The sequence below is a fragment of the Ptychodera flava genome, chromosome 11 (assembly GCF_041260155.1).
Source record: "Ptychodera flava strain L36383 chromosome 11, AS_Pfla_20210202, whole genome shotgun sequence".
NCBI classification, from domain to species: domain Eukaryota; kingdom Metazoa; phylum Hemichordata; class Enteropneusta; family Ptychoderidae; genus Ptychodera; species Ptychodera flava.
The window spans coordinates 9,478,003-9,550,091 of NC_091938.1; the positions used below are offsets into that span (position 1 = coordinate 9,478,003).

The 72,089-nt window shown below is 38.7% G+C and overlaps 5 protein-coding genes and 1 long non-coding RNA gene across 7 annotated transcripts in view; 2 read left to right on the forward strand and 4 right to left on the reverse strand.

The window, feature by feature from the left end:
- The window catches only part of LOC139143472 (CMP-N-acetylneuraminate-poly-alpha-2,8-sialyltransferase-like), a 4,382-nt gene extending 1,364 nt beyond the window's left edge, over window positions 1-3,018 (reverse strand). The window contains exons 1-3 of the mRNA XM_070713818.1: window positions 2,851-3,018; window positions 2,192-2,296; window positions 670-1,254 (exon numbers count right to left, since the gene is read on the reverse strand). Of these exons, the coding sequence (XP_070569919.1) occupies window positions 670-1,254; window positions 2,192-2,296; window positions 2,851-2,993 (833 nt within the window). The 5' untranslated portion in view covers window positions 2,994-3,018. The remainder of the gene's footprint in view (window positions 1-669; window positions 1,255-2,191; window positions 2,297-2,850) is intronic.
- Window positions 3,019-11,127: 8,109 nt separating this feature from the next.
- LOC139143473 (rab3 GTPase-activating protein catalytic subunit-like) lies at window positions 11,128-32,226 on the reverse strand. The gene is given in 22 exon segments (XM_070713819.1): window positions 11,128-12,331; window positions 13,141-13,359; window positions 14,825-14,925; window positions 15,597-15,792; window positions 16,631-16,804; window positions 19,102-19,239; window positions 20,456-20,496; window positions 20,499-20,928; window positions 21,855-21,909; window positions 22,164-22,336; window positions 22,720-22,833; window positions 23,661-23,824; window positions 24,493-24,582; window positions 25,423-25,496; window positions 25,949-26,099; window positions 26,693-26,792; window positions 27,770-27,935; window positions 29,196-29,315; window positions 29,997-30,075; window positions 30,495-30,709; window positions 31,994-32,046; window positions 32,147-32,226. Coding segments are annotated over 22 exon segments (3,102 nt in total). The 5' UTR covers window positions 32,165-32,226; the 3' UTR covers window positions 11,128-12,100.
- Window positions 32,216-35,312, forward strand: LOC139143477 (pre-miRNA 5'-monophosphate methyltransferase-like). The gene is made up of 2 exons (XM_070713823.1): window positions 32,216-32,428; window positions 32,902-35,312. The coding sequence occupies exons 1-2, from the start codon at window positions 32,237-32,239 to the stop codon at window positions 33,493-33,495; spliced, it is 786 nt and encodes a 261-aa protein (XP_070569924.1). The 5' UTR covers window positions 32,216-32,236; the 3' UTR covers window positions 33,496-35,312.
- Window positions 35,269-37,751, reverse strand: LOC139143478 (uncharacterized). The gene is made up of 2 exons (XR_011554596.1): window positions 37,548-37,751; window positions 35,269-36,828 (listed from the first exon to the last, which is right to left on the reverse strand). It is a non-coding gene; the product is annotated as an uncharacterized lncRNA (long non-coding RNA).
- A 182-nt stretch (window positions 37,752-37,933) lies between these two features.
- Window positions 37,934-47,317, forward strand: LOC139143475 (angio-associated migratory cell protein-like). Of its 2 annotated transcripts, none has more exons than XM_070713820.1 (12): window positions 37,934-38,042; window positions 39,778-39,917; window positions 40,434-40,568; window positions 41,659-41,778; window positions 42,003-42,142; window positions 42,476-42,620; window positions 43,377-43,460; window positions 43,920-44,035; window positions 44,697-44,776; window positions 44,941-45,031; window positions 46,576-46,730; window positions 47,131-47,317. In XM_070713820.1, exons 2-12 carry the CDS (start codon window positions 39,821-39,823, stop codon window positions 47,204-47,206), a joined length of 1,239 nt encoding a protein of 412 aa, XP_070569921.1. In that variant the 5' UTR covers window positions 37,934-38,042; window positions 39,778-39,820; the 3' UTR covers window positions 47,207-47,317. The 2 variants fall into 2 exon arrangements, with proteins under 2 accessions (XP_070569921.1, XP_070569922.1); XM_070713821.1 differs by having other exon boundaries at window positions 37,940-38,038.
- Window positions 47,318-48,201: 884 nt separating this feature from the next.
- On the reverse strand, window positions 48,202-57,742 carry LOC139143476 (expansin-YoaJ-like). The gene is made up of 3 exons (XM_070713822.1): window positions 57,284-57,742; window positions 52,227-52,423; window positions 48,202-50,421 (listed from the first exon to the last, which is right to left on the reverse strand). Exons 1-3 carry the CDS (start codon window positions 57,506-57,508, stop codon window positions 49,917-49,919), a joined length of 927 nt encoding a protein of 308 aa, XP_070569923.1. The 5' UTR covers window positions 57,509-57,742; the 3' UTR covers window positions 48,202-49,916.
- Between the last annotated feature and the right edge of the window lie 14,347 nt (window positions 57,743-72,089).

Consider the following 72,089-nt stretch of genomic DNA (forward strand, 5'->3'; position numbering starts at 1 on the left):
ATGTAGTATGTGCCTCGAAAGTGAACGCCTTAAACTTTTGCTCAAACTTTTATCAAGGAATATTTTAGCCACTCTCTTTCAAAAATCAGGAATAAAAATCGGGGGTCACGGTACAAAATTTTGGCACTGAAGAAACAAATTACCCAAGATATACCGATATTTGAAATTCAAAATGGCCGCCATCCCTGTTTTAACTCTATGGGGAAAAATAAAATTTTCGATTCTCGAAAAACTAAGACGGTTAAACGTTTTCTTATACCAAGAGCTTTAAAATGAACCCCAACAAGTGATAGATCAGAAAAGAATTGTGAAAGTTTTAGAGTGAATATCTGTCCCCGAGGCGCATTCTACCTTTCGGAACTGAGCAGGATGTGTGGCAAAGCAGGGTCACTTTTTATTTCTATAAGTTGCTGTGTATGTACGTATCGATCAGAAAACTGAAAGGCAACGATTGAATTCCAATGGTTTGCATAAGGCATACCAGACCTTCCACCTGTACGTACTTTCTAGCATAGGAATGAAAGTTGTACTCTAGCCTTAAACAGTGAACACAAAAATCCAGTTCTGTATTTGTCAATTCGTGGAATCGCACTCGTATTGAACCACGCTGCTGAAAGTGACGTCAACGGTACTGCCCAAGGGTCAGTCGTGACAGAATTGACTTATTACCTGTTTATCAGTTGCGGCCAAACGGGAACCGGTGCGTACGCCACTCTGTAGGAGTAATCCGCACCATCAATTGTTTTGCTCAGGATATTCTTGAATTTAGACTTGGCTTCGGACATGAGATACGCACGCGCTGACATGTTGTAGGGAATCCATAACACGCCGTCGCCCATGGATCTAAGAGCGGTCAGGTACCGGCGATTCTTTCGCACCATTTTATTTCTCTTGTCCAGGTATGTGCTCAGGAAACTCATGGAGAGGTTGTTCACGGCGGTCAAGTTCGTTCTTTTGCCGACGTCTTCTTCGTATCCCCTGACAACGGGCAGGTTTACACGCATCACGAAGTCGTGAGAGTCGATCTCGCGCCCACACTTGCTCTGGCTGAGGATGCCGCTACTTCCAACGAGGGCGCATGTCTTCTGCGACTTCATGGTGTAAAAATTATCTTCGTAATAATCCTTGTATATGCCCTTGGGTGCTTCTCCGGCTGTCCAGAAATTCTGTCTGAACGTCATCTTCTCGGGGTTGATGTGGCTTTTGTACACGGCAAGAGAATTTCTTAGATTAAATGTTCTTGAAATATTACCTCTGTTAACACAATAAATAAATAAACATAAATAATAAACAAACATAGCATACACGGATACACACATACATACATACATACATACATACATACATACATACATACATACATACATACATACATACATACATACATACATGCATACATGCACACATACATACATACATACATACATACATACATACATACATACATACATACATACATACATACATACATACATACATACATACATACATACATACACACACATACATACATACATACATACATACATACATACATACATACATACATACATACATACATACATACATACATACATACATACATACATACATTGTTATGTCGAGGTTAACTTTCGGCATAGGGTTAACATTTTCAATTTCAAATATCCGTAATTTGTTTCTCTAGTACCAGATTTGCGCTGAACGGTAACTCCTGATTTTTATTTCTGCTTTGTGAAAAGAATTATTGAGGAAAGTTGGAGCAAAACTTTAAGTCAGGTGTTTTCCTAAATCGTAAAGACGACAAATCCATAGGCAAGGTATGTAGGGTCACTAACCGCTGGCTTGGAAAAGTCAATAGTGTATTTGATCGGTGCACTGTCATGAGTCAAATAAGGTTTTAGCTGCTATTTTTACACTACGGTCGGAGGTCTGAATAAAAATATTGAAATGGGTATCATCCTAACACGATAAATAAACTTTGGATTGGTCAGTTAATCAAAAAATTTGATATAAATTTCTGAAATCACGGTCGAAATGCATAAAAACATTTCATTTTGAATGCTGATGTATGAGAGGCTTGGAAGGGTGTGAAGGTTCATTTTGTTTTTTACAAATATTTGCTTTTTGCCCGTTTGAGATGTATGGAGTAAAATATTCGTATTTCTACATTTGAGAAACATCACTCTGACTTCAATTTAAGCTACGTAACCTTAGTTCTGTCAGACTGTTGACAAACTTGAGATTGTCCGGGCAGTCCTTACACGGGTCCAATCTGCGATCTCTGCTCCATGGAACTTGAGCTAATTCTTTCATTCTGAAAGTTGAAGCGGGAAGGGAGTTTAAGTTTCATAAGACAGTATTTTAACATTAATTTAGACAAATTGGAAAAAATAGAGGATTGGAGATTATTTAATAGGCCAGTGTCTGTAACTTTTGATGATTTTTTTCACTATGTGCGTCGCTTTCAAGTTAGTTATCTTGCTCTACTCCCTCAAGCACGTTGAAACACCAATTTAACTGGCAAATATGGCGTTTATGTAAAATGCGCTGTGTGATTGTATATATTTTCATTCTAGTTTGGACCAGAATTCACTTGTTAGCAGTAACTATATGCAATCTACACATGTGCAGGCCGAGTTGACAACCTGAATATGGTGTATCTCAATTATGCTATTGGAAGTAGAGCAATAATTAAACTGCAGACGACAGTAAAAACTAACATCGGGAAGAATGATGATTCGTCGCAATTCCGCTAATCTTGTACCTGTACGAGATGATTGAGTTGTCGTGTCATGAGTATATGTGTGTGTGTGTTGCCATGCTTGTGTACTCTCGCGAGAGCACGAGAGCACGTAGGACACGACTTACTTGAGGTAAACGTTGGATGAAAACTGTCCCGAAACCGGCGTCACGAAGACTGTTCCCGACGGATCGAATATTGTCATCATCGTGAACACGGAGAGAATACATACAAGTAGGGCAACCACGAATGCCAGTTTCTTCTTCTCCATTAAAATGTCACCCACGGCTTCCTGAAAAAAGTTAAAACCATTACAGAATTCGATTCGTCAGGTTGTACATCGAAGCATTCTAGGCGGTATAGTACGACTATGGACTGACGTAATAAGTGATACTTATAAGTGTTGGACTAACAAACTCTTATTCACGGAGCTATGCAGTGTCGATATCGATAGAAACCGAATTTTCCCCTCCCTTTGAAATTTTCGTTTTGTGTATGTCCCGTTGAAAGTGAGAGAATGTGTGCGACTATATTAGTGATTTCCAGCGAAGGTTTAACATTGAAAACACGCTCCGAAGCAATTGTCACCAGACACCGCGAGGAGCAGGCGGTTATGCTCAACTAACGCAGTAACAACGTTACAGAAATAATTTACCGTGCATGGCCTAGGAATGAAATTTGAGTACATAGATATCGATTTTAAACCTGGCTTCCATATATGAATACAATATCAAAAAATTTAGGAGATAGTAAGACCTGGAAAAGAAAGCGCTCTGATTAATTTGGTTTGAAAAGACTGCGCATGTCCTGGAGATAGCGCAGGTGTTTGCCAAGATCCTTTTGGTAATCGCCCAGCAGCAAGTTTCTTACCTCATAAGAGAATTCTAAGACAGCGTGAATGTCACTGAACGGCCCATCAGCTCCGAGTCAAAAATAACAGGTTCAAGGAGTTGGTAAACTGTGTTGCGCTTGCGCACGCCTTGACTGCACTATCCGATGGCGATATCAAATATTTACGCACAAGCTTGAACTAGATAAAGGCGTTGTTGTGTAATCTTAATTTGTTTGATTTTGATTTAGCGGAAAAAGTCGATGGCAAACACAATACAATAGAAAATTAGTCAGGTTTTAAATTGTGCAAAGTGAGCATATAGTAATGGAACAAACGTCCCTAAAAGAACACTCAAAATCATTACACGTAGAAAATGCAAGATAACGTACACCATAAGCTTATAGTGCAAAGCCAGGACGGGTAAGTCAATCGCGCATTCATCCCCAAATTGGCCGAACAATCTTTCATAAAATCATGAAATTTTCGCTCACGATATTTGAACGGAACAAAAGCTTATGTGAAGCAATCTATTTAAAATCATGGCAGAGAACGATAACAACTAACGAGAAAAAAAATAAACAAAAACATGGAGTGGACAAATTTAAATATTTTCGAGGAGTGTAATTAGGATTTGAAGGAGTGATATTGCCGAGACCATGCGATACATTCTTTCTCGCGGCTTACGGCGGCATGGTGATGGTATTTGCTGTCGCTCTCGTAATATGCACGCTACACTTTACGAAATCGGGGACGATTTGTATTATTCTTCAAGAGCGCACGGTGCAGCTGTATGCACCTATAGAGGGCGCATCGCGAAGTCGCTGTTGGCTCAGTAGGCTTGAAGTCTTGCATGAATTATGTTGAGCACCAGATTGAAAGGTTTTCCGCCATTCAAAGACTTCTTAACCTCATTAAGGTAATATGCACCTCGAAAGTGAAAGACTTAGACTTTTGCTCAAACTTTCTTCAGCTAAACTTTCAACCATTCTCTTACCGAAGCAAGAATAAAAATCAGGGGTCACCGTGCAAACTTTGGTACTAGAGAGACAAATAACTTGCGATTTCTCGATATTTGATATTCAAAATGGCCGCCATCCCTGTGTTAATTCTATGGAAAAAATAACATTTTCGATTTTCGAAAAACTAAGACGGTGAAAACTTTTCTTTCACCAAGAGCTTCAAAATGAGCTCCCACAAGTGGTAGGTCAGAAGAAAATTAATAAAATTTGAAGGCCCGAATATCTGTCCCCGAGGTGCGTTCTACCTTGAGACCTCTAATATAATGCATTTCACATCAATCATCGCTAGGGTTTGTTCAATGATACTGGTTGTTTGCCTTCATTACATTAGGCTCGCATGCCAGACCTCGAACCTGCATGCGACGCGAGCGGCGAAGCCGCGAGCAGCGAGTAACCGCAGGTTACGAGGTTACTCGTTGCTCGCGGCTTCGCCGCTCGCGCCGCACGCAGGTTTCGAGGTCTGGCATGCGAGACTTCATTACATAGGAGCTCAGGAAAATACATGATTTCCGTCACGGTGATGGGTGATGCGTTGTGCGTTGCAGGGTGATAAAATAAATGTGAAGAGTGTGTTTCTCATTCTGACTTCGAGTCGCAAATAAATGTTCTCTGCCGCCGCTACCGTCGTCATTCATGAGACAGTGTTTCTCACAAACTTGTACTTTCACACCTGTGAGAGGGAAATTTGCATAAACTATAAAGCGCCCTCAACGAAGGGGAAGTCAAACTATGGGAGTAGAATGCCACATGCACATATGATACATTATCATTCACACAGTAACAAATCTTATGATATAAGTACTATCTAACGTATCTTAAAGGTATACAGTCACCTGTAAGCTAAATATGCCCATATATGGTCAAAGGGGCATTCCTTGGTATTCAAAATGCCCATGTGAGGGCGCTGTTTTTAAAAAGCCGCCACCCGCTTAAAATCTGTGATTGGTTAGATTTTCTCTTTCCATGGTAACTGTGGCAAAATTTGAAGAGGTGACAGTATACCTTTAAAGATGCAGGACAGACAAAAACAGAATATACCTCTGTTTGTGAAATTGAACAGTCGTCACGAATTGGTTAACTTTGAAATTCAGTCCGCAAATAATGTAGTCAAACGTACGTGCAGCAAAATGCATACAAAACCGTAGCCGTCAATATGAGGTTATTACGAAATTACCGCAAAGGATGCACGAGGACATTGTCGCCGCGTATCGCCCGACGCGAAGCGGAGGGCGATGCGCGGCGCCAATGTCCGAGTGCATGCTTTGCGGTATTTTCGTGATAACCTTATTATTATACATCTTACATTCGTGACTTGGACATCAAATTGTCAGGATAGTGACCATTTTCGTGCAATGTCGACAACTTTTCTTCCGATTTTATCGCGCCAGTGAGGAACACTATCTCGGACGCGCTTCTGCAAGTTTTGGAATGTGTGCACTACACACGTACTAGTCTGGCAGAGACCCTGCGATTCGCGTTCTTCCCTGTCAAACAGTTGGAACACGCGCGCATCCTTCAAAGACGCGACGCGAATCCCAGGGTCTGGACGTTCTTGCAAGCGACCGGTCGGATTTCTGCCTGATCCGGGTACTTTACAGAACTCTACGCATCCGTCAATCAAAAACAAATGACAAGTACCATAGCCAAATAAAATGACAAATAAAAACATACCGCGTATAGGTCTACTAGCTACTAGTATAATATTCACTAAGCCCAGTTTAGATAGGTTTTTCTTTTGACGTCACTATCCTCATGAATATTCATATCCTTGCAAGAACCGACAGTCGCTGTGTCTGGCAGCGCGTCCTCTCACAGCTGCACAGCGTAGCTTTCGAATGCAGGCCCATCGCGGCGCGCACAAAACAAGGCACAGCGACTGTGAAGAGTCTACACACGTACGTATAGAGCGCGCGCGAGATATGTTCTGGCACTCGTCCAATGGGTCCCTTGAAACCGTTCAACAGTGAACACGCAGATACAGCCGCAGGGGATGGGGCGCCTGGAAACCGTTCGTGTTACGGAACGGACGTTCCGTACGGCTTTTTTAGCGCACGCTAAATCCTATTGTTCTCGATGGTAGATATATAATAATAGTTGTAATGTCTTTCAATATACATTTCTGGTTAATATTTGCTTGCAGTAGAATGCACCTTGGGGAAAAATATTCGGACTTTAAAATGTTTCGGATCAACCGCTCATGGGGACTCGTTTTAAAGCTCTTGGAGCAAGAAAAATTTTCACCGTCTCAGCTTTTCGAAAATCGAAAATTTTGTTTCACCCTGCAGAGTTAACACAGGGATGGCGGCCATTTTGAATTTCAAACATCGGAAAATATGTTATGTAATGAGTTTCTCTGGCATCAAACTTCGCACGCAGATCACTTATTTGTATCTTTGATTTGGTAAGAGAATGGTTGAGAGTTTCATTGAGGAAAATTTGAGCAAAAGTTTACACCTGTCACGTATGAGGCGAACACTGGCTTCAGGACACAGCTGAAACTGGCTGTAAGAAAAACTAAATACTGTAAATTGTTCAATGGTGAGTAAACGCGATGGGGTTCCTTCTTTACAATATATAAGCTTCTAGGTAAAATAGGACACCGCGTTTATGAAATAAAAAGTACCTAGCACTGCACCCGGGGCACTGCAGGCACTGAATTGCGAGAAAATGCAAATTACGTAGCTTTTCCTAATAATGACGGAAGAAGGCGAGGATGTATGTAGGCCCTATAATCCTATTATTTGTAGCGACAGCAAGTTATATCTTGTTAACGTTGCAAATACTCTGGTATCAATCTGTGTTTTTTGCTTTGTCATTTCGCGCAGATTCTTCCGTGATAAAGTGTACCATATTGATAGTGGTCTGTCTGATATTACCAAAATACATTAATAAATGAACAAATAAATAAGTAAAAAATAACCACTTTTAAAAAAGTATTCTTTCTTCCAAGTTTTTCTCAGGAGGTCATTACAATGCAGAACTATTTGAAAGTTTGTTAACCAAAGTTAAAAACGTCTTGAGATCATCAGATTATGAACAGTAGGGAAAATGGTTGAATCCATTCGGGGGAGGGGGTTCATGAAGTATTCACTTGGCGCCCTCAGACGAAAATATAGCTGTACTATGTGTGTACTGCTATTTGATTATATTGTTTATTGTGCTCATTTCTTGGCCAGGTATATATGAATATTGTACGAACAGGAACTCGTGAGTTCACCAAAAGTACAGATCATCCGTGTGCCCACAGCTTACACGGGTCTTTTAACAGTTTGGATTTATACATCTACTGAAAGAGAGAGAGAGAGAGAGAGAGAGAGAGAGAGAGAGAGAGAGAGAGAGAGAGAGAGAGAGAGAGAGAGAGAGAGAGAGAGAGAGAGAGAGAGAGAGAGAGAGAGAGAGAGAGAGAGAGAGAGAGGGAGGGAGGGAGGGGGGCAAGGAGTCAAGAATACCGATAAAACCATGTACAAACTATGTCAAAAAGTACAAACTATGTCAAAAAAGGTGAAAAAATCCCCCGCATTCTACTTTTTCTAAAACACACATATACCCGTGTGCCTGTGACAAAATACCATTTTCCGTAGCTGCGGGTCCATAGCTGTGGTGTTTTCAGACGGGATTCCTGCCTTTTACGGGCTGGTTTTGACTTTTACGAAAGGCAGGAATCCCGTCTGAAAACACCACAGCTATGTACCCACAGTTACATTTTCCGGTACTATTCTTATAATGTATATCGTCTTTAGACATTTTACATGACATCTTAATTATGTCATGACCAATCATTTTGTGATTTCGATGAGTCTGGTGTGGGTTATCAATTTTCTAGGACTTTGGACCATTTTCAAGAAGTTTCCTGGTTTTACAATTGTACGACTTTCAAGGACTTACCAGGAGCGTAAGCTTACTGACCTTGATATGCTCGTACTCTCAAATTGTCCTAATATTACATTTTACAAAGGCACTCGGTATTTCAATTTTGATCACACAGCCGTCCGAGCATGGATTCTCAGGTCCCCACAAATAGCCAAACGATTTGAATTAACCCTGAAAACTTGGTCACTGGAGAGGATAACAACAAATTTCATGACATTATCAGCTTGATTGATAGAATTTTATTTACAAAATAAAACCACCAGTGTAACCAGAGCGTGACATGAGGCATGACAATGGTGTTAGCACACACCATTCACAAAACTAGGTCAATTTCTCTAGTCTGGGTGAAGAGAAATACCCATGCGATGCTGAATCTCATGTGCTGTCTGAAAGCCTGCGCGCATTATGAGAATTACATATGAGAATGTGCAAACTGAAGGATGCGTCCCAAGAGGGCGCTTCCTTACTCCTTCCCTCTCTATAGAAATTGGTACAAGAACATGTGCACATGGCAAGCAATTCATGAATAAAGTTCTCTTTAACAAATAGAAGAATTGATACAAGGCATGTCCCCAAGCCCCGGATGTTCCAAATCTAACCAATGTGTGAATCAGACACAGTTGCTTCCACATAAGTGTCTTATTTCTGACGCACATATCTAAATGCCAGAAGACCAGGGTGTTTGTTGAGCTGTTTTCATTGTAAATTACCTTTTTCACATAACATACACTCTTAAACCTACCATCAGAGTCCCTCCGAGGGTCTGTAGTAATGGCTAACACTACAGCTACACAGCAGAACTGGCATGAACCTCACTGAGCATCAGCTCGATGTTTGGCACATCAATAACTTGGCTGATACAACAACATTGACATTGCCTGTGTGTGAAGACAGTACAATATTCTTATGTCAAGCAAGCATACCAATTTCCATAAGATGCTGCCATAACACTACCTTGTGACAAAATTTGTATATTTTTGCATACATTACAAGAGTTTGTTCGTCAGATATTCATTGTATAAGACAGGTCTTTGTGTCAGAGACATCCTTAGTGGTTTTGGTCACTTCATTAAAAATGTTGAATTTTTCAGCGATGGCATTGAGTGAATTTTGTTATAAATGCCACGTAACCCTTTCAGTAGTGAACTGTATTACATCTAAATTGCTGTACAGTAAATAACGAAGTTTACATTTTGCAAAATTTCAGCAGTGCATAGAACAATACAGTCAGACCTGTCTTAGTGGTCAACCTTACAGAGGCATTTGACTGATTTTAATATTTGCACTACAATTCTTTCAGAAATTAAACACGTCTCATGATCTTCAAAAGATGTACGATATTGAATTTTATAATCACTATCCTCTTCTGAATTCACCACTCAGCACACTACCATCACTGAGAGTTATGCCATGCTTTCTCTCAATAGAAAGGCCACCGCCGTATAGTGGTCACTTTTTCTGGGTCCATTGGGTGACCACTATACATAGGTTTGATAGTATGCCATTTAACCCTCTTAGCAAAGTGAAGAACAGATATATTGTAACAATATCTATTGATCCTTTTATACATTTGTATACTGCATAGCACCTTTCTGTGTTTCGCAGAAGGAAAGCAGGCACTTTGTTTCCACTGAAGGCTAAAACATATACTGCATTTACATGTTCATAGGGTTTAATTCTGTCTTATTTAACTTACAGAACGACTAACAATGCATGGATCTATCAAATATTTAAAAGGTAGTGACTTTTAATTTGTCTTGCTTTCTACCATAACTAGATTTTATCAGAGTTGACAAATCTTACAAAATAAATTAAATACGAGGGGAAATCATCCCCGACATCCTCTGCAAAGAACCCCACAATTTGGTCAGTATCTCGTACATTTTCAGACCATAACGTGATTGATGTTCATGTGGAACAGGTTTGTGCACAACTGACCATATTGAGCCCTGAATTCCACACGTAGTTAATGGCACTTTGTATTGCACACATCACATCTTGCATGTGGTTCATACCACTTTTATAAGGTTGGCAACAGGCAGTCAAAACTTGTCCATGCCACGTTGATATTGCTATGCCTTTTTTTGCGAATGCGTATATCTATACTTAAAGGGACATTGTCATTATCTTTTCAAATTATTTTGGTCATTTGTTTCATGCGTAGGAAGTTATTTTTCGCAGAAGTTATTTATTTGTTCTGTTTACTGAAACATGTTGAATTATCAATCATTAGAGCTCTACTCACGTCATGCGTATACATATTGCACGTAAATATGCTAATGACATAATTTCTAGTATGTACCTTAAATTATGTCATCAAAGCATTTATCAATACATCTGCAAATGGGAAATAGAGATTGGACATCTGACAATTTCAGCATGTTTCAGTGAGCACAACAAAGCGAATAGTTACTGATATGCAACAAACATACCCAAAATAATTTGAAAAGATTGTGATTTTGTCCCCTTGAAAGCTATTCACCCCTAGAGCTTCGGTGCAATTGCACAGCTTTCCATTGAATGATTGGTCGTCAATCCAGCAAAATGGGGAAAGAAAGCATTAGATTAAAACCATTTTCACGATTCATGATTAGCCTGTCCATGGAAAATTTCAACTCTGTTTTGCATGCATCAAATGTTACGCCTTTTGAAGACACAAAAAAATTAGATTTCTTGAAGCAATATTTTCTCTTTCAGAGTAGGACTTTATTTCATTGTATTTTAAATAGTTATTATTTAAATTGTAAAGAACGAAGGAAACAATGTTCTCCTTCACTTTTCTTCATGATCTTCAAAAAGAGACTACAATGATTTTTAATCTGATACCTCTCAGTGGTGATGGATAGAAATAAAGAAATTTGTTTTGGGATGTGGAAGTCTCCAGGGATCACGTGGTTCTCAAAGAACTTTCTTGTTTGGTACTTGAAGAGCTACTTTTGATATCTAAAACTTTGGTTTACCTGTTCACCCCTGGTTTCCTGTAAACTGGCCCAAGCTCATCATTGATAACAATGGGTGCGGGCCAAACCATGGTGGTGTAAGGGTTGAAGTTGGATGGTATTTGACATTCGGGGCTACAATTATATTTCTCTTTCTTCAAGGAGGTTGCAGTTCACAAACTACTACACTGATTTCAGTCAAGGCATTTCATTTCAGAATATTCTACCGGTATGGTGTCTCTCAAAAGTTCAATTTTACAGTGCGTTTCAAATAAGCTACACCCCCCACTGCTTGAGACAAACACATTGTAAGCACAATATAAACAATCAACTTGGATATCACTGTAATGAATGAGTTGGTGACTGCAGTCTGTGCAGTGATACCCACATTTATGATTTATATTGTACAAGTTGAAGTTTACTGTAATTAGTAGTTTATCCATTTAATGCCTATCACTTTTCTGAATGTGGATAATATTTTTTTGAAGTATAAAAGTTAAACTAAACACTGAAGGTTGTCTTGAACTTGAAGTTGCAGTATCTGTAGAGGTGTCTTGAGTACAAAACGGGCGTGCTACAAAAGTCAGCTTGGCGGAAAACAGGATCATCTACACATTATTAAACACACGTTGTCACCCTTTCATGAGGCATCAATACTGATGGGAGAAAGCCATTTGAAATCTTTGGAAAACACCAATGCCACTGATCTGACACGTCATCAGAAGAACGTCGTGTCCTCCGAGAAAGCACCAGCGAGCCTGAAGTCCTTGTTCATGAGAATACAGAACATTCTCTGGGGTAATTTCCTGGAGTATGGCACAGGCCGGGGTACAACAGTCCTCAGGAGGAACTCCCGACCCGCAGGTCTGGGAAAGTCGGGGACGCTAACGGATTGCGTCTGGTCATCCGGGTCTAGGATCTCTTCTTCACTGGGTAACATATTGGCAGACTGTGAAAAAAGAAAATATCAAAGGTTACATGTTTCCATCATGAAAGAGGTCTACTGATCTTGAGTGTGGACAAAGTTTCAAAGAGAACAGCAATCTCGTTTGAAACAAAAATATCTCAATACCACCATGTCTAGATTAATTGTGTTGTATATCCGTGCTGTCATGAGTATGCAAATCTACTGAAAAATGGTTCTGACCATAATATACAATTTTTTTTAAACTTGACAATCGGCCTTATTTCATCACAAACTCTTGGAATACTCTCACACATGTGGTATTTAAAAAGAAATTCTATTTTTTGATTGTGGTCACAATATTTCAATGTGAGTACCATCTTTTAAATACATTTGTGAATGGATTTCAGTGTAATAACGTTGGACAAGGAAACATGGCACATGGAATAAGCCGGCGAGCCATATGCATTCAACTTATAAATTGCATGAGGTGGTCCTGGCAAACTTAAAATTTCATGGCTCACATGTAAAGATAGTACACATATGAAAACGGTTTGATTAAAATGTTCCTTTTTTTTCATTCAACAGTCAACATTGCACCTTCTCATTGCATCTAACTGTGCTTTATTTCTTTCAAGGAACCAAAAATCTTATATTTTAGAACACATGTACATCAATAAAACATGGATACAGTTATGATACAGTTTTCATACGCAGATAAAGAAGAGAAACCTGCCCAAATAATAAAAAGAAAGATATCTGCACGCTTGCATACTGGAAAATCAGTGTTACATGTACTTTCAAAAACTCGCATAGCAGTAATATTACTGTAACTCAACAATTGAATGCATTACCCTTTGTGCAGCTGCAAACAGCCTATGCAGGATTGTTCCGGCTGGTCCTCTTCCAGCACCTATGACGGAAACTTCCGGTTGCTCCAGAAGACTGGAAACAAACTTCTCCAACTCTGTCTGATTTGCTTCATCTTCCAAAAGCTGCTGACTGAATTTTGCTCTCAGTGACTGCGCCCTCGCTATGACTACCTCTGCCAGGCTGATCTGTTTGACAACATCCTGGACAGATCAAGAAACTACATCAATGTTTTGTACATATATTTCTGCATGTTAACATTCACACAGTGACCAACAATGGGCTACAGGATTATTTCTTATGAAAATATCATACAGACCCTATTACCTGCCAAGTTCAACTTTCACAGTCAGGCTAAGTTGGTTTAACACTTTCACCGCGGGAGGGCGCATTCTGCGCCAACGGCCAGACTGCGGGAGGCGCGTAAACGCGCCAAGAACGTACGCGTTTATATGCGTTCGATATACGTTGGCTTTGTTTGATCTACATCATGTTTGTTGACTATTTCCTCAAGCCTAGCGAAGTGTACGAGGTAGAGGTCAAACCTAAATGAGCATGCGCGCCAAATTTGTAAACAAATGCCGCCATATTCGATCATTTCTCGGCCGTGATTTGTAAGGATCGTGTGATCGGTTGTTGTTTTTCTTTCAGAGGGTATTTAAAAATGGCGATGCGGGCACAGTTTAACACCCACTAAGCCCTTTGAGCATGTATTTTCAAGACACTTATATTGGAATTGTTACTGATCGTGAAACTGAACTCGACGGAGATAGCGGAAGTCACATTTCAAATTAAAACTCTAATACCGAACTTGAATATGTCCCCAAACCAGTTGAGCAAAGACAGGAAGGTAGGCCAGCTGAAAAGATACGGCAAGAGAAAAGTGCGACAAAGGGCCGGTGACTGACATCACAAACGTTGATGGGGTATCCTGTGGATGATGTACGACATCAATCTATTAATGACAATGACACATCGGACTGGCTACCAGTATATAAGCGTATATATAATATAGCTCTTTTTTGAATGTCAGATGATATCTGTTGTTCGAATTTGAACTTGTAATAAATATGCATATTAATCTCATTTATGTGGAATATGTTTTAAAGTACGTGTTCCCCTACTGAATTTGAGTTGATAAACCGCAAGTAGTAATTTTTAAAGTGTTACGCTGAGAAAAATACATTTATATATTGAAATAACAAAAAATGCAACATTTTTTTAAATTTTTTTTGTAAAATCCAATATGGCCGCCATGATCACGTGATCTTCAGGGTGTGTCACATGACCTTTTGTTCATTTTTATGATGCTCTGTCATATTGCGATGCCCACTGAAAAAATTGTCCCGAATACTCTAATAATTACAAAGATATACCACATGCATGTAAATCAATATTTATAAGGCCAAATTACCATAGAAAACTACGCACAGGAATGCACGTATAAAAAATAATTACGCAGTGAAAGTTGGGTTAAACTAGTGAAGCTTGACTCAAAGATTTGAAGGTCACTGAAGACAGAGATACTGTATAAACATGATTTTTACAGACTAAAGCTGCTATAACATACCAAGCCAAGTGGGTGAAAATACATATGGTTTTGGCTCAATACCTCTTCTTACTGACTTGGCAGATGGGAAGTGATACTGTTTAAAGAGAACTGCTCACCTCAAATTTCCTGATGTCATTACATCCACTTCTGGTAAGCTTTGATGCTCTCTGGATCACTTGTTTCAGTAGTGAAGTGAGAGATGGAAGCCCATCAATTTCTGAAATGAAACAACAAAAAGTTATAATGTTATACCATCTTGCTTTATACTTTCTTCGAAAGAGAAAACACGGAACACTTCATCTATGTTGCTTTCACATCTAAACTTGCTGACAAAGGTTATAGACAATTTTGGAAAGTCACTGCCTTTCATATTCAAAAAGAACATTATCATTACACTAACATTTAAGGTGGTAAGCGCCTCAAAAGTGAAAGACTTAAACTTTTGCTAAAAACTTTCCTCAAGGAATCTTTCAACCATTCTCTTTCAAAATCAAGAATGTAAATCGAGGGTCACTGTGCATATTTTGGTACTAGAGAAACAAATAACTCAAGCTTTATTGATATTTAAACTTCAAAATGGCCGACATCCCTGTATTAACTCTATGAAGCAAAATAAAAATTTTTGAATTTCGAAAAACTATGCTGGTGAAAAGTTTTCTTACACCAAGAGCTTTAAAATGAATCCCTACAAGTGGTATACCAGAAAAGAATTGTGACAGTTTGAGAGAACAAATATCTGTCCCTGAGGTGCATTCTACCTCAATGCTGTATATGCAACCCATCCTATTCCCATATTCCTAGACATAGTTTGGTCACAGCACTCTAGAAAACACTTGGTTTGTACACTGGATGAATGTGTGCCACAAAAGAAATGATGCTTTTCCATACCTATCTGTTGTATTCTAAGTATGGCAGCATGTAACAGGACTGGCATGAGATGTAGGGCAACTTCTGATGGCTTGAGAGATGCCAAGAAATGGAGAACCTTCTCAGCTTCCTTTGTGTCATCAAATAACCTCTTCTGTCTTCTGGCTGGTATGGCCCTGGCTTGGCTCCAAACCTCCTGCCACATGTTGCCCGGAAGCTGAAAGAATTTTAGGAAGATTTTTAACAGATTTTGAATTTCAAGACTACACACGACTACTGAAGATACGATTTTATAGAACACTAAAGCAAGAATTACAAATCTAGTGTTATGTGTTTGAAACTGAAAAAAGTATGACTAAACTGTTAGAATAGACTGTACTGGTATGGTTTATTCATTGTTGGCAATTACACGTACATACCGTATATTCAAGAATATTATATCATACCAGTATATTGATGGCGCAAATACAGCGATCTGATTGGTCAAGACGCGAAAAGAACCGTGGTATATTGGTGATATACCACGGCTGGCATACGCATGAGCTCTCAGCTTGAGCAAAAATCCGTTTTTTGATGTTCCACGCCAGAATTTCAATATACTGTTATGATATACATGTAATAGCAATAAATCACACCCAGCGACGCTATACCACTCGATTTTGAAAGGTTCACAACATATATGCACTCGCTATCGCTCATGCACATATGTTGTGAACTGGTCTAAATCTCTTGGTATACCATCACTGGGTGTGCTGTATTGCTTGAATATTAAACTAACAATTCTAGTGGACTGATTTTGTTTCAAACTGCTGTACTTGTCATTCCATCCATGTGATTGCTCTCATATCATGCAATAGCTCAGGCTATGTGTAGCTGCATGTAAATACAAAGTTAAGCTCTTTTAACTCTGAACAATAGGACAGTTCTGCTATGTTCTTCATTGGAAATTTGATAAATGAAGAATAAACGCTTATCGGAGACAGCACATGGGTGGAATGTACGGAAACAATGAAAGTTGACATGAAGGTCGTGTGGCATAGTTCTGTAGAACCTACCATCATTCTAGTACTAAGTTTGCCCCTGGTTGGCGTTGCACACGTATTCTGTTGTTCCTGGCTTTCATTTTCCGTGTCATCAGTCTCTTCTTCATTGCCATCCTCGTCTTCTATCCAGTCCCTGGGAGAGTACCACCGGACAAAGTCTTCTAACATGCATCCCGGATTCGCTGCCTACATGTTTCATCAAAACGAAACATCAGGAACCATGTGAGAGGTGCAGGAATCAGATAGTAACTATGTGCATCAAGAACTCATAAAAACGCATATCACGATATACAAGATCTACAACTGAGAAACATTCAAGCCATAACCTCTATCAAAAGTTCATCTATGGTTTGGTCTAGTCATAGTGAGTGACAATTTTTCTCCTACATGAGAGCCACAGTGTATTCTCAAATCAACAAAGTCCCTGAAAACAAGAATCAAACGAAACTTCTTGGGTGAGCAAATGATTATTTAGATCCGCTATCAAATGTGGGGGTAGCTTTACCCTTTCACCACCATGGTTTGTCCCAAATCCTGCTACCTATTCGCCAATTCGCCAAATGCGAAAGAAAGTTAAAAATGGCTACAAAAATTCCTGTTTGGCTAATGTAGTGGCTATTGAATTCTTAGACCTCCTCAACAGAAAACTACACCTAACAATAAAATGTTGTAAGATGTTGAAACAGTTTACCCTCCTTCTTACAAAGTTGCAATGTATTGAAACAGTTTAATCTCCTTTCTACAAAGTTACAAATTCCCTGGTCTCTACTACCTCCATGGTAAAACAAACACTGTTGCTGTTCGATACTACAATACATCATGAACGTAAGGTCCATGAATACACTGAGGCCTGCTTTGCCTCTGTGAGTCTTGGGTCGTCCTTGAGTCTAACAAAAGTTTTACCTACTTTGCTGTATCAAAATTTGGCCTGCAACTACTCAGTTTGATAGTAAAAACCATAATTTCAAAGGAAACTTTCACAAACGGAGCAATAATACAAAGAAAAGGAGAAAAACTGAGGTTTTCTGAAAGGTCAAGTCTGGGTCATCTCATCATGTGATGTCATGCATGAAGACCCCCTAATTACACAATTATGGTTCACAAGAAACCACCTAGGGTGGTCCAATAGGTGAAAGGTAATTTGCTGCCTTGGCATTCAGCTTGACTGACTCCCATTCGGCTACTTTCAAACTGCTATAATTATACAAGAAATTATGTGATTCTGAATGATTTTAATATTTTGTAGATTCCATCAGTTTAATAATCTAGAAGTGAACATAACCAGACATTTCTTGATGATATCAAAATATCAAATGAAAATATATCTGGGCTAAAATGTTATCATAATCATTAAAACAATGAATGCCCTCAAACAGTGATATCGTTGTGTCTTGTTTTACCAGAGTTTTGTTTGGCCCAGCCCTTTTGTCTCAAGAAAAGTACTTATACTCAAGATGCTATTTCAGCCTGCTTGATCACAACTATGATATAGAAGTAAAACCATGCCCTTAAATACCACAATAATCTTATCTACACTGCCATTGTGCTTACCATAAATGCTGTCTTCTGCATGGAAAATTGTTTTACTTGTGTGGCTCAAACATTTAGGTTATGGAAGACTGCATAAATTTGCCACAAGAGAAGCCTGTAACTTATGACAAGCTATCATACTGTGAATACTAACTGAATGTGGCAGAAATATTCAATCTGCACCTCTTGTAATATACACTTAACATTGCTACCAGATTTTTAGAATTCAATTGCTACCTAATTTTATTTCTGGTGTTTAAAGTTTACCACCAAAAATGAGAAAGGATTTCTATCCCTGAAATAAAAACACAGATTATAAATGCAAAAACTAAACACATATTTCGTTAATGTAAAAACCATCATGAACATCATACAAAACATCTTGATTTGTAAAATTAGGGACTCCTGAATGACGAGAAAGCTGTTGCCACACTTGAGATCATAAACTGGCTAAAAGTTACTCAAAATGGCTAAAAGATTTTTGATTTGGCTAATGAGTTGGCTAATCATTTTGGTGACTTAGCGGGAGCCCTGTTTGTCCCAAATCCATTGTTTTCTATGGCTAAGTTGGACCTGTATACAGGGAACTGGGGGTGAAAGGGTTAAGAAAATCACTAGCCCAGCGAGTTCCCACAAGGCCACATGTTTTTGTTACCAGCTGAATTATCATACTAGCGCATGCATGAGCTTTGGCCGACAGATATGCTTGCCCTTGAACTTGTATAGCTGTAAATGTATCTGGAAAACTAGTGCTATAGGACATAGTTGGTAACAGATACGCTGTGGCTGAACTCTCATTTTTCTTGTAAATTCGCTTCAGTTTCTTATATTTTCATGCAGTGTTCCTAAAAAAGTCATATGTACACTTTGTCAGAATCTTGGCAAAGCAAGAGGCAAGGGTCTGGGTCTTTTGTTCACGAATGCCGAGAAAATAATGTTTAGGTGATGACTACCTTGAAAGCTTGCATATCTGAGGTAAGACAGGCGCTTTGCATCTTGGCTCGGAGTTCAGCGCCTTCCTCGCTGGTACCTAACTCTGCTAACACTGCCGCATGCTCCTCGAGTTGATCTTCTGTCATTGGTGCTGGGTCCTTGGGAAATTGAAAAGTTGTTTACATGCAATGTAAGATAAATAAATGAATTTTTTTTACTGTTACTATTCACAATCAACATCAACACACTTATTTGTCAAATTTGTGCTGCTCTGTTAAAGGTATACTGTCACCTGTTCCAATTTTGCCACAGTTACCATGGAAAGAGAAAATCTAACCAATCAAAGATTTTAAGCGGGTGGCCGCTTTTTAAAAATAGCGTCCTCACATGGGCATTTTGAATACCAAGGAACGCGCTTTGACCATATATGGGCATATTTAGATTTTGAATACCAAGGAACGCCCTTGGATCATATATGGGCATATTTAGAGTACAGGTGACTGTATACCTTTAATTAATTCCATTATATTTCTAGCCAACGTCTATGCCATTGAAGTTTATTAGTACAAATTTTCTGTTTCCAAGAAAACATTGTTTCTTACTTTCAGTCTGCATGGAAAACTTTGAAGTTCATGTTTCACAGCTTATTTAATGATACAGAACTCATTCTTGTCATTCTACTCAGGCATTTAATTCATACTTCATTCAGAATTTGTCACAAGGTACTGTACATCGTTTGAACATGCAAAATATTTGAAACTGGTATGCTATACAGTTGACATGGTGAGTTTGCAGAGGGCAATGAACATTCCACCCTGAGGCAAAGGTGTTGAGTTTCAAGAAGTGAGTTTCACTCCTATCATCCACTTGTTCCTACACACCGGTATATAATCTGCTCTTCAATGCCAGAACTGAATTTGTAAACTTTTGACGACTTGTACATACAGTGACCAGACAAATGTGAGCAATCACGACTTCTGTGTTGGCAGTGTTGCCATCAAAACTGCATGACGTGTTAACTGCTATCACCATTGCCATTGCGACCTTAATCTACATCAGTACCTACTTTCACCGATGCCACAACCACAAATTGTTGTTTTGACCTTTGAGGGGCAGGCAAATCCAGTGAGGAACAAGACATATTTTGCATGGACCACTGAATGTGTCATTCTACAGGTCAAAATGATCGGTGAATGCAAACTCACTTGTATCATAAGAAATGTAAAGCTGACTCGCTAAGTGGAGTGCAGGATCTTGAACCTCACTTTGATACTAGTCTCTGGACAACAAAACATTGAATTAATTTTCAGACATCCATTATAACAGTCACAGTTATTGTTATTGTTTACATGTATTATCAATATCTTCACCTACCTGTGTAACAGGAATGTACAATGGTTCTTCACTATTCAACAAGTCAGATCTCCACACTGACGAAGCCTTCCTTCAGCCTGACAAACATTAGTGTCTTTGTCATTTTGCTCATCATTCAACGACTGTGAGCTCGTCTTCTCTTTCTCCGAGCTCTCTTTGCTGTCTTTTTCTTCAAAGTCTTGAGATTCAACTTCCATGGGAGCCTCGGCACCCAGTGCATTGTCTCCCTCATTGAATGCTTCATCAATGTCCTCGCATTCAAAGAATTCATCGTCGTCGTCCTCGTCGTCGTCCTTGTTGCTGCGGGCGCTGGAGGCGACGTCGCTGTTGAAGCTTGCCTGGGACGAGCTGGCCGGCATGTTTCCTTCCATGCCTACAGACTGCGTGTTTGAAAAGTATGTGGTGCTCGACGACTGCGACATGCTCTGCCTGTCTTCTCTTGCTATCTTCCTCTCTATGCAGCAATTAAGCATCTATCAAAACGACCGACAACAGACTGTTAATGATAATCTCTAAATAATGCCATTGACAAAACGAGACCATAGTAAACGTAAAATGCACGTTGGTGACACTTTTTCAGACACTCAAAGTTTTACAATACTTTCCTGGTATACTTCTTGTGTACGTTCATTTTGAAGCCTGTTGGGGAAATGAAACTTTCTAGAAAATTTGTTTTTGAGAGAATAATAAATTTAATGATTCCCCATAGAATTAATACTTGGTATAGAGTCTATTTTGAATTGAACTGATTGTTAACTTTAACCCTTTCACCACAATGGTTTGGCCCAAACTCATTGTTATCAATGGCGATTATGGATCTCTTTACATGGAACTGGGGTGAACGGCTTCAGATAATTTGTTTCTGTATCCGAAATTTTGAATGATGGCAAACTTGACATAAATTAATAAACTACTATATTGCAATACGGGTATCAGATGGTGATAACAGTCAACATAGTCTTTCATCATACCTACAGCATGTTACTTCTTTTACCAGTTCCATGATGCAGTGTGCTTGATATACAAAGTGTACGTTACTCATAGAACTTCTTTTACCAGTTCCATGATGCAGTGTGCTTGATATACAAAGTGTACGTTACTCATAGAACTTTTTAGCCATAGGGTATATGCAGGGTATGTTACACATAGAACAGTACGGCAGGTTACACTCGGACCTACCGGGTATATTTTCATCTTTGATGGATAGAAAATACTTTTTTTTTTGCATTGTAAATTTGTGTCATTCTTGTATATGCATACTTTGTAAAACACAAAGTCAGTATGTTTTCATGTTTTTGAGTGTGTATATGGTGTTTGATACAGCCACAGCAATGCATTATGGGATAACCAGGAAAAGGCCTATTTAATTCAAACCCCAGCCATCAAACGTTGGACTTACTTGCAGTTTTTGATGTAGAAGACAAGCACCCATGTTTGGAGCTCCTGGTTCCAACCTGTAATTAGGAAGAATATTCAAATTTTTCAAACAATGCCATGGGCTCACGATAGATGGATACTTCACACTTCATACAAGGGTTTACAATTGTCAAACAGCTACTCACTTAAAAAACTTCTCAGAAAATTCGAGTATTAACACTTCCTTTTGGAGTCATACATAGACACTACAGTATTGTGGTACTTTACTACACACGCCTTACAATACTCATAACTCAATCACAGCAAAAAATACACATAGTCTGACACTTACCCTGGTATAGTGTAGTTATTTTCCCACCTAAATCTCATTTCTAAGACAAACTCCTGCCAGAGATGGGCCACCGCCTTGGCCCCTCCGTAGGAGTGGTTGACAACACACATACACACTGCCAGTAAATGTGTAAGACTGCCCTCTGGTGCTGACTTGAACTGTCTCCTAAGTTCCTATGTTAACATAAAAAATGAAACAGTTCATGGTGTGGTAGAATATGACTGAAGGGGGCAAACTCTAATTTAGAGAACATAAGTTTCACGTCCACTGTATAATGGTATTACTGATTCGGAATTGTAAATAATTGCAGCAGTCTGTATAGCGTTGGCTTCAACATTTTCAACATGGCTTACCAGTATTTTGGCAACGGACAGGTACACTGACAGACATTTCAAGGGCAATACCTGTCTGTAAACGCAATTGGCTGGGAAGAATTTTGGACTTGAAGATCTTTTCTCGAGGCTTACATATAACATCAGAACATGAGAGCATACTATTTTGTATAACGCAACCTGACCACTGAAGTGCTTTTCACAGAAATACCAGTCATACATACTGAAGCATCTGTTGATGTTTGACTCTCTGCTCCACTGGAATCTCTCCTGTCTTCATTTGGTAAATTCATATCTATGTCACTGTTTGGGATAAGGCCAGCATCAGGAAATAGAAACTGAAAAGTGGAAAAGATAAGTAATGTGAAATACAATCCAGTAATATTGCCTGTAATCCATTGATTTACAATGATTAACAATCTATCATGTTTATCCTTCACACACAGTTTCAAGATTCTTTAAAGTCGTGTGATTACAATGACTTCATCAATTGGCATTACACTGACTGGGTAAATGCAAAGACAGAGCTTTAAATTAATTCTCGCTACCTTAAATAGCTTTTGCCTTGTGCTTGCTAAGGCCAGGGGTCAAACTGCATATTGAAATGCATTGTGGGTAAGAAGTTGACTTCTCACCACAGCAAGAATTTGAGATAGTGATCTGATAAAAAACTGTTAATAAAAGTGTAATAGTTTTAATTTCAAAAAGGTCTGTTTGTTCATGAAACTTGCAAAAGTCATGCATCTTTTCATCATTTTAGGCATTTCAGGTATGAAATTTTTGTATCACCTAAAACTTTACTTTGACTTCTGTAACCTCATGTGTTTTACCTGTAGAAATCTGCCATGTTGAAAATGTGGTTGACTGCCTGAGATTTTTATGGCCCACTTAGGTGGTAGAAATCTTATTTAAGGTACCAAGAATCACAGCTTTCTCTATAAATTATTGTAATTATTTAAAACGTGTACACAATGTGCCATGATGCGAAAAACTTATGATAGTTGTTCACAGTAAAACTCTATAAAAGTGCCAATTTTAGCTAAACATGAACACGGACAAAATACACTGAACATGACAGCTCACAGCCATCATTTGAGAAGTTTGTTTCAATTTCAATTTCTCTAGATTTCCAATCCCATTAAAGTTAAAATCTTAATGCCAATACCTGTAATATCTCATTGAGTAAATCTGCATGTATGGGTGCCTCTTCTTCATGTCTTCTGTGACGCATTCTAGTGGTTGCTCTGTTGACTACTGATGATAATGTTGGTAAATGCATGGGTACTGGCTCTGTTAGTCTCTGTAAGGCTTGGCTTATATCTGCCGCTTCTACCGGACCAAAAGAGGCAAGAAAGAAAGCACAACAAGAGAAATGAAAGAAAACTTAGGATCTGTCAAACTCACAAGAAGACATATTGGAGTGAAGTTTTCTTCACAGAAACACAAGGTTTGGGATAAACAAGCATTTTGCCAGTGTTTCCACCGAGTTTTTTAACACCCAAGAAATTCAGCGTCAACTTACTTGTCAGATCAGAACTATAATAACTAGCCAAATGCATGTTCACTATGGCTATAAAACATGACACTTCTGTCCTAAGTGACATATTACAGTGAATTAAAACTGGCCTCAGCGTCTGATGAAGACAATGGGCTGGTAAGGCATATGCAATAACTAAAGAGGAATATACAAATGAGCATAAGGCAGGTCATTTACAAATTGTCAGATACATGTTAAGAGTAACTGCTAGGACTTAAGAAGTATTGTGAAATTTGTCACTGCCAATTTGGCATTTTTCTGAGCGTATATCCTACGAATTCATTGTGATTACAGTTATAATTCTACACTGCAATGTAACGAGAAGACAGTAGAACTCCCTTGTACTGTAAATCATCTTATAGGCATACTGCACTAATGTGTATCTCTAAATTGACAATTCTGTTCTGTGATCTGCAGTCCTTATCAAATACAAGTATGGGTGTCAGTAATGTCAATTTACCTGCATCCTCGTGGAAAGCATGTCTTCCTAAAAGCTGTTCCGTCGATTCATTACTTTTACATAAAAAGATATTGTCTGATAAATATTCGCCTGTGGAAAGATAAACAGTATAATCTCATTATTTACTTACTTTTATGTCTTACTGTATCAATACAATGTGCAATAAACTGCTCTTTGTGTATTTGATCAAGAAGATCTATGCAAAACTCCAAATGTGTGGCACATATGGTAATAGCTAGTCAGGTAAGTCAACTATGAGTTATTCGAAAATCCAAAATTTTATTTTTACGGTTACCCCATAGAGTTAACACAGGGATAGCAGCCATTTTGAATTTCAAATATCGCAAAATGTTGTCTTGTTTCGCTAGTTCCAAACTTTGCACGGTGACCCCTGATTTGTATAGTTGATTGGTGTGTATCCCGTTAAGGTAGAACACATCTTGGGGACAGATATTCGGACTCTCAAATTTCTACAATTCTTTTCCAATCTACAACTTGTGGGGGCTCATTTTAGAGCTCTTGGAGAAAGAAAAACGTTCAACGTCTGAGTTATTCGAAAATCCAAAATTTTATTTTTACAGTTACCCCATAGAGTTAACACAGGGATAGCAGCCATTTTGAATTTCAAATATCGCAAAATGTTGTCTTGTTTCGCTAGTTCCAAACTTTGCACGGTGACCCCTGATTTGTATTGTTGATTTGGTAAGAGAATGGTTGAAAGTTTCAGTTGGGAAAGTTTGAGCAAAAGTTTAAATCTTTCACTTTCGAGGTGCATACTGCATGTACCTTAAGGTTCCCATTATAAACATACTGTAGTTTATGCGTCACATATATTCAGTAGCAGAGAATTAATGTTTTATAATTTGAATAATAGAAACTACATAGGATATAATTTAATCTTCATGATGCTAATGTAATGATAAGGTTTACCTAATAGACAGGGCGGATCATCCATCATTCGTATTCTTACAGACCACTGTGGAGCTTGTAGAGGATCTAGATCTCTGTAAAACAACGGAAATAAAATCAAGATTATTGATAGGTGAGAACATTGAAAGGGCAAGTAGCTGTAACTCCTGATGATGTTTTTTCACTATTTTTGTTTTGTGTATCAATTACCGCTTCTCATACTACTACCAACAGCATCTTGATACGCCCACTATTCTGCTTGTGGAAAAGCTTGATTTCATTACTTTTCAGTTGTACATCAGTCATGAGAATTTTCAGTACTATCATTTACATGCATTGCAAATTGCAGTTCAACATACTGACTAGCACTCTTTGTCAACTGCTGCTCGCACAACTGTGGCGCTATTTGACCTCTTGACCTTTCAAGTAGACCTGTGATGATGCACAGAAGTGGTGACTTGTGCATAATAGCCAAAGAGATAGTACATCACTGTGTTAGGTAAGTATGCAAAAAGTGCATATATTTTTTCAAACACCGCTAACTTACGTGTACACATCATTGTCTACTATCATATCTTCTGACAGGGAAGGCCATGTTGTTGCTAAATGTAACTCACACACTGGGTCTTCTACAGCACCGAATGGTAATTTACCATAACCTGAAAATCCTATTTCACTACTGTAGGGACCATCGAAATCTATGATTGAAAGGAACACATCTTTGTTAGTTCACATGTTCCTCACTACAGCAGGTACTGCTTCTGTGCAACTTCTGTGTACATTCTACCAAAGCATTCACTGATATCTGTCACACAGGGTTCAACCAGATTGTAAAGATAATTCTTGTAGCCTCAGTAAAAGTATGAGAAAAGTTATCAACATTGGTATTATCAATAATCCATATCAGCCTGCAGTTAAAGAAAACATATAAACTCACACAGAGAGGTATTTTACAAAGGTTTTACAAGCTATCATCCTTGTAAGCTATGTATTATTGTTTAAAAATATATGTGAATTCGAGCTGGCATTTGTCCACTTTAATATTTCTTGACACACTGCCCACAATAGTTGAAATGTTGAAATACTTTTGTTTTTATTGAAGAACAGGGCAAGCCATGGATTTTCTTGAATATACAATAAATTTTGCTGTTGTAACTAGGATTGAAGTGTTTTAAAGGTTGGTATGGATTAACTTTTAGATAGTAACTGTGAAGATTCACATCAAACGAGTAATGAATTTGTGCGATGTGATTTCTACTGGCAATTAAAACAAACAACCAAACAAACACACCTGGTGGTAGTTGAGGCCATGCATAGCTGGTCCAGTCTTGCAATACATATGTAAATCTGACAGACACTGTAACTGGTGGTACGGGTGATACGGGACTTGCCTGCAAATTCAAAAGTGTGACAACTCTCAATTAGACAGCATGACAACTTTGCATTATGTCGTTCTAATTCTAGATGCATTATAAAGAATTAGAACTGGGAAGAGAATTGAAGAAGAACCAGTGTAAAGTTCTGTGATGTGAAAAACTAGTCTGAAATTTAAGACAACACCTGAGCATGTGGGTGAATTATCCCAATGAAATTTTAGCACATCTGAACAACTTATCATTTAGACTGTCTATCATCTCAACATCATCAAATCTCTTGGTGTAGTATTTTAATACCAATGCAATGCAAATCATTACAAAAACACTGTTCCCTTTTTTTGGTTGATTCATCTGATAAAACCAGTTTTGACTTAGATATTTTCCATACTGTTCCCTTGATGGACATTTTCTGAAAACCATTTTTTGTTTGGATGTGATACCTGTTTACATTCTTTAAGCAGAAAGGTGCATACAATATCTAAGGGGCCGTGGATAATTAAAACACACGCACGGCAAACGTAACTTCCACGTTTAGGGGAGCAAAAATTGCACTGCATGTTTTCATATCAACACTCTCTCCACATTTTACTGTATCGCACTATACTATTTGGCGTGTACCAGTAGTGGATTTGGTCTTTCTGTCTGTTGGTTCTCCACCAGGCAACTGGATGCTTTATGTTGTGGGTTCAAACCCGATTGAAAACACTGTATATTCTTAACCACGTATTTACTGATTGTATATAGGTATGATACAGAATGAGGCTGGGTTGGATTTTCGCACTTCCTAACTTTCGTTTAGGAGGGGGGGAGGGGGGAGGCCAAATGCAAAGCATTCGCATGCTTTAATTATCCACGGCCCCTAACCTGGTAAATATCTGGGTGTATTTGGTGTTAGCGGGAAACCAAAACATTTATCAAGAAAAAAATCACTACAGCTACAAAACTTGCACACAATGAATGTAAAATAAAGTCAGAAAAAGAGAATGTCTTACAATCTTTGATTTGAAGACATCGAGAAGCCCACTGAGGTGATTATACTGATAAGGGATTTGTTTCAGATGCACCATATCAAAAGATGTTCTCACACCAGGTCCATCACACTGTCCGAAGTATAACCGCCGCCATTTCTGCTGCACTTGAACAAACATGGGTATTTGACTGAGGACAAAAAACAAATCAGACGATTATTTTCATGACTTAAGTAGTTATACAAAAATAGCTCACAATGACAAATGCTTCTTACTAAACACCCATCTGCACGAATGATGCATGTTTTCAAAAGTGATAGATCAATTGATTTCTCATTTTTTTTAGAAAGCAAGAAGCTGTAACTTGTGATTTTTTTTCGCTATTCTTGTTTGTATGTCAAATGCCAGTTCTTGTTCTACTCCCCAAACCATATTGAAACACTAATTATTTAACTTGTCAACATAGCATCTATAGGTGTACAATGATTTATTATTCAAAACAATGATCAAATTTTACAGCTATTAGCCTTTGAATAATTTTAGCATGGTTGAATCTTTTTTTTCATGTTAGCTTGAAGTAAATGTACCGGTATGACTCAATTGACAATACAGCACCAGTTATAAAACAATGTTCATGTAGTTTCCACTGGCAGAAGTATGTAAAATCTCTGACCATTTATTAAAACTTCACCTCAGCTACCCTATTCGGCTTTCACTAATTTATGTAACTGAAAACATGAGTACTCTCAGTGTCTTCTTTAAATATTTATACATAAAAATTGATTGAATACTGAGCTTAATTATGGTGGATGAGATTTTGTACAAGATGCAAAGAATGCTATCTGGCAAGCCTGTATATGAAAAGGCCTTCTTTCCCAAGGGTTAACCCTTTGAACGCTGTAATTTTTCCCGCCAAAATTTTAGTGCAACATTTTACAAATTTTTAAGCATTTTCTGTAATGTTTTTGATTATTTTTACCAAATGGACATTACATTTCATTGGTTACACTTTTTCATCAAAATTTTAGCAAAAATCTGAAAAAAAATATCAAGGGGTATATTTTATAAAGGCGACAAAAATGGACTTTGGCGCTCAAAGGGTTAAGTGTAGAACTGGCTCTATATCTATCAGTATATTCGGATGTAATACACAGTAAATGCCACGTAGATTGTATAACACCAAGGGAATTCACTTTTAAAATATTGCTGTTCTTGACCTGACTTGCTGACTACAGAAATTTATATTTTGCAATCTTTTTTAGTTCAGGAAAGTTCACTGACAATGAATGCTGGAAGTGAAACAATTATATGCAAAACAATCAAACCTTGTCAGAGTAATCTACTGATTCTACAACGTTTCATGTTTGAACAAAAATGCGTTTCAGATCACTTTATGAGAAATCAGTCATACAGAACACATGGCCATACGACGAGCAGTAAATCCACTCACCATGATGTATTATTGAGAGCTATTGCAACGGAACTGAGAAGTAACTTGATTCTACTTTCACTGATGACAGCATCACTATTGGCTGATGGTGTCATCACCGTAAAATGTCTCAAACCATACCTATAAAAAAAATTTCAACTTTTTATGCACCTCTGAAACATCTCTCATATTATTAATTTATGAACCATCATGAAAGATTTGTATGATGCAGATGTACAATAAAAGTTTACGACCTGTCACATTGCTCTAGTCACTGCACAGAGATTGAACCTAGACGTAGAAATAACAGTTTCTGGGCAATAAGTAAGTTGCAAATGGGCAACAGAGCAGCGAGTACCTAAAACAGCTGGAAAGTGACATCATCGCTACTTTGCAATGGGTGTCTATTTTAGGTGGAAGAATATCTGTGATTTCAAGTGCAGATCTATCTATATCAAAATAATGTTTGACATTTCTGATTTGAGAACAAGGCAATATACTATCAGCATTGTTTTACAAGTATAACGCACTCCTGTTTTGACCTGTCGGCCAAATGTCTGCATTTCACTCAACGGGTTTAGATTACAATACACCTTTCTGCATTCTACATAAAAATAGTTACAAACATTGAGGATACATAGTTTAATGTGGACAAAACTGAGCGTGGGCCTCTCATTTAGCATGCTTTGAGGAACAATAGACACCAACCATATTGAAAACACTTATTGCCAACTCCATTGCATATTGTAAGACTACTTTATTATAATACTGCATTTTCTGATTAAGCCTTGAGTGTGACACACTGCTGTGAAGAACTCTTACCATCTACAGAGGCAGTGAGCTCTCGGTGGGAAGTCATTATTCATTGACATCATATCTTCCATGGCTTCTGGCAAGACATCTGTCAATATACGAAGAAACAAAAATAACTTTCAAAGGGAAATGACATGAATTTGCGATACAAATTTTCTGTAAATATGACATTTGTATTCCCATCAATTTCAATTTCACACTTTGGGAAGGGGGGGGGGGGGGGTTAAAAAAAGAATGCAAGAATTCACTTTGTTGCTAACACCAGCGCTCTTTCTTCCCAGGCAGCAAATTGTTCAATTTGTTGTCACTGAAGATACAATCCCGATGACAGTGTTGATAATATCCGATGGCAATGCTCTTTAAAGTACAAACATCGGTATTTCTGAAGGCCTATTATGGCATAGCTTCATAGACCAGCCCATGTGCCCTTGCTGACATGCTAAACAGCATCAAACACTTTTCATCTGGAAGTTGTTCAATTTGGTGACAGTCATTTAGACAACGTACCGTCATCTTCCTCTCCTTCCTGTTTTGGTTCTGCCACATCCCCTGTTTGCACCAGCCTGTACTCTGTGATGGTAAATGTATAATTTGCGAAGTGCACATTTTCACACTGTTCTTCCCATTTCCCAGACGTAAACTCCCCCTTTTTGACTGGGGGACCTTTCTTTGCAGTCGTCAGCTTCCAATCGTGGATCACTTGTTCCACGCTTGCAATGAACCTGTGGAGAATGGAGATCGAGAGCTGTTGTACAGGCTAACAGGGTTACTTAGAGAAATATCTTGTTTCTCGAAAGATGATCCATTTTGTGGACCACTGACCCTGGGTGAACACTCTTTGTATTGATATTAATGCTATCAGCATGTATTGATGTCATTGGTGGCATAACCACCTCAGTCCCTTTTTCACAGTCTGAAAATGCAGCCAGTTTCTTTGTGAGTGAGCTTGATAACGGATAAACAATAATTAACACCTTAGTTGATGTTATGCATGTTATTTACGTGTCATTTTTACCAGTTTTTTACCATTTTTACCATTTTTCTCATGTTTTCCCTGCTTTTGGTATAAAACTACGGTCCCTCCACAACAAAAGTTGAGGCCATGTAACCATCAATAGACTTCAACCTTTGAATTTTTCAAGTTTTGTAAGTTGCATTTTCAGCTAATTAATACATGTAATAATGGGTGACAAAATTGTTGCATTGTCATCACCCTACAATATACCACGGTCCCTCTATATAGAGGGGCCGTGAATATACAAAGGATGTGAAATAAATTGGGGAAATGAGAGGATTCAATAGTGTTTTCGTTTCGAAGTTGACATTTTTTGACTTGGCACAGTTAAACTTAGCAAGTTATCGGTGATGAGAAAATGGGGTTACTAAGTCCGAGACCAACGCACATCAAGCTTTCCTTGCAGTGGGGGTAATTCACACCTTAACAATGGGCATTTCAAAAGAGGTGGTGATGAGACTGTGAGTTTGGAAATGATACACTGTCGATGTTTCACCATACAAATACATGTATGCAGTATATTGTTGATAATTGAATCTTTGAACCTCTATCTGTCTATGATTATATTTGCATTCAGAATGAAACATCGATCGTGCGAAATTATCTCAGTCCATGAAATGGTATGGTTGACATATGGAGAGTATTAGTTTCAAAATATTCACAATTCGAATATTATTTAATGTTCGTCTTCACTCAATATCTTTCTGTAGTGCAAAGAGAAACAGTAGCCAACAGCATGGAGCTAAAATGCCAACATTTAGGGAAATCTTGAAAGGGTGCCTTGGCAGTTTCAAATGTAAAATCTCCTGTGATATTGTACAAACGTGCATGGACGTCAAAACTCCTATGGGTACACCGTATGCTATCAAGTGCTGCTGCACTGGACGCAGATTTGCCAGGGTAACATACAGCCTAACAGGTACGGGTTACTATTTATACACACTATACGTGCACTCGATTGTTTTGGTCAAATCGGTGGGAGTTCGCTTACCTTTCCCAGTCTGATGCTGTGGTGAAGTCAGTGATTTCGAACACTTCAGACTCCTGTAACAACGGATAAAATATAAGAATTAAGTCCCTTGAATAGTTTTTCCACTTTAATAAAGATAAAAGCAGTAACATTTTCCAATCAATTACCACTGACCTCTCCATCGTCCGCCATTTTAATGATGATGTCATCAATTTATCGGCACTGGAGGAAAGTAAGGACCAATCGTACAGTTGTCAATCCAATATGGCTGCGCCCTGTGGGAAAGGAAATTTTCATCCTGGCGCAGCGCCTTTTGGCAATTTTATTAACTACTACACATTCAATCCGCCTGAAAACAGACTGAAGCTTGTACCAAACACGTTTCTAGAAGACCTGGTCCGTGACAAATGCAAATCTCAACCGATTGTAGCTCTGGACGTTGGTTGCAACTGTGGGGTAAGTTGCACAGGCGCTTGAAATTATGGAAATGATAATGTATACCATGTACCACGCGCCAGTTGGTGAGTAAGTCATGCCCACTTCTCGTCCTACTTGTGGTAAGTCTTGCTCACTTCACGTCCTACTTGTGGACAGTAATGAGTAGGGCCCCTTCCCCCTCTCTCTCCCTCCCTCCCCCCTCCCTCTCTCTCTCTCTCTCTCTCTCTCTCTCTCTTAGAATGATAGAAGAGAATAAGACTTCTCGGAAGTAAAAACCATGGTTAATCACTTCGTTGTAATCTTCCAATTCTATATGTATGGAGATTTTCATGTGAAAGTGCACGTGGTATCTCCATACACTGGCTCACAAATTGATTTACGATTAGTCGGATTGCTAGAAAAAAGAACTGATAAACATTTATCGGTACCTTATCTCAACGCAGTATTGTTAGATTTCACTGACTTATGAACGTAATTTCTTTTTCTTTCAGGATTTAACCGTGAAACTATATGACCATGTAAGATGTGCTTTAGGGGAGAAGAATGATTCTTCCGGCGGTACAAATGAAGATCTTCACTTCCTGGGTTGTGATTTGGATGACGTTCTGATACAGAGAGCAAATGAATCGAATCCCTATCCCGGAAACTTAACTTTCAAAGTGATGGACATGATGAAAAAGGAGACACAGCAATTGATTTGTGAATATTTAGAACATCACGGAAGAGACAAATTTGACATTGTTTTCTGTTTTTCAATTACAATGTGGATACACATGCAGAATGGAGACAGGGGCCTAGAAGAATTTCTGAGACTTGTTTCTGACTACACAGACTACTTAGTAATTGAACCACAGCCATGGAAATGCTATAAATCTGCAGTAAGGAGAGTTAACAAGCTTGAATTGGGAGAGGACTATTTTGCACACTACAAATCACTTAAAATCACTGGAAATGTCGTTGATTATATAGACAAGTTCCTTCAAGAGCAATGCAGGATGAAACTCTTACAGTGTTTTGGTGAAACAGAATGGAAGAGAAAAGTCTTACTTTACCAAAAACTTACAAAACCAGTACCTGTGATGTGATTCTAAATTGCCTATTAAAGGTACACTACCATGGTTTAATGTGGGTCTGGCAAAACACTTTGCCAAGCTGCAGCACTCAAATCTATCAAAACAGTGGTAAATCACACACAAATGGTCATTTCTTTCACAAGACTCTGTATGTCCATGTTCACTGCAGTAGCAGGTCCGTTGGGAAATCACTTTATTTATCATTAGAGCAAGAAATACAAAATTTCGAGTTTTGTCACATTATACCTATCAGCAGATTGCTTTACTAAGTTGAAAACTGTCCTGTACAAGCAAATGGGTTGAGTAAAGCCTATAAGCAAGGCTAGCTCCTGTATGGAATGTACATGTACATTTGTACAAAAGATTACCATCCTGAAAAATAATGCATGGGCTAGGAGTTGGCTAAATTAGGAAAAAAGCAGCTCTTTTATTTATCATCTTCTGACACATGTGCAATGTACATGTAAGTACGTTTTGATGCTAGAAACTTGCACTGATTTAAAATAGAACAGTACTACCAGTTTCTGATAAAAATGTTGTGATAAAAGTTGGGACGTTAGTCAGTACTAAGAGAAATAATTTCAATTTCTCATAATTGTCACAGAAATTTATACCACAAACATAACAAAGAAAACATTATTATTGATAACAACATAAGGAAATTGCAACATGTCAGTGTTGCTCACTCTTTGCTGTTCTCATCGGCTGTTCATCTCCACGTCTACATTTAACAAACTGCCATATGCTGTATTTGAAGTACATGCATACTAGGGGAATCAAACATGCTGAGCTACAGATGGTACACTTTCTTACATAGACCTGTGCAGTTAGAGTAACGTGCTTGGACAGCTCACTGAGAGTATTTCATCAACAACAGACCAGTGACCATAGGCAAGTTTTACAAGAACACAGGGCAAACTTGACCATGACTCAATCAAAGAAACACGTACATTTACACACAACCAAACTGAGGAGAGACACCAAAAACTAAAAAAAAACAACAAACACATGCTAGGGGTCAAAATAGTCACTTTTCACTTTCTTATACAAAAATAGAAAGCCTTTCTCCAGGCAACGCTCAATGATACACATTACAATTTGCTGAAAGCAAGAGGGTCATCCATGATGCCGGTTGCTGATGTGGAAGATTTGAATGGGATATTTTATGGTAGTGGCCAGGTGTATGGAGGCATGACTCTACTTCACAAAGCTTGTTAGTCCAGATAGGATAGTCTCCTTAACATTGTTTTGAAGGAGGGTGCCCGCCTGAATAAACACCCTTAGGAAGGCATACGGCATCACTGAATCTGATTTTAACATAAGCAGTACCATTTAAGTCACTTTGTAAGACGCATCTGCATTATAAGTCGCACCCTCCTTTTATTGACTTGTGTAGGATGAAATCCATAAAAAAATTGAAAATGGAGAATGTATGCATTATAAGTTGCACCCCTTTTTCAGCAGATCTGTCACACTACCAGCCACCACTGAGGTTGGCTATGTGCATCTAAAGTTGATACTTTATTGTTCCTTGTGTTTTAATAAAATTGTATTACCGTACTTCACACGGTTCTCAACCTACTGGTTGACAAAGGAGTATACCTCTTTAAAAAACACAAAAGTACATATTATAAGTCGCACCCCTTCTCTGGGGAAATAATTCGAGTTCAAAATTTGAAGTTTCATAATAAAAGATGCGTCTAATGACTTTAACGGTAGATTTATATCAATAATTTGAATCATATTGGACAATAGAAGTATACACTTTGCAAATGTCCATCAAACTGTATTGCATCCCCAATTTATTCAATAAACGATTATTTTACATATGTTTTATGTTTTTACTTCTTGAATAACTTATTTTATTTTTAGCTATTGATTTTGAAATTGACCTGTAATTAAAGGGATATAGTCGTCGGAACTGCGCCTGTGCGAGTTTCTTGTTTACAAACAATGTATTTCGTGTACGATATCAAGATGCACCTCATCATAGCTGCAACATTTAAATTATACGATGATAGATTATGACAGACATGTTTTAACTTCCATCAATCACTATTGTGCCTTGGATACATTGTTGCCATTGGTCATATGAGCGCAGTTCCCACGACTATATCCCTTTAAATGGAAATGTAATGAATTTCTTAAAAACCTGGAAAGAGTTCATTAAAATGGGCGACTTACAAAAACAAGAATATTTTCATTTTCTTTTAACTTCATGTGGATACATATGAGTAGACAAGCAAAACTATGAGAAAAGTAGGTGTTCACATGATGATCTTATGGAAAAGCATCTGACACATCCTTTGATTTAATGAAGCTCTGACTGGTTAAGCTTTCAAAAATGTGGAGAGCTGATTGAGATTGAAATGTCATGTCCTTTCATGGTAAATTTCTTAAACGCTCATCTACACGTGACTTTCAGATGTATGAAGAAACATGGATTGCTGAGCGAGCAATAAAGACGAACAAATCCTTCATTTCTCAAAATCACTCAGAAAAACTGCTGAATCAGCATATTTGCCCAGCTTCTTTTGTAAAGAAAGAAACAAGTCTTGCTATATATCTTAAAACCTAGCACGCTGACATTAGTTTTGAATACATTTCTCAAAGTGGCTTCTTGTACAAAGTATTTTGAAAGTTTCAAGAATATGGTAATACTACAGTAACATTATCGTGTATTGTACGTCCAAATGAACAGCTTCATCTTACATTTATGCACTCATGCTACCCGTGGATATTCTTCTCCCTTTAATGCTCCATTTCTCCAAGTCCAAGAATCTTCCTCTTTTGTGGGGATGGGGGAGGGGGTTGCTATCAATGTCATACTGGATATGATCACATTATGGGATGTCACTCCCTGCTAAAAATTATGTCATTATCAGGTGTGACAAGTGGTACAGGGAAGCTTTGTTAGAAAACTATTCATTCAATGATTTAATGATAAATGAGCACAAAAATTTCATAATTTCGTTTTGCGATTGTTTCCAATAAAATTTTGCTTCAACTGTTGCTGTCAGAGTGTCAAATTCCACACATTCTGGAAACAGAGAAGTCATCTACAAGCAATTTTGATACACAGATACACAGTCAGCAGAGATCACAATGTATATTTCCAAAGTATCGGCACACTGGTACATAAAACATCAACCATTGTCAGTACAGGAACAGCATCACGACTTCTTTGTGTAGTCATATACATCTTTCCTAAACCTCTCCGGTTCATAGTCTCCAATGGTAGCATCTCTCATTCGCTTTCTACTCTTCATGCCCTCCACTCTTTTCTTGTCAATGAGTCTTTTTGATATGATGAATGAGGTCACCGCAGCAGTAATAACAACAGACCTAAAATGTTCAGAGAAATTCTTCTGAGTCAACATATACACAATGTGGTGTTGAGTTTTTCTTATCCAAAAATTATTATTCACATCAAATCACATTTATATACCAAGTCAGCATTTCTTCATGGTTACTAACTGTGCTTCAACTGAATATAGTCACAGCACAATCAATTATAGCCCCTGTGGTTACAACAGCTTTTATAGTAATAATATGATAACTGCACCCTATGTTGTCAGAATGGTCCCAAACAAAAATCAACTTGTCTACTGCCGACGTTTTTACATACTTGCTCTGCAGATGTCTACACCGCAGCGAGCACTTTAATAGTAAACTTAACAGTAAGTTTATGCCTGTTCAAACATGGGGGAGGGGGTCTTCTTTTAGGCCTCCATGGCTACATGTACCTCCAGGCTTCACGTAACCATCTCTCCTTCTACCTCCATGACGTAACAGAGTTCGAAATATGTTTTCGTCGATCTTAAGGACATGGAGTAAGCTGTTGCCCCACATCGGCCAATGACAATTGAATACACACAGTCCCTTGTTGTTCGATACACGGCGAGGGCGCCTGTCCCCTTTCTAATGCTTACAGGATATTTACAGGGCCCTCGTCATCGTGTATCCACGGATGTAAAACATCCATGGTGTCGAACCGAACCATTCAGCGACAATGTACATACGGCGGAGTCTGTACTGTGATGCACAGTCGTCAAAGTACTCACCAGCCGACGGCAATCTTTGCATTTTTTCCTAAGGAAGCCATTTTATAGAGTTGATGGGCTGAATCAGATAAAATGCATGGCACAAAGTGCCTAAGAACCGATCAATAAATGAGACCAAAGACGGATTGCGGAGGACACAAACACCAACCCTGGACTAAAGGTACCAGCCAAAGTCGTATGTCCCTCTATCGGTGACCTTTTGATGATAGACAAAATAGCATTTGCTTCATTTCTGAAGTTGTTTCGCAATTTTTTTTCGCACCATGAAGCAAATAGTTTCCTGCATGCCTAAATTCTTAAAATAATGTCGTAATTTCAGTGAATTTGACCAGGAAATGTTTGCTTTTGTACTTTTTTGCGATCCATAATGACCCATAATGCAATGCAACATTTCAATATGGCAGCGCCCATGAGAAAGTGTGTGATGATTCAGATTCCTCGGTGACTTGCAAAATTTCCTCATTTTATGTCATTTCAGAGTTGACCACACCGTAGGTAAGAGCTAATTTCTATCTTCACTAAAGTATAAAGCGATTTTTAGAAATGGGCAAGTCAATTTGATCACAACGGGTAAATAGTGTGTTGAGCGGTTGCGCTTGCACGTGGTGCCGTTGGAGCGGTGCCGTTTTGCCAGCATGTCGTGATACACGCTCGAGGGTTGGTTGGGTAGTCTGCTTGATCGATCGATCGATCGTCTGCTCTATCAATGTGTCTCGTAGTCTGTTCCTTGCTCTCTAACGTACTAAGCACCAAGTAAATGATCGATTGTTCGAGCTTTTAAGCGTCAGTGTGCACAGCCTATTATTAACAACAACACCAGAATGGCAGATTGGTAACAACTGGTGAAGGCGGGACCAAAGTTTCCTGCCGTACGTAACGAGGCAATTCCACAGAGCAATGATGAAAAAGGAATTATCGAAGGCTTATCTGTTATTTGTAATGCGAAATTAATTTGCTGAATTTCTCATTAATATATTTAAAGTGGCACTCCCACTTGGTAACATTTTTAAAACACATTTTTTTAATGCCAACGGTCGATATTTGACGTGGCGACTGCGCGCGGATCGCGAGATATCGATAAAAACATGTCCTCAAAAAAGTAAAAGTTTGAATTCCGGTGGCCCACCTTAATTCAGCTTCCGAACATCGAATGTTCGGCACTCAGGGCCATTGTCAACTAAGCTACGGAGTACGAGTCTACGTTGACGCTGCTGTACGCCACAGTACCACTCGCGTCGGTGATCGGTCATGCCCCAGGAAAGCCGAGTCTTACTGACTCGGCAAAAAATCGAAAAACAAAGTTTGCTGATTCAACCAGAATTCGCATAGGTGACTAGCACAGTATATGTGCGGTTGATACATAGCGGCCGCCCCGTGGTATGCATAGACGCATACCACGCGGCGGCCGCTATGTATCGAACCACGCGTAGCTGTGTGGCAGACGACAAAATGTAGTCATCAGAGGCGGCTAATATTTTACACGTAAAAACTGATATCAATGTGGTATTGGTTAAAAATATAATACAACTGATTGAGAATAATGAAAACGACAAAAACTAAGGAGAAGTTTTATAAAAACTTACCTGAGGTAAAGGCATAATGCTGTATATAAAGTCTTCGCAGTGGGAGGTAAATTAATTGCGTCGTTCGAACGTATTATGGACTCCCTAGAATATCGTCAATCAGCACAACAACAAACCTTCGGGAGATATCGTAAAACTTCGGGATGTGAAAAATACGCTCAGGAAATGACATGTTTTTATCGATATCTCGCGATCCGCGCGGTCGCCACCTCAAATATCAACCGTTGGCATTAAAAAAACGTGTTTTAAAAATTTTACCAAGTGGGAGTGCCACTTTAACATCTGCGAGGAAACTGTCGCACAGATGAACTGCATAATGAGTTGGCCGTTTGTCATAAAAAAAAACTGTTTCTGTGGCTTTCATAAATCGTAGGAATGCTAGAAGTTATTCAGAAAGCCTGTCTTCACCAGTATGATCGGCAAATTAACTTTGTAGTATCCATTTATAGTTGGAACCCTGACAACGTGTTTTGTTTTCAATTTAACTTTATTTACAGTACATACGAGAAAAACAAAATTATATCCCCTCTCCTCGGGCTTCTGTGGGTACTTGAGAAAGGTCCCTTCATAAAGTCATCGTTTGCTAATTATGTAGATATATACATGATGCACATTGCACTATTTCTGATCAAAATTTTACTTTGTAGGTTAAGAGGTGAATTGGTACACATATATTCTATCGTTAAAAAAATGGACGATAATAGTAATCCTGGCGTGTTTGAAGATGAGGAAATCAATGAGGATGACATCGCTGAAGTGATAGAAATTGAAGACGGTGAAGCAGAAAGTAAGTTCAGTAAATTGCCTCTTTTTCTGCCTAATGATTTTTCTACTGGATGAAAACAATAGACAATGAAGATGATATGATAATAAGTGCTGTCCCCAGAAATTTTTAATAGCATATAGTGGCTGATTTGCATAACGATATAATTGTTATGTTAATGAATTTCTATTGTCTTACCAAAAATAAAGTTGTTTTAAAGGTATACTGTCACCTGTTCAAATTTGGCCACCATGGAAAGAGAAAATCTAACCAATCACAGATTTTATGCGGGCAGCCGCTTTTAAAAAACAGCGCCCTTACATGGGCATTTTGAATACCAAGGAACGCCCCTTTGACCATGGGCATATTTCGATTACAGGTGACTGTATACCTTTAATTGCTCTTGGGAGAACACTGATAATTAACAAAATGTTGATTGCATATGTTCATGACTTTAAAATGTTTTGAAATGAGATAAAGCTCCAGTAAAACTACTCATAATGTGACGTAATTTACACTTTTTGTTATTACTGTTTCAAGATTTGGATGATCTAACAGAAGAAGTCGGTGATGTCGATTTTGAACATTATGATGGTGATGACGGTGAAGATGAAGCAATGGCAGAGATGGAGGAACTTCCAGATGATGCTGAAGTCTGCTTCAAGGGACACTCAGGTCAGTATTTGGTTGGTACACTTATATTTTGTTTCCGAACAACCTTTACACTGCAAAGTTCATCTGTCACTATCAGTTCACGTTTGTTACAACCTGTAAGGCATAATGCTTCCCGTATACATGTATGTTCCATCTCAACAAAGTCCTGAAGATTTGAAGGCCCCTGAAAACAAAGATAATGCAAACATCAGTGTTGCAGCCAGGAATTTTAAGCCAAGGGATACTCTGACCCCCCAACCGTTTACTCTTGGGGACATTTTGCACATTTTAGGGACAAATTGTCAGTTGGTAATCAAATTTTGTATTATATTGTTAAAAATTAGTTTCACAAAACAAAATTCAAGTATCATACACTATGCTTGCATTTCAGGCAAGTAATTGCACCAGCTATCTGTCGCCAATCAGAAAGCTCATGGTCGTACCTGAAGCAAGTTATAATGTTGAGTGCAGTGTTTTAATTCTATTCACAGCTCATAAGCCACAAAATAATTGTGCAAAACAAAGGTTATCGTCAGTATCAGATAATATTACTTGCAGACTACATCCAACACAGTTGACTCATGAGTGCACCCGAGGTGACCTGCAGTATGTGAAAATGTGGGACACTGTCGCAAGGGCGCGTCCTGGCTGCAACACTGAAACATGATTAATTTGTGCTGACTTTCTCCTGCTGTGAAATTCATACCAAGTAAAAATATGTATGACAATGCCACTTTTTACTTCTGCACAATCCCTCTTTGTACTGGCCTTGTAGATTTTTGGCATTGACTTGAGCATTCACATACATGTACTGGTACTATATTCTAATCTTCATGTATGCACAAACTTAGGGATATCTGTGAAAACAAAGTCCGCTTCCTAAAATCATCATACCCCAGTTTTACAGAGGCACTCATAAATTTTGGTAATGGAGAGAAGGGTCCAACCATTCAAATACATTAGGGTACAGGAATAAGAATTGTTGGTAGTTGGTTTGATGCTGATAAAACCATTGTAAACCAATAGTTAAAATTGGCACATGTACAAATCTTGCTAATTGTGAGATTCTGTCGTATGTTTTAATGTAATTTTGTATTTTCATTATCATCAGCATCCCTCTTTTCCTGTGATGTCGATCCCACAACAAGCACTTTAGCAGTGACCGGAGGGGAAGATGATCGGGCGTTTGTCTGGACCTTGGCCAATGGCCAAAATCTCTTTGAGTGTACAGGTCAGTATACCTATGAACTTACATGTTGACCAGATGTATCACCACATTGATCAACATGTTGTGATGACACACAGCTTCAGTGTCAGATTTTTCATTGAACTTGAGCTTAATTTCAGCAAGACACGAATTACAAATTATAAGAATTAAACCACAATGTCTTCTCAGCTACAAGGACAATGTCACCTTAAAGTTGTTTCAAAGTCGTATGTTGTCACTTTTTGCAGGTCACAAAGATTCTGTAACATGCGTTTGTTTCAACCATGATTCGAGTATGGTTGCTACAGGTGACATGAGTGGATTAATCAAAGTGTGGAAAGTTGAAACTAAGACAGAGATCTGGTCCTTCGAGTGTGCAGATTTAGAGGTAAACGAAAGAAAACAGAAAACTCAAACCTACATATAGAAATTTATGCAATATGTCTAACTAGTTTCAAAATTCTTCATCATATGTTACATCCTTTTTTTGAGCAAACAAAGGAAATAGGGAAAACGACCAAATGAAAGTGAAAATTTACAGGAAATACTAGGATGTTGACACAGACTTTCAACCCCTCAGTTTTTAACATCATGGTAATTTTAACTTTAAATACATGACATTTGAAGAAAGAATCCCAAAAGATGTCAATGAATGGAATGTGATTGTCCGCTTTAGTTGCCGTGATGACTCACCTCATTGATTGTTATTCTTGGTTTACAGTGGTTGTCATGGCACCATGCTGCCAATGTACTCCTTGCTGGCACAGCTGATGGTGACATCTGGATGTGGAAGATACCAAGTGGAGAATTTAAAACGATGCAGGGTCCAAGATGCCAGACAACAACGGGAAAAGTTTTTCCAGACGGTGAGAGTGGAAAAACTCTTAGTCTTTGCTCATCTTCCCTGTCACCCTTATTTTGTCTCCTGTGTATGCCTATAGATTAAACCATAGTATTTAACCCATTCACCGCTATGGTTTGACCCAATCCTATTCTTTTGTCATAAAGTTTGACCTCAATACTGTGAGATAGGGATGAAAGGATCAAGCAATGGCGTCATACCAAGCAAACGTATGGTATGATCTGCAATGAAGAGATAACGTTTTCGCTACACTAAATGGAACAGACTTTCAAATGCTGAAAACACTGATACACAACCAGAACTGAGAGCGAAACGTTGTGCGCAGATAATTCTAACGATTTTCTGCATATAGTAGTCTGAATATAAATCCTCACTCTTCTTGTGTTTGTATGACTCTCACTCTCCATGAAACAGTAAATAGTGGACAATGCGAATATTCTGTCATGGGTAGTCATACCGGTACATTGTAGATTGAGCCAATAAATATGTAGCTTTTCAGCTCAGTCTAGTTTAACCCTTTGAGTGCTGTATTTTGTCCAACCAAAATTTTAGTGCAACATTTTACCAATTTTTATGAACTTTTCTGTTATTTTGCTGATGATTTTAGACCAAATGAACACAACATTTTATTGGCTACAGTTTTTTACCAAAATTTGGCAAAAATCTAACAAAAATTGACTGAGGTATATTTTATAAGGGCGACAAAAGTTGACTCTGGTACTGAAAGGGTTAATGTTCATAATGCTTTCAATATTTTCAGGAAAGAGGTGCTGTGCTGGGTATGAAGATGGTTCCATCAGGATATGGGATCTCAAAGAAACCTCTGTCCTACAAACTTTTACAGGTAAACTTTACCAGCCATTTGTAACTGTTACACTGTCAACTTGTGAAATGGTATCTGCATGACTGCAAAAATATTGACTTATGTATCTTTACGTATATATTTATGTATATACCTCAGTAATCTGGATGTCCCTGTGTTGTTTTTTGTTTTGAAATACTGAGATTGTTTATATTAAACAGAACTATTAAGACTTCATAAATTGAGAAATTAAATATTGTCAATCACATGGATTGATTTTAAGTGGTATGTAAACAGTCAGTAGGTTAAGAATACCTATCTCAAGAGACGTGCCTTCATTCAGACAACCATTGTCTGCTCTTCTGATTTCCAAGCAAAAAGCAGAGCGCCCTCAAGAGGTCAATCTCCAAACTGCCAGCAATTATGGCATACATATAAACTTCAGGGCATCGTTTATTATAATAAACCCAATGTTTCAAGATTTCCTGTTTCATCCTAAAGCTCATACCGGTCACAGCGGTGGCATCACCTCACTTGATTGCCATAGCGATGGGTCCTTATTGGTGTCTGGATCCACGGACAGTACAGCCAAGCTGCTCAACAGTAACACTGGCAAGGTAAGAGTGATACTGTTCTCTTTCACCATCACTGTCACTGAAGCGCCATTGCCGAAAATTATTTGATTGTTTATAGTGATATGAGGTTTATCTCCCGTAATTTGTACTCTTGGAAAACCAGTGCAGTGTCTGTTGATTTAATTTGACTTCTTTGTAAAAAGTTTCAGATTCTAGAGTTATAGATCCAATCATACATTGTAGTACAAAGCCACTGGACTGTCTTTACAGAAAGTTAGAGTTGAGCTGCACACAATTATTTTCAAAGGAAACAACTCAGCTTGGGCCCCATCTATTTGCTAGGAGCAGCAAAATTTTGCACTTCCTATGGCTTTAATGTAAATTAACAAACATTCTCCCAAATGCTTTGGCAATTTCCTTTCTTTCTAATTTTACAAAATGGAGAAAATAAGTAAGTACTTCCCTCATCACTCAGGATGTAAATCTGAAAAGGGCATCACAATAATTACAATAATTTTAGTCACTTTGAAGCATGCACAACTGATACACTAGGCATTACGTATTTGCTCAATGTTTGATTTGTTTACAACATGTAATCATCATAGGGCACCCAGTGTTTCTTATCTAACAAGTATGAGATCTCACAATCATGCCAAGTGTACCTTTTCTTTTGATCATCAGTACATTCTCATTGCTCGCACAGGTGATTGCAACTTTTGCGGCCGGACCAGCAGCCAGTGAAGATGAGTCAAACTCAGTAGAAGCTGTTGCGTTTTGTAAAAGGTAAGATTGTTTCTAGAGTGTCTGGTCAAATTTCTCGTATTGAATCAATTCCAAGCAGCTTTGTATGTTTGGTTAGTCTCATCTTTCTGTAACTGTGAGCTATGATAAATTTGTAGATGTGAAATCAACCTGAAGACATGTTTGGTCATATTTTGTATTTACAGTCAGCCGCTGGTAGCTGTTGGCTCCCTGAATGGGATTGTAGGATTATGGGATATACCCACACAGATACAAAGGAACCAGTGTAAACATGAGGTAAGATGTTAGCAAGGTACATGAAAACACAAATATTACAGAGAGAATTCTTTTCATAATAGTTTGTTCAGTGGCTTCCTGATATGCATGCGTCAAGCCTACGTTGTAAGATTATCTTCCATGATGCACATGGTCACAATCATTGCTATCCCAATAAAGATTTGCCTGGGAATAACGTTGATAGGATAACATAAAACCATCCATGTTTCATCGGAATGCAAATACAGCATCTATTATAACTTGTACAGGGGTTACAGTACTTCCTGAATGCAGTAAAGACATGCTCAGGTACTCTCAACGAAACATTTCTGTAAGATAAACAGCGATGAGATGAAGTCAATGAACAAGAGTATCTGAAATATTATCAACACAGATACAATTGACAATCATTATTGGCCATGAAAAGTTTAGAGGCACTTTAAGGTAGACTACGCCTCGGGGACAGATATTTGGACTCTCAAATTTTTACAATTCTTCTCTGATCTACCACTTGTGAGGGCTCATTTTAATGCTCTTGGAGTAAGAAAAACTGTCATCATCTTAGTTTTTTGAAAATCAAAAATTTATTTTTCCCCATTGCTAACACAGGGATGGCAGTCATTTGAATTTCAAATATCATTTAATGTTAGGTAACTTGTTTCTCTGGAACGAAACTTCGCATTGTGACCCATGTTTTTTATTCTCAATTTGGTAAGAGAATGGTTGAAAGTTTAATTTTGGAAAGTTTGAGCAAAAGTTTAAGTCTTGCACTTTCCAGGTGCATACTACCTTAACCCTTTGAGCGCCAAAGTCAATTTTTGTTTCCTTTAATACAGAATATACCTCAGTCAAATTTTTTCAGATTTTTGCCAAAATTTTGATAAAGAATTGTAGCCAAGGAAATGTGATTTCCATTTGGTCCAAAATTATCAAAAAAATTACAGAAAAATTCATAAAATTTGGTAAAGTGTTGCACTTAAAATTTGGTGGGAAAAATTACAGCGCTCAAAGGGTTAATTGAAATCTCCAATCTCACTCTGAGTGACCTCATGATCAGAGGTTAAGCTATATGGTGATATCAACCTGCTGGTTGCTCAGTGTCTTGTCAAGTTCATAGTGTATTTGCAGAACACTTTTCCTAATCTTTGTACTGCTGCTCAGCATTGCAATATCCTCATTGTAAGGCACCATGTTATTTTCAAAGTGCCGATATGAGGTTCTTCTCGCCCCACAGGACCATTTTAAATAAAAATCAAAGAGTACTTTGTAACATTGGTTTTACTGTAAAATATTTAGTTACCTTGTTCCTTCAGTGCCGTTGAAGTTTGTCCTATGATTTTGAGCATAAAGCTCTGAGAACAGCAATCATAGGATAGTATGAAGTAGTACATGGATTCTGGCATGCAGGTATCTAATAGATTTTGAGGAGTTTGAACTGCTCAGGCTTCACAGTCATGCCTTTCTGTCATCTTCCAGACTGTCTTTCTGTTTTGGATTACATGCAGCTTGCATTTAGTGTACCATTCATATGCTCACATATTTCTCTCCTTTGACCGTCAAACCAGGCTGGGATAGTGAGAGTGGTGTGGGATGCTACAAACCCGTTGGTATACACGTGTTGCCTTGATGGTGTTGTGAGGTTATGGGACGGAAGATCTGGCCAAGTGGTGTCCAAATGGACTGGACATATGGGAGAGATCCTTGACATGGCCATCACTAGGTAAAGAGAGACTCCTGTCTTGAAGTTTCTGTCCAACTTTTTGTTGTACAGAGTTCCAGTGCTTCAGTTTTGTTTCACCAAAATTTGATTGCGAAGCAGGAATAGCGCAGACCTCAGAATATTTTGTATGTCTGTGAGATTCTTTTTGCACAAGAAATCTTGGGAAAATTATTCATTTCTGCTTCGACAGCTAAAACGTCTGCAATTACAAATTTGTACTTTTGAAATATAACTGCCTGGTGGCATGAGAAAGCAAGAGCTTACAACCAAATTAACTTGTGACCTTTGAACTTGTGTCTTGTAGAGGACAGATTAGACCACTAATTGATCACAACTTTCTTACACTGGCATGCATACATACACCAAAAACTGATCAGGTTTTCCTTTTTTCATTCCCTAGGGACGGCAACTCCATAGTGACCGCATCAGGTGATAAAACTGCCAGAGTGTTTGCTGTACACAAGCCTGACAGGTGAAGGAATAACAACGTCATAAAAAGCGATTTTTAAACTAAAAAGAGTAATGTTGACTTTTACCCAACCAAATACTGTACATTTGTGAAATAATAAAAAAAAACCTACACTGTACACTGTCTGAGATCTGAGTTTCATCAGGTATTTCCAATCTTATTGGCGTTATTTTTCATAGGACACATTCAGAGGACAGTTTTTAGACACCCAAATTTTTAGAATACTTTCTGTTATGCTACTTGTGTGGACTTGACGTATTTTGCCTTGGAGTCAATAGTGTGTCCACCATCTAGTGAAAATTAAAAAGTTTAAGGTCCCGTGTAGGGTATACAGCAGCCATGTTGAATGTCAAATAACAGTAAATTTTAGGTAATTTGCATAGTTACCTGTGATTTTTATTATTGATTAGGAAAGAGAAAAGCGTAAATTTTTGGGTGGAAAGTTTGAGCCAAAGTTGAATACTTTCTCTTTTGAGGCGTTTGGTCCCTTGAATTTTAAGGAAAATGGCCGTCGGACCTGCGCCTGTGCAAGTTTCTTGTTACAAACAGTGTATTTCGTGCATGATATCATAGCTGCAACATTTAAATTATACGATGTAGATTATGACAGACATGTTTTAACTTTCATCAATCACTATCATACTTTGGATACAGTGTTTACATTGGTCGAATGGGTCCTATACAACCTTTGAGTGCAGTTCCGACAACTTTATCCTGTTAAAAATTCATGGGCAGCCGAAACCTTTGAACCCTGACCCCCTGGTGACCTATCACATGCATAAAACAAAGATAATGTAACTTTTCATGGGTGGTTATACAGCAGTATCATCACTTTTCATTGGAAAGTTTTAATGGTAATTAGAAATAAGTATGATTCTGTGATTTAACTTGTCATCTTTAAGGCAAAACTCATCCCAGTATCATGAGTTTCAATCTCCGATTGTTTAAAGTCTATCCTGATGAATTCTTTGATTAAAGAAAGACAGAGAACAAAATGGATTTCAAGATAGTGTGTATGTCTTTATTATGTACATTCAAGATGATAGAGAAAGTGGTTCCATACCATTATAAAATAAAATGTTCCTATGTTATACTACTACTAGGTTAAGTCTTCCAAAGTGTTGATGAAAAATTATGGCGCGGCCTCATCCATATAAAAATATTACATTGCTCCTGAGCTCTTTGGTGTTGACAGCTCTGTGTCTTTCTGGAAACAGTGCAGCGCCCCCTCCAGCTGAAAGATGGCCATGACAGCTGCATAAAATTAATGTGCCGACTGTACAATCAAACATTCGGAAAAGTTGGGAGTCGTTACTTACAAGACATCATTCTGTGTACATACTCAGCAACAGCGTACTTTCACTTAAATGGTCTTTGATTACTCAACCATATTCAAAATACAAAGTCATCCTAGCCAATCACAATCTCAGCTAGACAGGCAAAGGCTTTTAATATCAAAATTGGTGATGTTTTCTGAATAAATGATGATTATCATGAAAATATATAAAAACAACAAAATTGCCTCAAAATTTCATTCGGTTAACTGCTGGTTATATTTACTTGTTCATTTTCTTGACGAGAAAAAGAGCAGTTTTCGTTTTTCAAAGATACACTAAAGTCAAGTCAGTAGACCTATTGACGGAAAAAATATTTTCAGGATCTGCACTTTGTCCAATAATCTTTGCAAGCAATATACCACAGTCATATTGTCACACAGAGAGAAGTAGCAAGGTATCTCTTTTAGTATTTAAGGAATTTGTATATTGTTTTACAAAGAGTCCTTGTAGGGCATCCTGTTGTGACCAATGGAAGTTGTACTACAGTTTATGATGAAGTGAACAGGTAAATAAATGATCAATGTAAACAAATCTGATAAGTCACTCAAGTTTGTTGTGCATCTCACGCAATCTTCACTCTGTGATAAAATTTCTCATACGTCGTTCAGCTTGTAGATCTTATCCACTTCCATCACGCACATTGCGATGTTACCAAACAAGTTTATGTTCTAAAAAGTCCCTCTTTTCGTCTGCCGTGCTCTTTTCATGCTGAATTACACAACGGATTCTTAAATATTTTCCCAAGACGTTATTCCATGATTCGAACGAGCCTAATTTTCATATTCATAACATTTTGAAATCGAAAATTGCCCACACTCAGCAAAAATAAACCAATCAACAACGGACTTCCGTAGGCACACAGATGCTTCGAAGAATTTAATTTACTATTGATGCGTATCACTTTGCATATTTGATAAGCTTTCGTTTGAATACTCCTGGTTATACCATTTGCAAGGACGTTTTTAGACAAGGAATTGCGCTTACAAATTCCAGCTGCTCTGTGGAATCACGAGGAACCGTGGTGGAATGAATACTGCATTTAAAGTAAGAGACAATAAAAAGAAAAACGTTTGATATATGCATGAATTAATGTAATTAAATCCTCACCTCCTTAAAGAAACCAAAATGATTCCTATCCAAAGAAAGAAAATAATACACTGTATACATATTGTAAATGCGCTTGATTTCACGATGTTGTTAGTGTGTACGTAAGTAAGATATAGCTCATGCGAACATACTCGTACTGTGTAATGTGTGTTCAATGCCTTCATTCTCCTACCCTGGAAATTATTCAGGTTTTTCAAACCCATCAACTGAAGTATGCGGATTATTGTAAACAGTAGAATTTAGTGAATAATTTCGCCTTCTGTAGGCTCAGTGTTACAAAATCACTTGAAAAGTAGAAAAAGCAACGAGAGACAGGAGGTGTGAGATGTTGTATAGCGTTGGGGTGACACCACTTTTCCCGTCGTCATCACCATTCAGGCTATCCCGACCAATGTTCCAGGGATTGCTTGAATTCCTTGCCGTGCCGTTCACGCCGTCGCCACGATCAACGCCATACTCGGTCGGGTCGATGTCACAGATACTTCGGAACTGCACGCTTCCAGGGAGCGTGTTGGTTTGCTTGGTGGGAACGCCGTCGAAGTAATCTTCAATCACCTCCCCGAGGGTCGAGGTAATCCGCACGTGAAAGGGTGCGTTGATCCGCCGCTCCTCGACTGGCTTCTTGAAATTCTGGTTCTGCGTCCTTTCGTATTGGATCCAGTCCCGGTCGTCTCCTTCCTCGGCCGGTTTCAAAGACATCGACTCCACACCATGGATGTGATCGACTACTTTCACTCCCCACCAATTACTACCAGTTTGAGGATACTTGAAGTTGTATCTGAATAAGAAAATCATTTAAACTTTATCAGGAGCTAGACACTCATCAGTTTTGCATTAGCTATTTCGAGCTCCTATTCATATTCATTCATCTTTCGAAAGTAAAATAAATTCCCCATAAGGGTTTGGGTTTTTGTAATAGCATTTATTTATTTATTCATTATATTTTATCTATTTATTGATTGATTGAGATTTGTGTGAATTAAATACACAGTGTTTATAACATGAGGTCTTTGTACCTCATAAGAATAACAGCCTTTGTAACTTGCAACAATAGATTGCGATGAAATCACAGTTCTTGTAATTATGAAATGAATGAATGAATGAATGAATGAATGAATGAATGAAATTAACTAAAACTAAAAAACGATTGGCATTCATACAGTAACACAAGATGCTCGGCAGAGATCACCATTGCATGCAGGGAAGGATGAATAACTTGTCGGCAGGTTTTGAATGAGATAAATCTACTACTAACCCAAACCCATCCCCAAACCCCCGGCTAAAAGTGGGAACTTGCTTTTCTTCAAATACATCCCTATTTTACTAGATAGCTCATCCATTGAATGTTAATGTCCGTTCTTTTGAATTCTTACTCGCTCTTAATTTTGTTCGCCAACTTCTCTTGCCAAGGATTTCAGGCATGGACCCTCTCTCTATAGGATAGACTGCACTATACAGACCGAAAAACGCCATGCGGACCAGGCGATGGTTTTCGCCATGATGTTCTCACAGATTTTATAAGCACTTAAATTTTGTTCTTATGCGTTTCAACGGCCGAGATAACTTTTTATTTGTTAGATCTCAGTATTTTGTCTCGTCTCTGGTTCAAGTCTTTTACGGCCATAAAACCGCAATAATTAATTGTAGGTAATTGTCGTGATTATCAGATGTCCTAATCGAAACAGCATATTATCAGTTCGTGGCCTTTCTCAATGGAGTATTTAAATATGTAATATTGTTCAGCAGTACTGTAATGTGCCCCTTAATTAAAATTCGATATTCATTTTTGTCAGTAAAAGCAACGACTGGCTCTACAGATTGAAGTGTTTTATGTTCCTGTCCGATGAAGAGAGCTAGTTTTACGTTTGTCAAGAGTAAAAACGAGGCCGCAAAACAGAAACATCAAACAATTTGAAAATCTCACGAAATTGATTAATTTCCCTTTAAAGATTCAATGCCACGGTTTCCTTCCGACCACCTGGTCGACGTGAAAACGTTGGTTTAATTCGTTGCCATTTTTTGTCACCAATTTCTGACTGGAAATTTGTACAGGTGAACTGGGCCTGACAATACCATTGACGGAACTACTATTTAACTATTTCCCATTTTTGGTCGTTCGCCTTTGATTCACCACGAATTGAACATTAAATCCGTAGTTTCAGTTATTTATTCATGAACCGTCAGCGGTATTTCATTCTATTCAACTGTGCAAAGTATGATGCCCATTATTACTAATATATGCAGGTATACATTTTAAAACGGGTAAAGTTACACAACGATGAGAAATTTATCGTACCTCAACTGCTGATTTGCACCGGCTTGGAAGGTCATATCTTTATTGTTAGATTATCGATTATTTACAGTAACTTAAGGAGTCTGAAACTTGGGCTAATGTATTGCTGATTGTTAGGTCGGCGGGAAATGATTCAATAATACAATGAGATTCAGTTAACCAATTGGCTAAAAGCTTCCTAGACGCTACACATATATACATCAATGAGAACGACATCAGTTGTTGTACATCGGAGAAGTACTGTACCGCATCGACAACATCAGAAGTTATGTTATGGAAATCACACATACCTGATATTTCCCCGGCGCTCACATTCTATCAGTCGCCATTCTATCTCAATCCTTCCGACTTGCAAAGGGTAGAGCAACTGGAAGGCATCTTGACTCAGGTCGATATTGTGTTCGGGGCATTCAGGGCATAAGTCAATGACTTTTACCGTTATTTTTACGCCATCTCCATTTGTTACTTCAATACATTGGCCACACAACTGAAAAACAGAAAAAAACATCTGTATTACCTGAAGCACAGCTATGAAAATTGAATAGGCGGCTGCAAAACAGTCAGTTTCGGATGTTTGAGTCGTCTTAAGAAATCGCGTGTAAAAGAAGTTTCTAATTTCCAAATTTATTTCATTTTATTCCAGTGACACGAATTTTTTTTCGTAGGTGTGATGGTATAGTTTTGTGGGATAAGAATATTATTCAAGAGACGCCGTCTGTTCAAAATCAGCGCATCATACAAATCTCACAATTCAAGACCAACTGGAACACGGATTGATCACGATCATCTTCTGAATTCTAAAATGAAAATAAGAATAGTCGTTTCCGCCGAGACCATGTATTGATATTTGTGCTCTAAGAGCTATTTAATTTCTTTGCATTGAATATCGGTACGGACCGGAAAATGGGTCAACACAGATGTCAACAGCCCCAAGTAATGAGCTCAAGTCAAAATTATGAATTAAAAGTGGTTTCTTTACTTGAATTTCGTAAAGATTTTTCTCTTAATAATTTGCATAAAGTCTGATATGTAACGAGGACTGATTGTAAATGTATGAAATATTTTAAATATGGATAAGCACCACCTCTGTCCAATAAAACGAGTGCTTTGACGTAGTGAACACTTGGAACAGCGGTAAATGATTATGAAAGAGCCGTACAGCTACCCTGTCTCACGTGTACCGCCTTATCATGGAGATGATTAATCTATTGTGGGGTTCTTCAAACAGAGCATAAACACTCACTCGCTAGAAATATCAACGAACCACGTTGTGCTCATCATTAAAAGATTTTTTTTCTGTTTCTGTGCGAGCTTGATAATTACGATGTTAATTAGGTTGAATTTTCTTCGCTATAGACCACCGGTGGGAACTTGTCAAGCCGAAAGCATCATACAAAGCGAATCAACCTTTCTTTACTCATGCCATTTTATGCGTTTGCCTAGATGCGATAGGAATTTGGCATGGTACGATGTCTTGTATCTGTACGGCGCTGGGTGAAATAAGTGATGCCATTTTCTGGCACTTGCTTTGTGAGGAGAATAGCAGATCCTTCCGTTCATCGACAAGAACACCTTAATATGCTGGTTGCTATATACACAAACTACCACTTGATACTTTGTCATGGAAACCTGTCGCGCTAATTTTTAAATAGACTTTCACTCGAGAGACACCTGGGAGGAGACTTTATGTCGACATTGATCGACGCGGGTCGTATTTTGATAAAGTTAAAGTGCAGGATCTTAAGAAATCGTGTCCCATTTAAGATATGTGTTTGTGATCTGAAGGATAACACGTTCCATTGGAAAATCAGCGGTTAGTTTGCGCATAAGCTCTTGTGTGGCAGTTTCTATGGTTTGCGAATTAGCAGATGTGCTTTTGTATGTCGGAGTTGTGTATTTCGACCGCTGAGGCGTAACGTTTCAATGGCATTGAACGCAAGGTTTGAAGTTGTGGCACTCGAGAAACAAAGGCAAAGGCACGGTCTTGGCCCGCTAACTATACGTTCACTCAACATCATTTAACAGTGGAATGTTTGAACGCGGTTTGAGATCGCTTTGCTTCTGTAGGGATTTGTAAACAATGTGCACAAAACTCCCGACAACCAGGTGTCGTCTTTGCCGCGCAATTCTCACAGCAGCTTGTCCATCTATCATTGTCTACAGTTATATATAAGATAGAAATGAAACACTGAAAAGTCAACGCTATGAGGGGGTTCTTCAAACAATAGGCTACCTGACCACAGAGGTTCTCACAGGTACCTATGTGTGACTAAACGGTTTTGCTGTAACGGCATAGATCACACAAAAGTGTAATACAGAAGGTATGAACTTAAACGGTCGCGCACACCCAGTGTGTATTATTATGAGGTTATTACGAAAATACGGCAAAGGACGCACGAGGACATCGGCGCAGCATATTGTGTCGGGCGATGTGTAGCGCCAATATCCGAGAGCATTTTCATAATAACATCATTATTATACATCTTGCATTCGCAACTGGGGCGTGAAATCAGCCAACTATTGACCATTTTCGTGCAATGTAAATGGTAGCTGGTAGATTTTTGGATGCCGAATAACCTGGGATATTTCTTCCTTCGCGCCAAATAAATTTAGCCCCTTTGAGTCTCCAAAAAACCCGATGTATACACTGATCTGCATTTTATTCAAGGCTACATGTGTTTCACTCGTGGTACTTTGCCTATCAGTTGTCTGTGTGAGCGATGGTGATTCTATTACGGAATTTGACAATAATCGAAAGAAAGATTGTTGTTATTGCAAGAGAGACGCACGAATTAGTTGTTGTTTTGTCCTGGCTCCCGTGGTCCTACTGGGGTTGTTTACAGATGCAGGGAAGATTCCAGGGTTCCACCTCAGTGAAGTTAGAGGAGAAGTTTTCAGAACAACACTCCAAAAGACGGGCGAAGTCGTGCTGTAACTAACTTGTGTTCGGATATAACATGCACCTATTACGCAGGAATTCCACTTGAGCACGAACTATCACCTGCTAATGGATTGCTAGTTGTTTTTAAGGTCACCTGACTTAGAATGAGAGACAATACGATCTGTCATGCGCGATTAATCACACTTGACACAGACACAACGGGCCCACTTAAAAAGAAAATGAATGTGCTGTATGAGGGGTATATCGAATATTGATGCAGACTACATCTTTTTTAAAGCAGAGTATAGACAGAATGAGCGAGACCACTGTCTATGGTACAAGAGTGTGATGACGCGCAAAAAATGGGAGCTCTGATGCAAAGTTAAGTTGCCCAGCGCTAAAGAGTAAAGTGTTTGTAGTTTTATATGAACTTTTGCCATCTTTTCGTCGAAAGGTGGCTCAAATGCGCCACGTTCGATTTAGTAATTATGGCTGCCGCTTATACACGACGTTATCGAGTACTGAGCTAAAAAGCATGCCGCACTTATCATGTTGCTGAGGGAACTGCTCGGAAACACGCTCATCTATTTTGGGTCTGTGAATCTGTTATAAACTTTTCACGTGCCAAAAAGTTCAAAAAGAATTTATAGTATTTCACATTGGTAGGTTTTTAGGCTAGAAGATAAATGCGATTAATCTGGGTCAAGTTTGAGTCAGAGAATAGTCGAACATCGAAATCAAATGGCACGGAAACAACGCGTTTGCAAGATAAAGTATTTTGTGTGTTCGTATAAAATTTCGGCGTAAAGGCGGCGTATTATTCACGAAAAAGTTGCAACCATGGAGATAATGGCATATAGTATTGTTAGTGAGAACATACCTATACGGGCTCTAAAGATCGTGAATGTTATGATTAAATAGGACTAGAAGTGTCGACATGTTTGGAAATTTCATTTGCCGCTCATGGTTTATAGAAATCTAGTTTGCATTTTGGATCTATTTAAATGCCATGGACGGAAACTACAATCTTCGTTATTGGTGTATTAGTACATCTGTATGAAAGACAATTTTTATTTTACTTGTGGATTCATTTATTAAGGCCCTATGTCACATCATTATATTGACTTTCTTATACCAGCAAGAGTTCCATGAACAACTTTGCAATATATATATTTATGTTCATTGGGCACGCAAAGCTGTACGTCATCGACAGTTCTTGGACGCCAATAGGCATATTATTTTTGTAAGGAAATCCAGGCTATCTTCGTTGTCATGACGATCGTTATGTTTACTCGGCCTGTGATTCCTTTCAAATCACAATAAAAGTCGGCAGAAACACGATCTGAGAAGCAGTTTTAGAAAACTGTGTATATTATGTGTGAGTGTATTTGACGATGGGTAGCTTCTATATCCAGGGCAGATCTTATGTGAGCTTCAATTCCAGTCCTCGATATATTGCTGTCACTCGTAGACGCAGTAGCTGGGAGTAGTTGTGATATACTGTGATATATTGTCGATTCACAAGAACTATAAACCGTTAGCGAAATTCTAATTGGATCGCCAGCGGGCATAAGGACTACACACACCACCTTTGTTTCTTTTTTCGAAGAAAAGGAAGAAGATCCAACAATATTTGGGTTTGTCATTTCGCAATCTCAAGAATATTTATAAATTGCTGAAGCGTTACGAACTTCTGGTTCCTAATATTTCATGACATATGTACATTTGTCATTAAACAAATTTCCCAACTCCAAAGCTCAGCACAGCTGCAATACTTATTGTCTTCAAAAACAAATATAATCATTTTCCACCTCTGTCTGAAATATTCCTGATGAAAATCACACTGTTTTTCTTCTCACAACCAGAGCCTAGGGTGTATTTTAATTTCAGATGTGCTACAAGCAAATAAGTATTTTTTTAGATTATTCAATTCCTTGAGGTGTCCACTGGAAGGCAGTTTTGCAAATCACATAGTGAAAGCCTCATATCGGCCACAAAAATGTCAGCGAAGAAATACTGTAATTTGGCCTTTAAACCGACGGGCGTACGGAGAGGGTTCACAAAGCGTACACTTCGTACATATAGATAGACAACTCTTTTGCAAACCTGTGTAACTAGACGATGAAATAAGTGTGTAGCAATATTTATAACATAAAAAACTGTCATAAAATATTTTAATGCGAAACGTTTCATTGCAAAGTTTGCATTTTCTTTAGTGTCTTCTTTTTGATTTTTTTTGTCGTGAAATGCAGTTGGTAATACTTGTCCTCAAAAATATGTTTCGTATCCATGGTATCATTTTCCAACTTGCACAGACTGTGTAGCCTTGATGAAACAAGCATTCTTGACATGGTTCCCTTGCGTGAACATTTCTCACATGCTGAGTCAGCCAAGAAAAGCGTCTAGGGTTGAAGCAAAGATACTGGAAGATACCAGATCAACAGTTTTGTGATCGGTTCTACTCACCACTTTGCCGTTCAGATCAAAGGGATTCAGAGCGGCGACCATCAAGTCTCCCTCGGTATCAAGCATGCAGGCACCCGAGCCGCTTGCTGCCTCGTGGGCGTGATCATAGTGCGTTATCTCCCCGGTGAACGGCCCGTCCAAAGTCACATCACAGGTACTTGATGTATCAGACAGCCCCGTGAAACATAAACACGAGAAGACCAAAAGAAGACTTCGAACGAACATGACGTTTCGACCGCGAAGGTTATGTTCAAAGCTTTTTAGATAAACCCGAGACAATGCTCACAGTGGACTGTGCAGGGTCAATTTTAGTTTAAATGCGACAAAAGTCTTTCGGTTGATTTAAACCACTGTAAAAGAATACCTCCAGTGAGATGTGGACGATGGAATCCAACGAAGCGATATGACGCATCCGAGACTTTTCAAAGTCTACTTAAGTCAGATCCACAAAGGGCAACTGACCTCAAATCGCCAGGGAGGGCTGCATGAGTCCGGATCATCTGTCGCGCGCGCCATCATAGCAACCGTTGCTGCCCAACGGCCAATGAAAAGCTTTTCCATTTTTCGGCTAGTGGGACAATTGAAAAAGAAATCGTCACTTTCATTTCATAAACAAGCATATTTATACAATGGCAAAATCGATCCACCCACAACTCTATTAAAATTATTTCGCACATTTGAAAGATCTAGAGAACGTTCTTGACCATTGCAACTGGCATGGCTCTAATATTATGTAGGTACTTTGACAGCGATATCACCCTCTGTCTGGATGGATGTAGGCAACGGAAAAACACATTGGAGGTATGGAAGCGATGGAGGAGTGATGGTAATCGATATGTTGTGACAAAAGTATGTAGATTACACTATTGATTATAACAACTTCAAAACTTCATCGGTGTCAATATAACTCCGATGCACACTTCGCACAGTGGTCGCACACAAAATGCGCTTGTCGTGGTAATTAACTTACACAAGAATAAAGCTGTTGGATGTATTTGCGAATGTGGCTTTTGATTGTTGCAATTTGTCTCCGGTCTTTGACTTTCTACACGAGTAAACGTTAAGACCTGTTCTTTATTCCTGCGCCACGATGAACGCGGGCACCAGGCATAAGCAATCACAAAGTCGATGATTATATCTCAGAAGTGACTCTATTGTCAGATACTTGGTCAATCAAAACTTTCTTTTTTATGCAAACCTTAATGAGATTTTATTTCTTCTTTTCCCCTGTATGTGATTTAAAATTATCGCGTGTAGATTTGATTCATGTCAGTGATTTTGTAAAGTACGTCAATTTCAGCAAGTTGTAATAATGTTTCTTCTTGATGAAACTCTTTGACCTGGGTGACCCCAATACGATCTTACGCTGTCGCGCAGTTTTCATGAACATATGGCATCTGCGCATGTGCAGGGTGAACGCGATATGTGTAACTTTGGGCTGGAATCACGTCTGAATCTCGCTGTAGCTCCTCTTTTATCGTTTAAAAAAAGTTTTATTCGCAGACTTATATCAAGTCTTGATAAAGCGAGGAGCCGTCTTTATACATACACTCCTTAGAAAAACATTGGAACAGAGAGTAAATACGAGCGAGACGTATTCACCGCAACAAAATAATTCTCCCACTGATACAATTATTTCAACGGACACACAACTTCTCTAATGAGTGGAAAACTTTCCTAATGAATGGTACCAGCTTTTGTCACATCTAAAAAAGTCCATAGTATTTGGTTCTACGGCCTTCATTTGTAATTTCAGTCACATATTCTTTCCTTATTATTGTAAAGTGAGCTTACTTAGTTTACATAACTAACGTAATTGATGGAAAATAAGTGTACTTTGAAAATAGGACGTATGCATGTGTGTGCCGGATTCAGAGGTGCTTACGTCCTTAAAACTGAACTATGCAACATACTTGACATGCAAACGCGAGTACGTGAGCTTGCGGGGCTGCACTGATACGTACGTTACTGTGAAAAAGTATTGTAAAATGTTTGACTATCCGCAAGAGCGATATGTATTTTGAACACCGTTGGTTAGGAACTCCACATTCTCCGCTTTTGTCCGCTGTCGTAATCAATCAAAATCAAAATCGAAATTTCAAACACACTGTACCGGGCCTCGTCGGTACTTCTAGGCGCCATCATGGAAGGAACAGCTATGATCAGCAGGGTCTGAATGATCTTTGCTAGAAGGTCAAATCAAAGTGCATGTGTTGCAGTTTTGTTTGAAAAGTACCTGAATGGTTCTGTATCCAATGTTCACACGTAATTCCATGGCAATCCTCCAGGATCGTATATCGGTTTTTGGAATGTACTACAATTAACTGTCATGTTTTTACAATAAAAATGGAGATTTTTGGTTTTAGATCTTGACCAAAAGTATTAAAAATAGAATGGGAATATTTTCATTTCTGCTCGATGACACTACGCAGGGATGGGGTAGTAGTAAAATATGGTTAAGAGGCAGAGATAGAGCGACTAACGTTGATAGAGAGACACGCATGCATGGACTCAGAAGAGTAAGTTAAGGCAAATTAAGAAGGAACAGACACCACAGTGGATCATCGCACAATCAATTTGCCGTTTATTTCGCTATACCAAGTCACCCTTGCTATCGTTTGCCTTGACTCCCTTCATATTCTGTCGTAAAACAACATGTTATCAGAGACGTAAAGAAAAATCCATGTGTTACGGTGTGAAGTGGAACCTGTTCTTACGAACAACTGTGTATACACCAAGGGTAGGCGATTTTCTTATACAAAAGTTACATATTTCAAGGAATTTCGGGACACTCAAGCCGTTCCCTGGGTGACCCTGTTATACAAGTTTCATGCAATTATGTCGTCCCGGGCATATCTGTTGATGTACGCGCCAAACACGTGTATTTACACATACTCGCACATTTGCATCGTAAATGCAAATGGTTTACATTGTCATCGATACCTAGGAATGAATGGAGGATACGCCATTGGCGGGAATGGATACAACAGAAAAAAATGAAGGATCTGGAATCACACGATATGTGAGACTGAGAGAGTGCATTGTAAGCCGTCTCTTCGCCTCTTTTGGATGCTTCGTTGAAAGCAATTGTTCGTTTAATAAGCTGGAACAGAACAAATTAAAGCACAATGAACTTTGTATAGCAATACTCGAAAAGTGTAAATTGTAACTATATACGTTCAGTTATCTCGACTATCACGAGAGCTACAGAATGAAAAACGCTTTTGTCAGTTGTGGCTCAGCTAACCATGGATGCATCATACAACAAGTTTGTTACTCATTCGTATTTTCTTTCAAAACATTGATTGTTTGTTTATTTACTTTCCCTTTGGGGTGCATATTTCTGCGGGTTTCAGCGATCCGATTGAGAGCGAAGAACGCACCACTGTGCGTCCTAATATACGGAAAGGCGTGGTTGAATTCTCACGGCAATTAAGTGGTGGTCAGCGATACTTATTTCGACGGCTGCAATGTTTTTGGTGAAAGCGGGCTGCCACGAAAGGAAACTGCAAATGAAAGGTTTTAGTGTTTGTAACTGAACCGCTTACAGTCTCTTTTTCTGAGTGTAATCATTATAAGCGGTACAAGACCTTTGATGTGAACTGCACGCGGCTATGTAGGTCAGAGTTAAAAGTGGGACGTTAGCTTTGTTCACCTTTACTCCTGTGTCCCTGTACTTTCCGATAAGGTTATTGTACGTTGTTAAAAATTTCCTTCTGCCTCAGCCTCGAACTTCAAGATGCATTTGTCTTGGCTTGGACATCTTCTACATGGAGCGTTCAAGGGTAATGATTTGTAACGCATTTGACTGAACTCGCCATTATATATCACCGTCTTACAGTTGTCCGACATCCAATGGATGGAAAAAGTTGTATTAAATATATGGCGTTTTCCACAACAGTTATGTGGAGCTTTATGTAGCACGCGATTAGAAAGTAATTTGCTCAAGCTTTCCTACTCATACTTTCACCAATTCTCTTACCAATCAAGGACAAACATCAGAGGTCACCACGCAAATTTTGTTACCAAAGAAATGAATTGCCTTACATATTCCCCGATATTTAAAATTAAAAATGGCCACATTCACATATTAACTCTATGGTGAAAAATAAAATTTTTGATTGTCAAAAAAACTAAAACGATGAAAACTTTTCTTAGGCTAAAGAGCTTTAAAATGAACTCAAAAAGAGGTAGACCAGAAAAGTGTTATAAACACTTAGAGTTCGCCCGGATATCTTTCCTCACCTTAAGGTAGTATGCGCCTCGAAAGTGAAAGACTTAAACTTGTGCTCAAATTTTCCTCAAGGAATATTTCAACCATTCACTTTCAAAATCAAAAATCAAAATCGGGGTCATTGTGCAAATTTTGTTAATAGAGAATAAATTACCTATATACGATTTACAGATATTTGAAATTCAAAATGGCCGCCATTCCGGATGATGGAGAAGGATAAAATTTTCGATTTTCAAAAAGCAACGACAATTAAAGTTTTCCTTACTCAAAGGGCTTCTAAATATGCCCCACAAGTGCTATATCAGAAAAGAATTGGAAAAGTTTAAGAGTCTGAATATCTATCCCCGGGGCGCGTTCTACCTTAACTTGAAAAAAGCAGGCTGGCTGTCAGGAAGTGACAGCGTCATACTTTCACCAAACTAGAGAGACATTTCTGTTAGAATACGCAAGTCACCGTGTACTTATGGATGTAGAGCGTGTCCGACCTAGCTATTTACAAAGTGCCCAGTCTGTAGCTATAGGAAACACATCAGTGGAATAACAGTGAAATTTTTACGTTCGTTAAGATCTATCTATAGGATACACCGACAGGAAAAGTGGCCACTCGATGCGGATTGCATTGCCACAAATTACCACAAATGAGTTGTTAATATATCACAAAATCTGTTCGATAAAGACATGTTCATACTAGTGAGTAAATTCATTGAATTAAATCGAAATATCTTGCCATATGGATTTCGCCCAGCGGGGTGAACGCGCAACTGTGTAGACAACTACTCTGGGCGGCCGACCCTGAACGTGTTTTGAACATCACCCTGTTGGGATACAGGTCAGTCAAGAACGGGGTGTGATGGAATGACGGGTTGGCATCATTACGAATTGTGTGAGAAAGTGCACTTTGCTAGACTGACGCCCAGCCGATATCGATAGACGACACCCCTGTGAGGTGAACACACAGTCACTTTAAATAGAATGAGACATGAAGAACGTGTTGATATTTCTTTCAATGATCATCCATAAATAAGTAACTATTCTAATACACTGCAATTAAACACACCTGGGCATTCATTCCGGGGAATAAAAGAATAAAAGGACGGGAATTCTCTCTTTTAAAAAACTTAATTATCCCGATGCGTTCGTTCAGGTGCGGCGGACACTATTTTACAGGACATCGTATACGTAATTGAGTCATTATTACATACTTGACGCATGCGACAATGTGTAACTTTAATGACAGCTTTCAAAAATAGTCAGTTCGCAGTAAACAGAGCGCTTTAGAAATCTCCCATGTCTATGATGTGCTCGTTTTAAACGAACCGATCGGTTTCTCGATAAATTAGCTCCGGCGCAGCCCTTTGTCTCTTGAGAACAGAGAGTGTAGCGGGCTGACTTTTATTGCTGATAACAACTTATAAACGTTCAGATGGATATGACTCATGCATCAAACTGTAGTCCCCCCTGAAGAGGTTCCGCTGTGAAGGGCAACTTTACGACAAGTGCTGTTCATTTTCTCCTTCTTACTAGTATCTCGATTCTATACTTCCTCACAGAAATGCAAGAATAAGCATGTACATTAAAGCCAGTCAGCGTAAAAAGATATCATAGGACTTTTAAAGTTGATTTTTATCTCACTGAGTAACCTCATTTTGATTTACTACAGTGATAATGTGCAACATCCTGCATAACCTGGCTTTATTATTAACACCGGTCTGCATCAACATCATCATAATCCTGAAAACAATCATCATCATCATCATCATCATCATCATCATCATCATCATCAACAACAACAACAACAACAACAACAATAACAACATTGTTGTCATCATCATTATCATCATCATCATCATCGTCATCATCATCATGAGGAGCAGCAGCGTCGTCATCATCATCATGATCATCATCAGCAGCATCATCATCATCTTCTTCTTGATGCTACTAATTTCATAATAAATTTCACTGTAAATGAGCACAGGAGTTGGACATTTATACGCAAATTTATTTTGTTTACATGCATGCGCTCTCGTGCTGGCTCTCTCTTGTTCCATATCAAGGAAGCCCTCTTTCGGTTGTACGAGGAGAAAACCTACAGGGATTTGAATAACGACAGATATTTTAACATTTCTGTCCCCATGAGGGCAGCGTATACTGCCTCTCAACTAAAACCTTCGCCTACTAATGTTATATGACATTCCGATGGCGCCATTCACAGACACTAACTCCGCTCCTATACTTTGCATGAAAAGGGCCATCGACTCTTCAAATTTTACCTATCAAATGACATGTTATTCATAATCTTGGTTATCTTGAAATCCATGCACGTGTTGCAAGCACGACCGTGACTATTTTTAGCCACAACCTTTCAAGGCACGCTGGCAGAGACATGCCGCCGAGGTAAAAAAAAAAACTCCTGAAAGACATCTCTTTTCGTTTCGATGACCGTTTCATCGATTTCTACCCTGATCACACACAATTACATTTTCCGGCCTGTTCCGGTGGCTGCCTCCCTAATTAAACTTCAATCGCATGTCGATCGATTCACAATTTCATTGGTTTGTATGACGGATACATAGAATGTTTAATTCATGTCGTCGGCCCCGTAAAAGTTCACTCGACACAGAGCACAGCTGCGATATCTGTGGATTATACTATTAGTACAGATTTTTATTTGATTTCCGTAATGTTGTTCGTGAGGATCGCCTTATTCTTGACAAATATTTTGACCTCTTCGCTCTTCACTTGCTCTTTTCTTCATAAGCGGCGATGATCTTTCTTATTAGACAATTTCCGGTGTACGTTGAAACAGCTGCGCGACCGAGGGTAAAATATAATTACGCGATTTTTGTCTTATTGATGTCATCGCTCTATATAACATACAAGAACACGACTAAGCCGATCGTGATGAAATCGTTAGAGACAAATAAGCATTAATTTCTTGTGGGTAACATAAACATCCTCGAGTAACTTCTCTCTCCATCACTGTCTCAGTGTGGCTGTCTCAGTCGCTAACCGTTTCTCAGTTTTGTTGTCTGTCACTCTGTATATTTTCCTGTCTCTGTATATCTGTCTTTCCTTGTCTTTATCTTCTCTCTATGTTTATGTTTATGTGTCTCCCTGAACAGTCTGTCAGTCTGTCTGTGTCTGTCTATCTCTTCCCCCCCTCTCTCTCTCTCTCTCTCTCTCTCTCTCTCTCTCTCTCTCTCTCTCTCTCTCTCATTGACCCCGTTTTTTAAATTCGAGTAGGCCGTCAGTTGGCATTGGCTCTTCTTTTCTTACGTGATTCAGTCACATGTTTTCAAATTTTAGACGGCATCTGGTCTGTTTTAGGACGCTATATCTGTATACCCACTTGTTAGGTGGTGGACGGACTTTTTATCACCGAGTTATCGATTAAACATTCAACAGTCTCACAGATTTTGTTCTTTTGAAGGATATCTGGTCGACGACGTCGACACTTAAAGTTCTGTTTTTCTAGTACCGCTGAGATTGTACTATTCAGAATTGTGATCATACAGATTGTTGATTGAGTCACCGACCTCACCAGATCAGTGAAATATCAGCATTGCTATTTACTCCTTTTGTAACCTTAGAAATAGCAGAACTAGTCAAAGGTCGGAGCTAATCAGCTGAGTTGACATTGTGGGTGAGTTCAGTAATTGAAATTCCCACTCCCGGCAGATATGTATTAAATTTCTACGGCGCATCGGATGACCGATCTGCGGACAAAATAATTTTTAAGCCTCGTATGGTGACTCACGCATGCACAAGTCGCGGGGCCTTCCTTCGCAGATTGAATCCGGAAAATATAGCAACACTGCTCAACAAGCAACATCCTTTGAGGCGAGGTCTTTCAATCATCGCCTAAGAAATCAAAATGATATCAGCACTGTAAAATGGTATTCCACACGTATTCAGGACGTCGTTGTTTGAATTATTCGAGCCAATGAAATTTATGTGAAATATGTCGCTCGTTTCCGAATGTCTTTTTGTTCATGAATTTTAATGAGCATTTGAATGGCCCCGGTGCAAAGCTTTAGTCAATATGATGTCATTTAGAATGCATCGCGAGGACACCTTTGTATTTAAACTGAATGACTAATAAGGTTTCTCACCCAACAGCTCAAAGCAGAGACTTTGGGCGAGCATGGTCAATTTTGAACACAGTTGATAGCCACACGCTGACTCAAGTCCACGGATCTTTATAGTAAGGCACCAACCTGTTAACTTTAATTTCAAAATTGGGAGCTTGAACACAGGTACTCGTGTGTAAATATGGCAAAGCAAAAACATCAAGACAACTTTGGTCAAGTTGCACCGTCCTTCGACTTGTAATGCTTTTAACTTCATACAAGCATTTGTGTGTATTTGTCCGAGTCATAGGGTGGAACTCGTTCTATTTCAAAGAATTGTAAATACCATTTAATTGAAAACAAAAACAAAAACAAAAACGAACATGCATGGTTTCAAAACAAGAGTGAACAACCATACATGTTATGGTTTATGTTTTACAAATAACTGAGTTCGCAAGGTCATACTGACTGGAGCACGCTAAACCTATTTTTCCCTTGCCCAGTCTGTGATATAAAGATAATTACGCAGTCGCTGGTTACAGGCGATATTAAACTTTATCGTGTTTAAATCACTGAAAAAAGCGGTTATACCTTTCATAACGACAGAGACATAAACTGGGATCGTATTTGACAGTCTGGGATTGGAAAGCAGATTGTTGCGAAGCCCGGATGCCGTAAAGGGAAAATTAGGCCTTTAGGAGATATCTGCGATGCAATTCTACTGGCTACTTTATATTTTATGCATGATATCGACGCTATCCGTTCGTTCGAGCGGGAGTAAAAACGAGGAATATCGCGATACATCGCATACGGCGTTCATGATAATCTGTTTCGCTTCCATTGTGAAGTGGCCGTTTTATCTTGATTTATAAACTTTTTCCAGGACCCTCTTCAAACTTGAGATCGACATAAAAACGTTTAAGTGTCGCAATAAAGAGCTAAAGCTCCAATAAAAAGTAAGTTGTCATGGCGATTAACGAGCATTGGAATTCTGAGAGCGCGCTCATCGCGAAATCATTTCTTAAGGAATTACGTTATATTAATGTTGCGTCTCGGTGCTAACCACGTTAGAGCGCAGAAATGTGACTCGGGCTATTTACATTTTTACTCTCAAAAACATTCGGTAAGGAGGAACGATTTGTAATGATTTAAATTTCCCTTTCAATATAGAAGGATCTGCATGGGGCTGATATAATGCGTTTCTCTATATGGATATTTGAATCTGTTATGTTTGTGAGAGTGTCTCATTCGCGACGGGCTTCGTTCTAGTACATCTGACACGCATAGCCATCGTACAGTTTATCCCAACTGTCGTCGATACCTGTGCATTTATCATGTTCGCATTGGATATTTCTGGCAGATCTTATACATGCCATCTGATGCGGCGGTAATTCGAAAGCTCCCACATATCTCGAGCGGCTTCGACGGTGATGAAAGACCTTTTGACAAATCTAGTGAAAGTTAAAATTCGTAAATCATATTCTTATATGCCAATGCAGTCGCATTAGCTGCTTTTAAAAGCATGGATTTGGGAAATGCGCTCTGTCAGCGGTCGACCGGCGTACAGAGCAGCCGAGTCAGCTAAGGAAAGCAACATAGGCGGTTATGTTTTGAATACGAAAATACTGAACGTAGCATGCTAAAAATATTATCGAAACTGGTTTTACATCATATTCTGCGACTAGCGGCACATATATGCGGTGTTCCTGTGGAATAGAAGGTCAGACAAGCACTGAGGTAACTGGATATGCGATTTCTGTACATCCGACAAAGGTACCATCGTTATCCAGGGTTGATGCAGGAAGCTCCAGCTACTATGCTCCTAACGAAAACGAGGGCGCCATCTTTCGGTTAGACGTGACTAAACCCGAGCAGTTGTCGTATGAGTTCAGAGAACGCATCAAAATCACCTTCTACTGACCGACCGATAGGTCAACCTGACCTTTACGACGTCTCCTTTCAACCAGCGGTAAATTAGGTTTTTGCCGGAGGATACGACAAAAGATGTTTAGAAGTTCACTCACATGTTGAACGAAGCAAAGGAATCTCAATATTACCCACTGAAGCATGTGCAGAAATGCCATGACTGTACCTGAATTCCCGCGAGACAAGAGCGCAAATTGAAAATCGGACGTATCATTGATAACGGACTCATTTGCGATCATTTTCCGCTGCAGGGACAAATAGAAAGACCCCTTCGCTGATTAATGAACGTCCTCTTATTGACATATACACTTATGATGTGGCGTATCACCGCCGACGTATGTAAATAAAAGACGTATGATGTTGAGTTCAAACGTCAGAAGACGTTGTCTTCGTTATCGAATACAGATATCCCAAGGGTGCTGGCGATCGCATGATATAAAGTGTTGACATTTGCTGACGGAAAACTGGGAAATTATCATTCATCACATTTCTTCATTTGTGTCTGAAAATCGGGGCGCTCTAAATTCGGAAAGGTTTGATCAAAATGCATGATACATATCAAACTTTGCCTTCGAAAGAACTGTTTCTGTGAGTGCTATTGTGCGAGACGAAATTCGTCTCTCTTTTAATGCGTACCACTCGATGCAACATTTCACCTTTCAGTGTCGGTTAATTTACGTATTCATGAGTATGTATCCTTTGCGATTTACGCTACTTCGACGCCCTGAAATGACCTGTTGTCGTATTGGATGTCATATACTCACTGCAGATGTCGGATGTCAGTGCAGTAACATTTATGCTCATCGATGTAGACTCGAAATAGTCACTCGTGATTTAAGGTGATCTTGAATAATGTGTAATTGTTTGGCTGAAATTTATACACTTATATATATATATATATATATATATATATATATATATATATATATATATATATATATATATATATATACACATACATGCATACTGCTTATATAATTATTTTAATTTAGTTATGTTGTCAGTTACGCAAAAAACAAACAAACGAACAAAAAATTTTAAAATTCATAAGAAAATAACTTGCTTCAGTAGAGGTTACGCTAAAATTGTTAGTGAAGAAGGTAAGATGCGTTGTGCAAACTACATTGCGCAATGTTCAATCTACGAGTTGCTCTACTCAACTCCCACGCGCCGAACTTGCGCGCTCAATCATCAACTTTCGTCTATAGTGGTGTACGATGAGCAAAAATCCGCGCAAAATGCGATGACCTCAGCGTCTGTGAAACACGAATCTGTGAGAGCCAGCGGGTTAGCGCGCTTTGTCAGTTTCTGTCGAAATGTCCGAAGTCCTGGCACGTAAGCTCATTGCTATCACTACTATCTTTCACGCGCCCTTGCGTGGTGCTGCAGCGGTCGCTCTTGTAGGATTTGGCGTAGTGGCCTATGGAACATCCAAACGCTATTAGAAAAATATTGATACCATTGTTATCGTAAAACGCGATACTTACGGACATAAACCAGTCAGGATAAACTTAAATGAGAGATTTTCCTACGTCATATTACGTCAACTGCACAGTGCCACTCATTACTGAAGTTAAGGTAACACGCGCATGGAAATTAATAGACTGAAATCTTTGCTAAAACTTTCGGCAAGGAAACTTAAAACCATTCTCTTTCTAGATTGAGGATAAAAATTGGGGGCACCGTACAACTTGCGGTAATAGAGAAGCAAATCACCCAAACTTTACCGACACTTGTGATTCAAAATGGCCGCCATCTCTGCCTTAACGCTATTGGGGAAAATTCACGTTTCGATTGTCACAAAAATAAGCCTGTTAAACGTTATTTACTTTATGAGCTTCAAATTGAGCTCCCACAAGTGGTAGACCAAACTCCTATAGTAAAAGTTTGAGAGTCAGATTCTCTGTCCCCGAGGCGCAGTATACATTAAAGTTGCGCCTTCTATCTTAGCTGGCCAATTGTTGCCCGTTTTCACATTCACATCCACACAGATGTGCAACTGATACCCAAATGCGTGTCGTGCTAACAGGACGATTTTAGTCAAAAAACGCTGCTGCACCTGAATCACGATTCACCAACGAATAACCTGTCATCTAGTCTTCACGGCTGTCGAGGATCCCTCGACTCCACTGTTACGCAACACTGTTTTAATGACCTAGTCCGAAATATCTAAATGGTTAAAGGTACTGGATACTGTCCCACGGTGACGGAGTCGTATCGAAGGGAGTAGCTCTCTTGTTTAAGATCGATACCGACAATTGCCATGTTGGTTAAAATCAACTGTTTTACTCGGTCAGAGTTCACTTTATCTTCTGTGGTTCTCAGTGTACAGTTTCTTCGTCCAGTTCAGCAATTTTCAGTCGAGGTGAAAGAAATTACACTCGGCCTCAAAAACCAACTCAGGATCTCGTTATGTCGATTTCTGTCATTCTGTTCCCAAGTCATCTATTAGATCTACCTGTCCCGTACGCGTGTTGCATCGAGGACGGTCGCCGGGTTGAATCATAAACCGACGGATCCCACAGGGAGAAACTCTTGTGTGTACGCTTCAGATCATTTTCGGTGGAAAGCTTATCTCTGCTCTGCGAAATAACTTGACACCTAAAATCCACAAAGGTTAATATCTTGCCTTGCAGTCTTCGCCAAAAAATCACCACCAAATGGCCTTAACCACTAGCACGTAACTATAAGAACACTAAGTCTTGTAAACTTTATTCAGATTCTCACATAACGGAGTTCACAACTATTGCCACGGTCCTTTGCGATTTTCTAGTTCGAGAAAATTTCCCCCGGGCTTGCATCATTAGTGGCTGCGATCGATTCTTCAGCGGCGTGAAAAATGAGGACTGGGACATAGATGTCATTTAACAGATACGCTAATGCTGCAAACCCGATGAGAAATAAACGTCCCTGCCCATATTCGGCACCCTGCGTCACCGAGTCTGATCTGTATATAAGGAAGCTATCAACCTAACGACTATTACCGGTTTACGGTAATGTTTCTCTGTGTTGTACAAATTCAATTATTATTTGAGGATGTAGTTTCATTTCACAGCAGTTCCTCAAACGGAATGGATATTTACAGCCTAAAAGCATTCCTCTAAAATCATTCCTCTACCTTCAAGGTCACACTTTGTAATTTCATATTTATCTGGTACTTGTAAGGAACTTTATTTTACGTGTTACAAAAGCACTTCCTGCCCTCATTCCGGCGTTCAGCCTGACCAACCATATATACATTTATAATAATAAAAATGGTTGGTCAGGTTTACCAGCCACATCTTTTTGTCTTTGCCTGAGTCTAATATATATTATATATATATATATATATATATATATATATATATATATATATATATATATATATATATATATTATACAATTAACCATTATAGATAGATAGATAGATAGATAGATAGATAGATAGATAGATAGATAGATAGATAGATAGATAGATAGATAGATAGATAGATAGATAGATAGATATTCTATCTGACGATGCATGAAACTTAAGTAACAATATTATTACTCTACGCAATGATATTATTACCTTTTAATTTAGAATGCAAGTTTTGTTGCCAACAAAGGTTTCCTCATGGAGGTTTATAAAGGAAGACAAACTTAGAGAAGAAAAAAGTGTTTGATGAGATCCGTCACTGTATGGTGTGTAGGCGGGTGGCATGTCCTCGCATTGAGCACAAGGCCCTTGCTTGTCGATTGTGTACACGTTGCGTCGTAAAAGTTTATAAATAACGCTGAGGGTAATAATTCTGCTGAGCTTATTATTGTGACTTTTTAGCTTTTGATGACACTACATATTGGATTTAGTTGATTTGTGACTGTGACGACAATTTTCTTCCCAGTGACTGGTGCTGACTACATAGTTTCACAGAAGTAGTTGCCAATTTTGCAGCTTGCCATTTTCCTACAGTTTAAGTAAGAAGCCTATACACGGTAGCAGCTATTCACAATCACTTTTCTTTAGGCACCCAAGCCCGAACATAACTACTTATATCTATGGTTCGTTATCATTTTAATGAAACCTAAAACACTTGCGTTCACACAATTTATCGACATAACGCCATGGACAGTATACAAGATGCGAATTTCTCTGACATGATTTGTGAAAAATTAACAAAAAAATGTAATCTTCTGAGAAATCGCCTTAGCGGTCTATAATTATTTATTCATATTTGGAATCAAAGGCATTTTTAAATGTTAATGCACTGAGAATACCCAAGCCATGAAACGGTACTAAGCTCTTATTCACGACACAAGCATCTGTAAGACCTTAAGGTAATAATGATTCGTTTTATTTCTGATAGAATCAAATCCGATGTATTATGTATTTCTCCACCAGGATGAACATGAACCAAAATAGAGAACGACAACTGGTTTAGGAACACTGAAGAACTCGCCATGAGTAATCAAGGAGGCCTGGAGACCAACGTGTATACCCTGCTCTATGCAGCATTTCTTGTATGCACAGACCTGTGACCAAACCTTATATATGCTCATAGACCTTTTTTATAACAGAAAAACCCAAAGCGAGGAGAACAGCATGTACTATAGAAAA

Coding starts and splice junctions, on each gene's coding strand:
- LOC139143477 (XM_070713823.1), top strand. CDS start 32,237: ATGGCTGCGCCCTGTGGGAAAGGAAATTTTCATCCTGGCGCAGCGCCT. Junction 32,429..32,901: donor ACGTTGGTTGCAACTGTGGG/GTAAGTTGCACA, acceptor TTTTTCTTTCAG/GATTTAACCGTGAAACTATA.
- LOC139143475 (XM_070713820.1), top strand. CDS start 39,821: ATGGACGATAATAGTAATCCTGGCGTGTTTGAAGATGAGGAAATCAAT. Junction 39,918..40,433: donor TGAAGACGGTGAAGCAGAAA/GTAAGTTCAGTA, acceptor TACTGTTTCAAG/ATTTGGATGATCTAACAGAA. Junction 42,621..43,376: donor GGGAAAAGTTTTTCCAGACG/GTGAGAGTGGAA, acceptor CAATATTTTCAG/GAAAGAGGTGCTGTGCTGGG.
- LOC139143476 (XM_070713822.1), bottom strand. CDS start 57,508: ATGTTCGTTCGAAGTCTTCTTTTGGTCTTCTCGTGTTTATGTTTCACG. Junction 52,424..57,283: donor TTGATCTGAACGGCAAAGTG/GTGAGTAGAACC, acceptor TCTGTTTTTCAG/TTGTGTGGCCAATGTATTGA. Junction 50,422..52,226: donor GAGCGCCGGGGAAATATCAG/GTATGTGTGATT, acceptor TTTCTTATTCAG/ATACAACTTCAAGTATCCTC.